This window comes from Meleagris gallopavo, chromosome 8, assembly GCF_905368555.1.
Source record: "Meleagris gallopavo chromosome 8, MGAL_WU_HG_1.1, whole genome shotgun sequence".
Lineage (NCBI taxonomy): Eukaryota > Metazoa > Chordata > Aves > Galliformes > Phasianidae > Meleagris > Meleagris gallopavo.
The window spans coordinates 7,823,999-7,896,087 of record NC_139411.1 but is presented as its reverse complement, the minus strand read 5'-3'; the positions used below and the strand labels follow the sequence as shown (position 1 = coordinate 7,896,087).

At 39.9% G+C, this 72,089-nt stretch overlaps 1 protein-coding gene across 4 annotated transcripts; it reads right to left on the bottom strand.

Moving 5' to 3' along the window:
- Positions 1-14,666: 14,666 nt before the first annotated feature.
- On the bottom strand, positions 14,667-22,863 carry CDK1 (cyclin dependent kinase 1). Of its 4 annotated transcripts, none has more exons than XM_085229431.1 (8): positions 22,621-22,863; positions 21,474-21,524; positions 19,993-20,149; positions 18,826-18,949; positions 18,270-18,440; positions 17,575-17,738; positions 17,329-17,470; positions 14,667-14,957 (listed from the first exon to the last, which is right to left on the bottom strand). In XM_085229431.1, the coding sequence occupies exons 2-8, from the start codon at positions 21,508-21,510 to the stop codon at positions 14,841-14,843; spliced, it is 912 nt and encodes a 303-aa protein (XP_085085557.1). In that variant the 5' UTR covers positions 21,511-21,524; positions 22,621-22,863; the 3' UTR covers positions 14,667-14,840. The 4 variants fall into 4 exon arrangements, with proteins under 4 accessions (XP_085085557.1, XP_085085558.1, XP_085085556.1 ...); XM_085229432.1 differs by lacking the exon at positions 22,621-22,863 and adding an exon at positions 22,168-22,260; XM_085229430.1 differs by lacking the exon at positions 22,621-22,863 and adding an exon at positions 22,091-22,192.
- Positions 22,864-72,089: the final 49,226 nt, after the last annotated feature.

Genomic DNA, 72,089 nt, shown 5'->3' with positions numbered 1-72,089 from the left:
TTTTAATTGAAGACACAAGCCTTAGGGAGAACATTTGCGTAAACATTATCTGTCAGTACTAAGCTGGTTATCAAGAAAACCACTGTTTTTCCTAAAAATAGACTGAGGATATAAAGTTCAGGGACAACAGAGCCTTTCATCCTTGCCCTGTGTTAGTAGCTTGCTGTGAGTGCAAACTGAGCCCTTGAAAACATGATATGTACTTCAATGTCTTTGTGACTAGGGGGAGGAAAAAGGAAAATATAATATTTAAACCAAGGCTGAACAGAAGGTGGTAGGTGAGGCTTGTGCTTAGATGCACAACTGCCGCCTCTAGTCTGTTCACCCACATTTGCTTTAGCTGAGGAGGATGCTTGCAAGCCTCACTCATGCACACAGCTCTTCTTGCACAGCCACCCTCTGACCTCCAGCTGCAGGAAAGCACTGGAGCAGCTCGTTAAGCACTATCACAGGTGAGCTGCTAGGACAACCTTCATACTCATTGCATTTAGATGCAAGCCAATCACACAAATGGCTTATTTTTGGCTTTGCTTTCTCCTGAGCACTACATATTAAAGCCTACCTCACATCAATTCTACCTTTGCATAACTAGCTACTGCATAGCTTTGCAAGGAATTACAGGGGCTTCCACATTTCCTGATAAATTAGATTCATTTCTATATTTTGGGGTTCTTCACCTGCCTGTGGAGAGTTTTAAAGGTTGCCAGAAAGAGGAGACAGGAAAAGTGTCAAATAAGACAAAAATCACAACATCAAAAGAAGTAAAATAAAAGCTGAATATATCATTGAAAGTCTGATTCAAGCAATATGAGTGGCTAATCTGCAGTATTCCTGTAGTATGACATAGTGCTCTTAAAGCATCTTATTGAGATGAATCACTTTAGTACTACGACACCTTTGTGAAATAAGCAGAAGCGTAAAGGGAAAATGCAATAAATAAACGTACTCTGCAGAAGCTAATTGAAAGAATGTAGGTCGCTTCAAGTGTAATGCCTATTTAGCTCCATGAAAACTACAACAGATACAAAGAGCACTTTTCAGTAGAGCAAGTTCTCAGCTACAAAACATGATTTCTCAATATAGTCCCTGCATTAGCTATGCATTTTTACCAGCAATGACCAACAGCCTGCATACCACACTCCTAAGAGTTTGCACCAGCAGAAATAACCTTCTGTCACTGTTGCCACTGCTGAAACACTCCACCCTCTGCCTCACTTTGCTCACACCAACTGCTTCATTTCCAAAAAGTGTTTAGCGAGTATTGAATGTCAGTGGGTTCCATTTTTTTTTTCCTATGTGGGCTAATTCAATCCCACCCCTTTGCTTCATCCTCATTTCTGTATCAGACACATTCTGTCATACTGCCCCTCTACTGCCACTTGTCACAAGGCAACAAAATATAACAGAATATTGGTGAGAAGATTTGTCTTTACTGCCATACCACCAACACCCACCTCCGATGACACGGGCCAACATAACAAAATAGGAGGCATTACTTTCAGATCAACTACCATCTATCAACTGCACAGAGAACCCCACACCTACTTATCTTCAGCTGTTGCACAATGCTGCAGCAACAATACCTTCTATATCTTCAAGCAAGGCATTTTTTCCAGCTATTAATTCCAATGATTTGTCCCCTATAGCAACCTATTCTTGTAGTTACTGGATGTTTTACTACTCATTCCTTATTTAAACACCTCTTTCTCTTGCACAGTGATATAGTATAGCATCAGGGAAAAGAGACTGAAATATAGAAATAACAGAAGCTTACAATTATTTCCTTAAAAGAGGCATCCTGCAGTGTCATAAACTTACATGAGGCCAACCCCAACAAAGCCAGGAGAAGATTTCTAGCAGACCACAACCTTGAATGCCAAAACAGAACAAATGAAACTGTAAGGAATCCCTAGTTCCATCTGTAAGCAAACATACAGGCTAAGCAAACACCTCACCTAAATTGCTACTAGTATGTAAACATTACCTCCTTGTCCAGCAGTGGAAATTCCCCTGCAAAGTAAGAAGGGGATTTTCCATATAGCCCTCATAAGAGCTCTCTCATTTCTTTTTTTTTTAAACTGAATACTTCTTACACAACAGAACAAAAATACCAATTTAAACCAGGCAAGCATAATACCCATTACCTTTTGCTTCTTTTAACCCCCTCCAGCTTTGAAGCAGTCAACACAGCTGCTGCTACTTCAGCTTTTATTTCCTGCTGTCCCCCAGAAACCTTTGCAGCATTCCCTATCTCTCCTCCACCAGCCTTTATTTCAGTGGGTTTTAACCTACTGAGAAAGTGAATTTATTTCAGGTGTAGCATTGCTTTTTAATTACATCTTTATCTACTGAAATTGTGCTGTGCTAAATGTATTAGTGTTTTCTTGCTTTTGTTCTACCACATAAAACAGATATTTCTTTAGAAAACTTAAATTAAAAATATTTTAAGCTTATTTCTTAGTGGAGGCCCATTCACAAACTTTGTCATCCTTCTGTAATCTGTTATCTGCTGTAGCACTGTATAAAATTTGAGGATTGGATCGCTAAGAGGATAATGAACTGGTTCTTAAGGAAAAAAAGGTATAATTGTTTTGCTGACCAGAAAAAATAATTCTGTTTAATCCTTTTCTGTGTGCTTCCGCCTCTCCTTCAATCTCTAACTGAAGTTTTCCTGAATTTAGTCAAGCATAACCTTTTTTTTTTCTTGGTTCTATTAGCTGGCAAGGTATGCGGAAAAGGTATTTCAGTTTTGTTGGGTTTTGTACAACACAAAAATGAAAACATCCCTTAATAATTGTACTGTGACCTATCCTACAGGTGACAGGTTCATGAATTCCTTGGGGAATTAGTCTTTTAATTATCTGTCACACACACTCCGTTTGTGAAAAGTATGAGGAATATACATCTTCGTAAGGGATGTATGCATGTGACTAAATATATGGAGGAGACACTAGGGACATCCACGTGTTGCTCTGGAGCAGTATGTTTCCCTCAGCATTATGAAGGTCTTAGGGATGCACGGACAATGTGGCATCTGGCCTGGGCAAATACCCTTCATGCCATAGCTTTACTTGTCTCCAGCTGTGAGCGTAGTTGGGAATGCGCAGAAGAGATCCGTATGGATTTGTCTGGAGAGCAGCTCCTCGCCCCCCACTAATGCCAAACGCAAGTCTCAGGCAGTGGCATGGAGAGTTCATGGTTCAGGAACCTCAGAACATGAGCTCTGGGAGGGTGCATGGATATGGGCAGCCAAGCCAAACCTCCCCTCTCCTCTCCAGTCCCCTACCAGTTCTGGTGTGGGGCTGCAGGTTCCCAGGTACGTGCTGTGTCTGGCGCACTTTGCACAAGGTAGTGACTGTGTCCTGGCAGCAGGTTCAGGCAGTGAAGCCAGAACCTTGTGCAGTTAGTTACTGTCCTTGGTATGGCCTTCTAGTCCCTCTGTGAGGCCTAGAGACTTTAAAATGAAATAAAAAGAGGCTTTTTAAATGAAAGCTGAGACACTGATAATTCCATGTGGCTGTTGGACACAAAGCTGACAGTATCCGTGTCTTAGTTTGGCTCTCATAACTGGTCAGAAAGTCTTATAGACCCAATAGTGATCACAAAGACTATAATTTTATAGCCAGAAATTATGAAAATAATTGTAATAAAGCAATAATAAGCCCTTACTTATTTTAATGTCAAATAGTTCTGACATGAATGATATTACATGTAGCACCCATAGCTTGAAATTCCTCTAAATGGGAGTCTCGCACTCCTGTTCCACAGTCGTGTGGGTAAAACCCAACGAGCCGAGTTTAACTTCTGAAAAGGTGAAAGGCCTCTGCAGGATACTTTACTGAACAGAAAAGGCTGTGTTTTAGAATCCAGCTTATTAAAATGGCAAAGTCAAGGACTGTCAAAACCATGGCAAATGCTGTGAGCCTGTCATACTGAAATTCTAGGGCCAGATGGTGAGGAATTTTCCCGCTGGTCAGGGAACTTTCTGAAGGCTCAATTACTTATGTCAGATTGATTTTTTTTTATTATTTTTTTTTTATTTTTAATTTTGGAGGATAAGGACTAAATTAGAATTACCTCATTTGTAATAGGTTTAAGGCATGTATCTATCACCTAGTACACGCCAGCTGCTTTCTGGTAATGTGAAGCCCCAGAATAACCATTTCACTATGCCTTTGGTAAAGGAGGGTCTATTGATATGTGATGCATTTGATATGTGTTCCTTCACAATCTTAGCAAAGCAGAACTAAAATGCAATGGCACGGTTTTTGTGAGAGACGTGAAGTAACAGAATGTTTTCAAGACAGTCCCTAATCAAACACAAAGGATGACTGAAAGAATAACCAGTGCTGGATACAGACTAATCAATGACCTGGCAGCTGGTTTGACTACACTGATAGCTCACCACTAGTCTCTTCAACCAACAGTACCAAGCCCCAGAAATCTTTATCTGGCTGTTTTGCTTTCCCTGGTATTTTGAAGCCATGTCTTGGGACCTGTCACTTACTAGATATGTTTGATGTGAAATTTGAGTCTGTCCATAGTAAATCTTACTCCAGGAATGTGCTTATTTTGCTCTCTGTTGGAGGCAATGCTGAATAGTTTAGTTTCCAGTTTTGTTGACATTTCAGGTCCGTTTGTGTTGTAAAGCTGATAATTACATTTTAGGAGGAAAACTAGCATGCGTGGTCTACAAATAGAAGATCCATAGCCAGCTTTGTTTTTAGCTTTCTCCTGCCTGTGGCTGCCTACAGGGAAACAGGCACATTTGTGTGAAGCTCACGGGAGGAGTGGTGCTAAAAATACTGATGGACAAGTTCACAGCTAAGGTAGATCTTCTGGACATTACATTTGCTATGAGTACTGATTTCATCAGCTGGGAAGTACTCCCCAAGATTTCAAGATATTCAATAAATGCTCTTAGAAATTGAAGAGATGAAATGAAAGAAACAGCAGAACCAAAACGAAAGCACTTCTCAATGCTGCTTGGTTGCACAGAGATTACAAAACTGCATCTTTTGCTTTGAAAACACCTTCATGTTTTAAAATAACCAGCAGGCATATAAAGTGTGGGGAATAATCAGAATTACTTTGGGTTCAAATAACAATATAAAGGTGTTGGGAGCAAATTAAAGCAGCTGATGATTGCTCAAAGCTAGAAAAGGAAAAACTTGTACAAGCACTGCTTTGTATTATCGATAAACTTTCTTTTTTCTAAGTCAATTCAGTTCTTAACTAAGAAAGTATTTTCATACCATGTAACAAGCATTACATGAGAATTTCATTTAAAAAACTTACTCTTCTATAGAAAGTGATTTTGTTTTCTTGTAGCAGATCAAAAGATCAGATCTCGTCATTTCCCCATGAGGAAAGGAAAAGCAAACAAACAAGCAGAGCCATCTTCCATAGAGTTCTTGCTCAGCGCCTTTTAATTAGAAGCTGAATAATGTCTTGAGCTCCTCAAACACAGCACTGTTTATTTCTGCATACAGTCCCTCTGTCCTAAATCTGTTCGTGTTCTTCACTGCACAGCGCTGCGCTCTGACCGAGGATAATTGTCACCCACTGAACATGCAAAGCTGTGCAGTGCAGCATTCTTACTGGTGAGGATCCTGACTGATAAGCTGGGCTGTCAGAGGTGAACAGTAAGAGTTAAGTTGCACAGTCTGCTTTTGGCAGAGTTTCTATGACTCAAAGAATGATCTATCATGATTCCAACTTAAGCCAATGGCAGGTATTACTAAAGGCTATGTTTTTCTTTGCGCTCAGTGTCTGGCTTTATAATGTACTCCTTAACATCAGTTATATGTGATTTTTATGTGTCTCTCTCACTAAAAAAAAAAAAGCCTCACTATTAAGAGCATTAGCATTTTTCCACTTAACACATGCTTTGGTAGGGCCACATCTCAGAAGAATGAACACATTTCTGCTCTTCAACCATGTGTAAAAGGCATGCTTACCTAGACCATCTTGTAAGCCCTTGAATGAGAATAGGGAAGCAAACAGAGTATTTCCCCATTCCCAAGGATAACTATCAAAGTACACCCAACAAATTGTCTCAAGCAGCTCAGTGAGTAGGATTGTTAGTGTAACTTGTGCAGGTTGTATACCTATGCATCACTGCATACATCAAGGGAGGGAAAGGATATAATGGCTCATATACCAATACTGGGTCATTTTACCAGGCATGTGATTTGAATAATCCCATGCCTTGGCCATCAAGTCATCTGGAAAGCCTTTTCCATAGTTCTGCTTTTAGACAAAAGCTTTTGCATTCAGGAGAACACTTTGAAAACAAATAAAACAAGACCTTAATGCCAGTGTTATAAGATACATACATTTCTTTTCCAGCAAAGAATTAATCAAGCTGTTGAAAAAGCTTCAAAAATGACAGACTACTGAACAGAAAGTAGGCAGTTTGCACACACAAAGCACAGAGTGGGACATCTAGATATTAAACTTGCCAATTTCAAAAAATCCCCTGCAAAATTGCTCACAATGGACAAGTTTTGGGGACTTATGAGACTGATTATTGGCTTGGTGTAGCCTAGCTATATAGTTTGGCACTTCTGTAATACTCAATTTATTAAGAAAAGTAATTCTGATCATTAGTTTCAGCATGAAATAGTTTTCACAGACTTTTTTGTGTTAGCCTATGAGATTCTTCACTAAAGAAAGAAATCAGTATGTCAGTGCAGTACTGGACATGTTTGAAGTTCGCAAAATTTAACTGCCCAGATGTTTCGTGAAAGGCTTTCAATTCAGATAGTATTTTCAGCCTGGCTGCCTACCAGAAAATAAATACCCTTCCATTTTTCATGCAGCCGCAAGAGCAATCGCTTTTCTTCTCTACCCTCCCCCTCCGCAGCGTGGTTTTTGTATTCAGGTCCCATGGTGCCACCTCGTGGCCAAGGAGACAAACGAATGAATAATAAAAATTCAACAAACGAAACCACGATTTTGTACTAAATACACAAAGGCTTTAGTGTGTATTGTCAGTGTCACACCTGAAGTATTTAAGCAACTTGCAATAAAGGCTTTCCCATAATACTTTTTTCCTTATGAAGAAAGCAAAATAAATCCTCAGCTGTCTGCCAGTTCTACAGTTTTGCTTTCTAGAAACACTGCCGCTTTTTCTGTAAAAACTTCTGAAGGTTGCTGAGGACCTATTAACCAGCCAGTCAGTACTCCTCACACATCTCAAGATGATGTTTTGAGATGGATGAGGTAAATTACAGAAGCAGTAATTCCTGTAAGATCAAGGAAATCTAATTGATGAGAACCCTTTCCCCTTTTTTTCCAACCAGGGAGTTGAAAGGAACTTCCAAAGCCTGCATTAGAGGGAGAAGCAGGCCGGTGTCAGGCACAGTTCTGACACAGAACTTGGTATGTTCGGAGCCCAGGGCACACACTGTTCAAACTACAGTGAAATATTTACACTACTCTCCACAGTTCAGGGCTGGAAATGGAGCATAGAAGCTCAGGGAAAGTGATGAGCTACTGAATACAGATGAGACAAAAACATGCAGGTCACATGGGAAGCAACCAAAGCTGAACCATGAAGAAGGACACTAAAAGATCCCTAAGATTTCCCCCGCCTTCCTTCAACTAGTCCAATCCTTTCTGATCCTCATAGGTGTCTGAAGACCTGCTAGGTCACAGCAATAAGCTGTTTGCAGCATGATCCGTTAAGAGTAAGGTTACAAGGTGAAGAAAAATGACCTTTCCTTTTACCCTTCCACGCCACCAACTGGGAGCATTTTAGAGCCCAAGCTCTCTGATATTACCAAGTCAAAATGCTCATACAAGAAAACCACCTCCAGTAGATAACCCTCATCCTCTTCTTGAGTCTCTGTCAGAAGCAAGGCAGAGAGAGCCATCGGCTTGCTTATGGCGTTCTTCCTCTCGTCACTGTCAAGGAGAAGGGCCTTCTAAAAGCTCCATCTCTGCTACCTCTTAAGTCAACAGACTCAGATAATGGGGAAAAAAATATCACTGAAAGGCAGTTGGAGAGGGCAGGAATAGAAATAATGGTTTTAAATGATACAGGAACAAAATGTCTTATTTTTTAAAGGCAAACAATGTTTCTGAAAGACAGAACTACCTGTTAATGTCTTACACAAAGAAAAGCAATAGGTGCAGTTAACTAAATGGAGGGGAGCTGCATTAGCCCACTTGGATTCCAGGTTCATGGGGAGCAGCATGCTGAGTCTGAACTGCTATGGAAAATGCATGACTCTTCAGGATTAAGGATCCATGCTGGAAAGTACCAAGATCACAAGTTTTGACTAAGTCAGGAACACATTACCCTACACGTACTGGATATTTTGTCAATTGTTGGCAAGACTTTGCCAAAATTAAATTGAGTAGATTGCAACTTAAAAGAATTTGGGAAAATATTTTTTAAACAATTTCTTCCAGCAGCCCAGTCTAAATTCTACAGGTCAGCAGAAATAATAGTACTAATTTAAACAACTGGAGAAATTTAACCCTTTTAAGCCACTAATTACCTCCAAATATATAAGTTTCTCATCATTTTAGCAACTGGAAGAGACCAGGTGCCACTTCCACTTCTTCCATTCCAAGTCAGCCACCAATAATGGATATGTATGTTTAGAATCAGTCAATTAATCAACTAGCAGTAGCATCAATACAGATTGCAGCTATCGATTTGAAAAGGTACTGGAATAGTCAACAGACCCTCCAACAGACCCCCTCTGTTGCCCTGGCAACAGAGATGAACCCTTAGTTTTCCACTGACATTTACACGAGGAAAACAGCACACTATTCAGGAATATACAGTGCAAACAAAACCAAAAGTCATTACCCCAAATAGTTATTGATAAAGCAGATGTAAATCAGAGCAACTGATAGCCAAAGCAATGTGGAATGTTTACACTGCCTTCAAGAATTGATACAGCCCGTCAGAAAATAAGGTGTGGGAGTTTAAATGCAAACAGAATCAGATTTAATGAAGTATGGCCTCTATAACAAGGTTTCTTTATTCTCACTTGGTCTTTATAAAGCTGATCCGAAGTATGATCAGGTAGAGCCAGTAGCAGTGCAATGTCCTTTTCGTGATTGCCTGTAGATACCTAGCAGCAAATACTTTCATTCAAAGCTGAATCTTCAGAAGTAACTGGTACTGGGAAGCCACAACATCCCATCTGCTACAGAAAAAGTTTTATTTGCTGTCTAATTTTAATTACAGCAAAGGCAGCTGCAATCTAGTTAAATAGATATCTTCTTATACATGGTTTATGACTCCAGCACATATATTTCCTGTCCTCTCTGGGCCAATGTAAAGCTTATGCCTACTCTGCTTCAACTTCTAAAGGAGCCTCTTTTTAGTGCACGTCCCAGTACAGACAGGCTTCTGAAGGTAAGGAATAGGAGGGGAGGTACTTTGCATTATTCTTAAGTAGTTTGCCAAATAACTTGACGTCCTCCCTCCTGGAAAAGAAGTGATTATACAGACTTTGACAACAGATCTACACACTCCAATGAAGTGCCAAACTTTTTTTTTTTTTTTTTTAAGCATTGCAGGAATTGCACAGAATGTGGATTTACCAGCAGTACTGCAGGGCTAATCCAAGGCACTGCTTATTCAGCCCCTGTAAGTTTGGTACCTCCCTGAACTGCCCTCACAATGTACTTAACAGCAGCTTTAGTCTTCATTCAGAAACCGACTTATGCATAAGAGACATTCTAACTTTAATTGTTTGGAAGTACACAGTGTTTTCATTTAATAAAAATCTTCTTAATCATTACCTTACCTTTTCCCTTTGGAACCAGCTCTGCACTCAGCATAAAGCAGCAGGTAGCATTCTATTTGCCAGCAAATTGAGCAGGGTCTCAGTGAATTCAGCTTTGCAGTACTTACACTCTTCCTGTTCTGATTACTGCAGTTACATAAAATGTTAAAGCTGTTTCTTTAACAGCTCAAATCAAGAATAGCATTTTCCTAGTACTGACAAAGTACCATGAGTAGCAAATGTGTATGTCAATACAAGTTAACATCTGTAGTATCTAGGGCTGAGATAATCAAACACTCCAGGTACAACTGCAGTCCACACTGAGAGACACAAGTAGGGATGAGACAGCATGCTTAGCCTTTCTGAGTTGGGTACAATAGGATAGCTAGGGGATTCTTTAAATCACACATTACCAGATAGCCTGGTATAGTCAAAGCAGGTTACAAACACATCAACTGCAACTTGCAGACCATGCTTAGAACAGTCGTATCAGATCCAAGCCTTAAACAAACATTGCTTTGCAAACAAGTTAGTTGTTTAAAGCAGAGGTCAATCATCTCTTTTATTGCTGAATAAAGATGGCACATGGGCACATTCAAACAGGCAAATATAAGGTTGGTGAATAAGAGCTGGTGTGGCAGTTCCAGACTCAACCCTGAGGAGCTTCTGCTTTCCAGAGCAGCAGAAAGCTGGTTTCCCCTCTGTGAGAAGTTTCATGCTTCCCACTGAGATTTAAACCCTTTTCTGGGGGGTTGCTCTGCTCCTTGCATTCCTTCTGTTTCATGCTCTAAGCAGCATCCTACTTTCTCACATACCCCTTTTTCACCCAATACAGTTCCTCCTTCAGGTCCCTCCAACTCTTCATTTCTCTCTTCATAAATGAGGAAAAAGCCACTCCCATTGAACCACAGGGCTTAAACTGAAGATTTAGTTCTCCAGACAAATCACTAAACTTCTCTCCACCTCAGCCCCTGACCACTACTTTGAAATGGGGTAAGTTAGTGCAGAGCATTCCATCCTACAAGCAGGCAGCACTAGGTATTTAATCCCCCTGGACTTGCCTTTATCTTTCCTTACAAAATTACTCGTACCTCCTACTACAGCAAACTACTGGGCAGAGAGTAAGATGTATAACATGACACACAGCCAAGAGGTTTTAATAAGAGTCCGAGTGAGGAAAAATAGATTTACATTTTCAAAGAGAAACATGACTCTAGAAATAGCTGATACGTGATAGCAGAAAATATTTAGACAGGAAAATAAGCAGGAAAAGGGATATCACGATAAAATTGGTATGGATTAAAAAGTGATAAAAATTCTGGATAAAAGGAAGACACAGGAAGAGATGAGTTCTGCATGTTTGGTGGCAGTAATTTCAGGAACAGATAGCTGGTGACACTGATCCATTTCCAGGTGCTGTAAAGGTACACAAGCTGTGATAAGAAAACAGCCACAGGAAGATAAATCACAGAAGAAAAAAAAAAACAACGTATAAATGAAGCGTTGTTTGAAACAGGTTAAGCATGCTCTGCTACAGACTTATCAGCTAACTTTCCTCTACCTGTTCATATTAAAAATGATGAATTCACTGAACACCACAGCACAAAGACAGTACTGGAACTGGCCTGAGAAGGGCCTTTCTGACCCTGACACCTGCACGTGGAAAAGTACCGTGGAAAGCAGATTTTACAGTAGTTGTCCTATCCAAGAGATTTAGAAAGTAAAGTGTTACTGTTTTCTTTGCTCCCTGTACGATCTCTATTTTTAAGAATCAATTATTTTCAAAGGAGCAGGTGGCAATTCATTTTAGTGAGGATATATTATCACATCCAAGTAAGATAAAAGCAGCTGAGCTCAGTCTGCAAGCATCCAGCAGCGTGGGTCGGATATTTTGGATTACAACACTTGAGAGCACTTAGAAGCTTTTGTTAGAAATAATAACAACTTGATACTAATGCTAACTTGATCCCAATCTTATATATCTCAACTTTTTTGTCCATGTTACTTTTTAATGGGATAGAAGCAATTGAAACAGAAAGTTAAGTAATGCTCCCTGCCGGGGTTTGCCCGTATTCTAAAACGCTGACCAGCTGCCATAATACCAGAGCTGACATAGATGCAACATTATAAAACTCTATTGCAACCAAGAGTAGACTGCTTTTTGTTGTCTCCCTCTCACCTTGCTTCTTCCAGCATAAAGAAATGCATTGCAAACGTGTAGGTCTTCAACGGTGCTCACTATCACTATAAAAACCCTTAAAGATAACCAAAAATCCAATTTTGTTAATCTATAATCTACATTAGGTAGTAATAATTGCAAGTTGGCACTTAGTAATTTAACCATGTAACTTCATACTGAGTCTACTGCACACTCAGTGGGAACAAAAATACATGGAGTTCTAGTCACTTCAGGAAAAGCAGTGTTTTCTGTTCTCAAGTAATCATTCTATCTGTGGCAATGAAAAATATACTGGTTATTGCATATTGGGCCCACATCCAACAACTGTTAGCTTAGTAACATTCAATTGTCTAAATGCCTTAATTAAAGATTATGAACCAGTGAAACCCTGCCAAGCACTACAACAGTCTCAGCTGAAGGACAAGAGTAGCATATTGCAGCAATTCAGTTCTCCTAGTACAGTCAGAGCACTATCCATAGAGCTGCCAGTTGTTATCCACAGTGAAGTAAAACCCAGAAATTCAAGGTAGCTCTGGCTTTTACCAGTGTAAAGGTTCAGGTAGCTGAAGCTTCAAGCACCACAAGCCCTCTAAATATTAGGCCTAGACAGCATCACTAAGTTTGCACTGTACTTCAGAACAGGTACTACTACAAGGTATGTCACTAGGCATGATACTCACTGCCTTACCTGACCTCAGACATGGATAGATGACATTGTGTTCATTTCTCTATCACGTTTCCTAGGAGGACTAAAGCAGCTACTGTCGCAGCTCCACGTGTGTTGTTACATCACCAGTCAGAACACAGTGCCTGGGTTCACAGCACCAGAAGTTGCACAGCACTGTAAATTACTGTTTGAAAATAAGCTTTCTTCAGCAATGTTAGTACTGTAATCTTTCAGTTAGAATAGGCTAAAGCATTCACTCTCACATGAAACTGCAACAGACACCAGAACTTATATTATAGAAATAGGGATTAATCAGTTGCAAACAACAAAATTTGAGTTTGCCTAACTGAAAGCCTTCCTCTTATCACATAAAGATGCAAATCTGTCCACTACAGTGACAAACGTTAAGATAATCTGTTTAAACCAATATTTATCTGCTGATTTTCAGAGCAGTTGCTGGCTAGTGCTTGTAGGTTCTCCTTTTTCTAATCTAGCATAACCAGTTAGCACCAGCAATACCATGCCCTGACCTGTACGCTCACATCAAATTACTGCACTCAAAAGACAGCAATTGAGACCCTACCCTAATTTGCCTTGAAAATACACCTTACCTCTGATGTTAGTACTAGTCAGCCACAGCAACCTTCCTCCCTTCCAACTTCAAATAAGATAGCTTTCTATGAAAGCAAGTTTAGAAATCTCTTCTTCTTGCTCCACTGTCTGCTACTAAATGATTTAATCACTGTGACAGTATCCAGATACTTCAGGAGATTGAGAATCATCCTGCAGGAAATAATGCTAAACACCCCACCCCTCCAAATGGCATTTACATCTATAAATGCAGCTGGTTAATTAAAACTAGGTCCAGCACTATTTCTTTCAGTGACTCGCAAGTAGACATGAAAGTAAACATCATATGGACATAATGTTATCTCCATTGCTTTTGTTTCAAAGATTCACTCCTCAGCATCTGTAGGACAGGACTTAAAAACTATTTTTGAGTGGTTTGCATTATTCCTTTCACATGCTTGACTTAAAACTTACAGACCTTCATTCCTATTCCACACTTGGCTGCAAGTCAGCAAGTGTAAGAACTCCATGGTGCTGAGATCCAATAAAACTTGACAGATGTACAGTCTTACAACTAGAGATTACAGCAGCTATAACACTAGAAGGAGAACTGCAGTTAAGTTTATCAAACTATGTGATTTTAATGTATCCACAAGAGTCTTCCATTGCTTTTCTTCTCCTAATCTAGCATCGTATCCCATTTGATGTATAGGAAACCAAGAGCAAAGGTAGCAATAAGAAATCTAATGATGGACAATCATTTCTTACTACATAATTTGATGAATTTTGTCACGGTTTTATAATAGTCTCACCTTTAAAAGTTAAATGTTGTGGAGCTTTAGAAAGCTCATGCTTTAGTTGTGGATGTGTCTGTAGACATGCAGCATCTCATGCTATTACATTTCTGAGAGCAGTCTTATTAAATTAACATTTACTTGAATATTCCTATGTGAAAAGGTTAGCTTTCTCAGTGTAATCCAGGGGGCTCTGCCTTTAATGAGAATCAGATGAGAACTGCATTACTGCTAGCAGCTGAAAAGAGCCACGTCAGCCAACTGCACGTCAGTATGTAGACAGTCCTGTAGAACTTAACATCACACACCTCAGCTGTTCCAGGAGCTAGAATTATACTGACTCACAAGTTAGCACACCAATGCAAGATACATTCTTGTGCCTTCAAGATACCAGAAAAGCATAAAGACGTCCCAAATACCTTCAGGAAAAGAAACCCTAGAATGCATTTGGCCCCCTCCTGTGTTTTGAATTGCACAGAACTGAAGCATCTCATTTTAGACGTCATTTGGCACATTCAGTACAATGTAAGTCTTACATTTCACCTGTGCATAGCAATGAAACAGTTGAACTTCAGAAAAGTTGTATCAAAACCAATTTTAGTAGTTTTAGTTACCTGCTTTGGCAGACGAGCAGTAACTTACCAGCCCATTCTAAAAGGCTGTCCTTTTGTAGGAGTGTGGAAAGGAGTTCAGTCCTCTGCTAGGTTTCAGGTTTTATTTATAGAAAATTCACCGCATTAGTCGATTAATATTTACATTTAAGTAAAACAAACCAAAACAAACTAAAAAGCCACAATTTTAAAGTAGGCAGACAAAGTTACAGACAGACAATAATAAAAATAAGTGATTATTTCACTCCACTTTAGTCCGAAGTTTTAGAATTTCTTAATCAGATTAGCAGGAAGAATAGATTTGTCCAAATCATCGAAGTATGGGTGCTTCAAGGCCATTTTGCCAGAAATTCTTTTTGCAGGATCATAAATTAACATTTTCTGGAAGAAAAATGAAAGGAAACATTTACTCCCTCATGAAATGGGTAATCAAAGTTAAGTAGATTGATATTTAACCATAGTAATGATCAGATAACTAGAGTTAAGATTCCCTATGTTTGTATGAGATGATTCCATATCTCATAGAAGTCATTTCTACTTTCTCATACAAGTGAGAATGGAATTAATTTCTAACATCCCAAAGTGAAAAACCATTTATCCACAGCCCACACCTGTATCAGGGTACCGTGTGCAATCAACTGAATCCAGAAGCAATTACCAAATGGGAATAATTATTAGCCTCAACTTCTCAGTTAAGGGAAGCTGGTAAAATTTAGTCTGCTAAAACCTATAATACATGAACAAGTGTTCATGCACTTGTTTTATTACACTGATAGTGAAAAAACTGTTGTGAAGCTGCTTATTTTCAGTTTGGTACAGCTGTTCACAGTTGAAATATAGCAACCGTTCAGCTATAGGACCCTGGTTAGGAAAGAAGTATACTGCATGTCTAAAGCAGATGGATCTGGAAAAAATAGTTCTAAATTGTGGATTTCTTTTCAAGAAGTAATTTTATTTAGATGAAGAACTCAATAATGAAGTCGATGAGAGAAAATACAATGGATGCCATCCCCTCAAAACTTTCTAGAAGAGGAGGAGACTAGCTTTGCTATCCATTTAAAAAAAAAAAAGCCCACAGTTTATATTGTGCAATCTGGCCAAAAAGAAGTATGAAGCCACCCCATGCAATTGTATGCTCGCATGTAGACAATTAATTCAGGTGGAACTCCTGCAGTCCTCCTTCCAAGCCTTACAAGGTTACACAGCTTTGAGACAATTCTAAGTTTTCATATCTAGCACAATCCTAAAATATCTTAAATGCTAAAAGCTAGCAAGATTCCCGTCAACAGGATCTTCCATTTTACTCATCCTTACTAGAGGAAAATACATCTCAAATTCAAAAAAAAAATCAATAAGTATACTACCCCTTTTTAAAACTAGCTGTTTTACATATTGCTTCCATCTTCAACAGTCTACAGAAGTAGAAACAAACACTTTGATTGCCACATCTATACTATTGCTCTAGGAACAAGCTATTCATTTCTGTTGCCTTTAAAATTGTATCATTCAGCCCAAAGCAGGACTATAGGAAACTTAAATGGATTCCAGATGCCTCAAAATGCAACCATGCCACTGTTAGTAGGCAGCTATAGATAGCTAAAATTTTAGTCTTAATTCAAGGCAAAACTTTATGTAAATCAATATGCTGTAAGATTAGTATACTGTTAAGGTCACTTGATTAATGATTTTTTTGTCTGCATTAGTAGCAGCCAAAAACATGTTTTTTTCCCCATGATGAAGCCACCACTAAGCTCAGTCCAGTACTTGCAGGCCAGTTAAATGACTGTATCCAAAACACTCACTTGCCTGTTCAATCGCTTTCAGCTTTTAATCAGTAGCAATTCCATTTCAAACTGATTTAATAGTGATGCTATTAGTGCACAAGTTGAGGATAATTACTCCGCAAGTCAGTTATTTCTGTAAAATACTGCTATGAGCTACAGAGAGCTATCCAAAAAAACTTTAACAAACATTGTTCAGTTTGCCAGCCTGAACTGTGGCTCTGTTCTCAGGAGGAACAAGTGAGACATTGTAGTTATTTAAGCTCCTTGAGTAATACCACTCTATTATGCACAATAAACAACTTCTCTTGTCTATGTCCACTTAAAGCAGGAGCCAGCTACAATGGTAATTGCTGTACAGGGTTCTCCTTGTAACAAGGTGGTTCTGAAGTTCCAGCTTATCTCATGATGCATAGAACATCCCCTGCTATATGCAAATCTGTACTGTGTAAATGGAGCTTTAGCAAAGCCAAGTGATAAGAATGTACCTTGGTGACTTTAAAGTACACATAAGCACATCTAAGAATTAATGCAGATTCATCTGCAGTGGCTGCATGTGAACTAAATGAAGTCTGGTGAGGATCTTGTCTAATAGACTTGGCCATAGCACTGAAGTAAATTCACCCTAGCCACAAAATACAGAAGTTAAAGTCATTTAACCACAGCCTAAATTGACAGAGACCTTACATGCTGACCTAAGCAGCCTCCAGTTTCACAGCTAATCAATAAATCCAGCTGTTTCCATCACTGTATTCATTTAAGACCCCACAAAAGCTTAACCAAAATGAGTCGGTCACTATTAGTCCACGTGCCATCACATAAAAATATTTCCAACTACACGAATAGTCATACAGACACATCACAATTAATGCCAGTGCCAAGAAGGTATCAGCTATAGGCTTGTAGAAATTAGAGAATACTTGAAACTACCTGCTCATTTCTTAACACGCAGTTTAGGAGAGAATACTTACAGACAACAGATCGAGTCCATCCTCATCTAAGTTTTGGACATGTGTTCCCAAGCTGCCAGGTTTCCATTTTGGGAAAGTGTTTTTATAGTCTTGCAAGGATTCCACGTCAGGCCACACATCATTGTTGGGTGTCCCTAATGCTCTGTGCAAGCATAAGCAAAACATTTGATTAGTTCAGTATGAAAACTGCATGTGCTGTTATGATTTCATTCAGTTCACAGCAAGGGAAATTTCAGCATGACGTACCTGAAGATTCTGAAGAGCTGGTCAATCTCTGAGTCCCCATGGAAAAGTGGCTTTTTAGTTGCTAACTCTGCAAATATGGTACCTATGCTCCATATATCTACAGGAGTGGAATAACGAGCAGATCCTAGCAGAACCTCTGGAGACCTGTACCAGAGTGTCACTACCTATTGAACAAAGAATATATTTTTTTTTTAAGACAAGTTTATAGAAGTAGGTCCTCTAATTGATTACAACCACAATGGCTCATTCATTACTAAGGAGCATTCAGCTTTTTTGATAAGAATAATATCCTGTTTAGATTAGGAGCTACAAGATCCAGTGAAGATACTTGCATCAAACTTCACTTAAAAATAAGTTCACTTAAAAATAATCCTATTGCAGTAGTCTCTACTGCAAGCAAAGTAGTTGCCTGCATTCCTTCACAAAGAGCAGGAAGCACATCTTTAGCACCTAACTAGTCTGGCCTACCTAACTCACTGTCAAGGTAACAGTGGCATTTCATAAGATGCATTAGCATTTCAGAGTAAAATAGGGTCTGGGGGTTGGAAAGCCATGAAGTAAAACTAAGCTGAAATACAACCTTAATGCTGTCAGCTTCAAAAGCTCGGTGATTTTATTTTCAGCTTTTTCATAAACAGTTAGTACAAGGAAGCTAATAAGCCGCGTCCAAATTACCAAAAGTATGTTCAACTCACTTCATGAGTGTATACTCGCACTGGAATTCCAAAGGCTCGAGCCAATCCAAAATCTGCCAGTTTAATCACCCCTTTGTCATCTATTAGAAGATTCTGAGGTTTTAAATCTCTGTGCAGAACTCGTCTTGAATGGCAGAAGACGATACCTTGCAGGATCTGATACAGGTAAGTCTGCAGATAGGATGAGGTGAGGGGGGAAAAAAAAAACATGACCTTCACTGAAGTCAGTGGTTCTACAATGTAAAGCTATTTCCTTACATTAACTCTGTAAATAGAATTAGATCCTAAGTGTTGCAAATACTGAGTTCAACCAGAAATCCATACAAAATTGGGTGTTTTGAGTTTAGTTCAAGGCAGTTAATTTCATAGTTGCATTTGAGAGCAGAACTTTCTTTTAAAGAAAATTTCATCTTATTATTCACAGGTGCCTCTTCAATCCTTCCTTTTTCCCCCTCAAGGAAATACAAAAAGTTAAGATAAAAGCAAGAGTTAAGACTTGCTTATAGCTTTGTAGAATCCCTTTGATTAAGTTATATTAAGAAATTACCCTTATTACCTTAACACGTGAACGATCCAAATATTGGCCAGATGGAATAGCATCCAAGTATTTCTTGAGGTCCATGGAAAGGAATTCAAAAATGAGGTATAGCCTTGCATCCTGCATAAGAACATCCTGAAGACTAAAAATTGAGGATACAGTCAACTCCACTGCAAAGTGCACAGACCTACTGTTTTGCTTCCCCTCTGAACAGGGACACAAGCTGATGTTTCTAGGTACCCTAATGAGAAAGGCTTACAAAGCTTTCTCTCAGTCTTCAAAGATTAACAGCCTTAGCAAGTTGCACTGTTGTTTAGAAAACTGAGCATATATGAAACAGTGCCAAACACCCTGTATGCTTTCTCTGAATCTTGTATTTCCTCATGCCTAGCATGAGACAGGGGAAGTTTGAGCAAAAAAAAAAAAAGTTCTGCAGATATTAGTGCCTAGCTTCCAGCTGAATCTGGCTTACTATAGCAGAATTATGGGAAGAGTTTAAGGGTTCTGCATTAGAAGAAAAGGAACCTACTAGATGCAACAGGAGTTGTACAGGTTCTTAAGTATCTCCTCCATCTTTAGTAGATTATAAAGGTTCCTAAATACATGCATTCATTCACTGGGATACCACCTGGCTGAAGCTCGGCCAGTTTCAGGCTGCATTAAACCCAAGGTATTTTGCTACATTAAAGCATGCGTATTTTGTGGGGAAGACAACAGCTACAACCAATTGTTCACATCAGGCAGCCACTGATGGAAGTTTCAGGCACGGATCAGAAATGCGAGCTTTTAGCATTATAGTGCAGCACCTACAGCTCTGCTATGGGACAGTAAGGAAGTGCCTGGTGACAGAACCCCACACCAAGAACACCAAAGTCAGATGAATAAGTCCACGATAACAAAAAGTTCTGAGATTGATTTAAATAGTTTTCAAGAAGCACACTGTCACCATTTCTTCAATAACCGTTCTGAAGATAATTAACAGCAATACTTTTGGTTCAATCCTTAGAATAGGTGCAGCAGAAGACAGTCTTAATTAAAAAGCAGGATTTGGGACTAAAATTTAATGCCTGCTTTGCAGCAACTACATAGAATAACTGCCTCCTTGCTAGAACAGTGGGAAAACAATTTATCTGAAGACACCTAGTGCCCTTCAGAGAGTGTGGCTAAATACCAGCAAATGCATACCAGACTATATTGGGATGACGCAGTTCTTTTAATAAAGAAATTTCTCGGATAGCAGTACTTGGAACACCTTCCTCCTCACTTTCTAGACGTATTTTCTTCATTGCAACCACTTGGCCTGTAGTTTTGTGGCGCCCTTTATACACAACACCATAGGTACCTGAACAAACAAACAGGGAAACGCATATAGGAAATACCGGTTTCAGGTGCAGATAAATCATTGCAAATAAGAACTGCTGTATAAGCAAGAATCCTTGCAACACAGTATTCTTAATAGTGCTATGGGTCTCAGCAGAAAATAAAACTGAAACCAGTGGTAAATCTCTAATTAAAGAAAAAAAATAACTATTTAGACTATCATCATTGACAGAAATAGAACCCTCAAAGCAACCAAGCAGCTTAAGTATTCCTTCTCACTTCCTGAAGAATGAATTCCTCACATGAAGCTGTGACTGGTTTCTTTCAAAAAGAAAGATGCAGGCATGAGGCTTCAGTTACAAAGCACTACTGTAAGCACCAAGCAATGCACTGCAGTTCATCTGGAGGCTTCTAAGAGTAATGCACTGCAAATCTTCAAGCATACGTAGGGCTAAAGCATTATGAAAGACACCAACTTCTACATTTGATACAGGAAGGGCTCCCAGTGAAAGGGTGGTGGTGACAAACATCTGCACTAGTCTTCTACAGTACAGTACCTTATAGTAAGCCAACATAGGCTCCCCAGAGAGATGATTGAGTCACCATTCCTGAATGTGTCTAAAAACTGTTTGGATGTGGTGCTCAGGGACACGATTTTGCGGAGGGTTGTTAAAGTTAGGGTAGTATGGTTGAGTTGTGGTTGGACTCAATCTTTAAGGTCTTTTCCAACCTGAGCAGTTCGATGATTCTATGAAAATGTACTTCTGCACACAGGTTCACAGTGCTGCCCTTCCTGTGACAAGTGCAGCAACAGGACTCAACCCCAGTAAAACACCTGCACACCATTTTTCCCTGCCGGGGTTCCAAAAAAAAAAAAAAGCACACGCAAAGTGCAATTTCAGGAGCAACAGGTGTGTAAACAGGTGCAGTTGCAAAGGAATAGATAACATTCTAGCAAACAGGAAAGCTGATTTCTTGATTCAGAATGCTTTTACCCTTGCAGAGACATGGTACACAGTTGGCCATCAGTATGAAGGGAGATGCCTCCCAGCACTGATCAGCTGCTTCAAACAGACTGTCACAGAATCACAGAATGGCCACAGTTGGAAGGGACCTCAAGGATCATGAATCCCTGACCCCCTGCCACATGCAGGGCCACCAACCTCCACATTTAACACTAGACCGAGCTGCCCAGGGCCACCTTCAGAAGAAAGCCTGAGTGCATTTACACAGAGAAGACTTCACAGAATGCCAGTACTTCTCTGGATAGCAGGGGGGCACAAAGCTTACAACAGCTGGTAGCCCAAGCCGCAGAACCTTGTAAGGCTCCCGGCAACCTTACTCACCTTCCCCAATCTTCTCTATCTTTGTGTAATCCTCCATGGCTGTGAGCACACCTGGAACAAAAAGCCACGAGGGTCAACAGGAGGTCCCTGAACGCAGACAAGTCCCAGAAGTTACACCAGGACCTTGGAAGCTTGCATTAAGATTCAGTGTGGAACATTTACCACTCCCCTCTATATAAGAGGGGAAAAAGCGTTTATTCGAGAAAAAAACCGCCATCCCCAAGTACAAACGCGCACCGAGTTAGAAGGGAAAGCCGGCCTGTCGAGGAAAGCCACGGAGAACACCGCTCTCGAGAGCTTTCCTAGTTACGCGTTAGCAGCAACGCGCCTCGGCCCGCGAGACCGACCGCCCGCTGCCTGCGCGCGGCCCTCCCCGATACAACCCCCCAGCCCGGGCCCTGGCGCTCCGTCCCGCCCCGGGAAGCCGCTGCGCCACGCGGGGCCCCGAGCGGCGCCGCCCGACCCCAACCGCCGCGGCCGCAGCCCGGCTCCTAACGCACCACCGGCGAGTGCCGCGGACCGCTCGCACCACTGGAAGCCCGAAGGGAAGGACCGCGATGCCGGCACCTGCCACACCCATCCCGGCGGGGCGGGCGGCCCCGAGCGCCCGCACTCACAAATGGCCGCTCAAAGCCGGCTCCCCGCCGCCACCGTACCGCCAGGCGCCCCTCTACCACCTTCCCGCGGCGGGTACCTCGGAGAGCCCGAGACGCCGGCGCCACCACCCAGCTCCGCGCTACGGGGAAGTTCTCGGCCGAGTGTGGGGGCGGGCGCCGCGCATTCGAATCGGCCGCGCCGCGCCGCCGCCGCGTCCCACCAATGGCGTCTCGCCGAGATAATTCAAAGCGGCCAATCGGCGCGCCCCGCTCCGGCGGCGCCAAAGCGAGACCGAAAAGCGCCAGGGAAGATCGGCGCGAGCTGCCCGTCCCGCGGCACAGCGACCCCGGCTGGCGTGGAGGCGCTCGGCGCGGCACCAGGAGCGGCGGCCCGATCCGCTGAGCTATGGACGCTGAGGGAAGGGCCGGTCCTCGGGGTGCCGCGCCGTAAATCCATCGCGTCCATCTGATCCGCAACGTGCTGCTGCGGCTTGTTTAAACCATAAGCGTTGCTGAAAGGTCACCGGCCGCTTTAATGCCACAAAACGTACCTCTGTAGAAAGTTAAAGCCCTGTGTGACCGCTCCCAGATTAAAATCAATTAGTCACTGCGTTATAAGAGCTTTCAAAGAAGGTCGGGAACGTTACTGAAGATGTAAAGCCGGACTCGGCTGTCCCCGTGCTCACTGTGTTGGTGTAACAGCGTGCAGAGAACAAGAGCTGTGCAGGACTGCTGCTGTGGGAACAGCCGCGAGCACGGAGCGGCTGTCCGCGTTTGTTTGCTGATGGTGGGGTTTGTGCTCTGTGGGCAGACAGCCACAACCCGCGTTCAGATCCCCCATCACTTCAGTCAGAATTCTGCCCCATCCGCTGCAAACCTCTCACCCGCTGCGGCCAGCACCGAGCTAGCACGCTCCTGTGGAAGCCTGTGGTCCGTGCGGTACTGAGGTGTAAGCACGGCTGCGCACTGGTGAACTCTTTTTCATTGGTTCTCTGCAATGGTTGGCGTTTTTGAAACACAGCGTTGCTGCTTGCTGCTAAGCGTAAGCAGGATGGGCTGGTCTTTAAAAATCCACGCAGCTTTTCCCAAGGCATCTCTGTTAGATGTTGATTTCGGCAGGCAGAACTGCTCACTGTGCACTTCCTTCTTCCTTGCTGCTCGTGGCAAAGGCGAGAGGCCCCTACCCAACTCCTCCCCCTCTAACGTACATCAGCTTCAGCAACATAAATCCTCCGCTTTCCCCTCCCTCAAGGGGAATTTTTGCCTCTGAGAGGGCAAAAACCAGTTTTTATTTACCTTGAAGTGTGTGTTACCAACACTTGCTGAGATCACCTGCACAGAACAAAGCCGTTGCATCACCTTGGGAAGCCCTGGGCATAAGTACAGCCTCATATCCTGTGCAGTTTGTAGGGAGTGAGTCTAGCATGCTTTGTACAGGCACAGAGAAGCTCTCTCCTGTGTAATGAATCCAGCACAGCCCAGGCTCAGCAGCATGCTGACTGGCTGCACAGCTGAAGCAAAGTGTTTGTGACACATCCCTCAGGCCTGACTGCACGGCCAGCACAGTCAGCCCGTGTGTGCTCAATAGCTTTGGGGGGCTGCATTGTGTATCCAGCACAAGTCAGAACCACTGCCCCTGACTCAGCTGAACTGGTCCTTGTCCATACACTATAGGAGGGTGGCTAAAATCTTTCTTTCCCTTCAAATGAGAGTGTGGGAAATCTCAGAATTAATCTGAATTTTTTAAATAGCAGCACCAGATTTCTGAGTTGCTCCTTGTGGCACAGTGAGCTGCCAGCAAGGACCTTAGGCCTTCCCCCCCAAAACCAGGACCTGAAATGACAAGTTTTGACCTCTTCAACATTTTTGTGTGGCATGCTTTAGAAAGAATCTAGGATGTGCGTGGCTTTGAGATCAGTCTGATGGCTCTTTTACTCTAAGCCCAGTCTAACAGCCCCCACCATCTTATCTGTTCTTGTGACACTGCACCAGTACACAAGTTATGTTGGATTAATTGCAGGCTAATCAGTTCAGGTGTTACACACTCTAAACACTGTGCTTTCTCACTGTGTAAAGGTTCTGCTCAGCTTCCTTGGAAGGCCAAACACATTAATGCCATGATAGACCTGCACTTAAACTTGCCAAGTATCGGTTTGACATTTCTGAATATCTACAGTTCTCCTCCCTCCCTCCATTGTCTGGCTATCCTCAGGATATAAAACATCTTCCTTCTGACTGGTTATTGCTTATCTCATTTTGATTATTGTTCTAGACACAGCAATAGCTAACAGTACTGCTTGACATAAGCAGTGTGATACATTTGTATTTGCTTTTGTGTTTGAAGAGATTTAGTTTTCTGTGTGAAGCAATAGTAGCTGGCAGCCTGCTCACAACTGAGTTATAAATGCGCAGAGAAGTACAGATTTTGGAATTTCTAAGCATTCCATAGGATTCCTGCTCCCATTTAAAACAAAACATGAGTTCAGATGCAAAACTGAGGAAAAACTTGAAGGCAAACAGCAAAGAAATCTAGTTCTACCTTGGCAATATAACATTAATTACCATTTTATTTATATAAACAGGCAAAGGGCAAGTATATTTAAACCCGTTCTGCATTCAATTCTTCTCCATCCACTGAAATGCTGTTTGTGCAAGGAATATAGGATCAGACCTACAATGCCAATCTCAGATTATAGTATTACTGTTGTATTCATGGCTAAGAATCCAACGTAATACTCTCGACAACTTCTATTCTGAGTAGAGGACAGCTGCAAGAGTCAATATAGTGTTGTCTTTCCTATAATAATTATATTATCCTCAACAACAGCATCACTGTAAAGAAGAGAAACAGTGCATTCTGTCTTTTACATAATGATGGGATTTAAAAAATTGACTTGTTTGTAAATAGTAGTTAGAGAATCTAAAATGGACTGTATCCACTGCATTCAAAAGCAGTGAAACACAATACTGATAAACAGAAGACTGGCTTCTTCTAATATCTATTAATAATAAGGAATTATTTTGTCACTGTAACAAAGCAAAAGTACAGTAGGAGTTACTTGCGGCGTTTAAGGAAGTAAGGTAATATTGGAGGGCAATACCTCTTCAACACAGCACTTGTGTGATTATTTTAGCTTGTTAAATGTCTTTTGCTTTGCAGGACAACTCCTACTGGTATGGAGAACAACTTTGCTGCTCACATCCCATGTTCATGTTTTGACTACAGGCAAAGACAAACAAGCAAAAAAACTCCAATAAATGTTTGAGAACTGCTAACGGAAAAGAAAAAAAAAAGACCCAATAGTACTGTTTTTCTCAGTTACAGCAGACTTAGGTTCTCTCTGCACTCCTTGTCAGCGTGTACTTCTCTCTACACCACCTGCTGCAGGGCTGTATCACATCCCATAGCACACGTAAATCCCAAACTTCAAGCAGGGGAGAACAACTGGAAACGTGTCCTGCAGCGAGGGAAGTTCACTTCCTTCCTTCCAGGTATCGCTCTAGCTGCCAAGAAGAGATTCTCTTCCAGATGGAAGTGTAGATGAGACAAGGGAGGAAACGAACTCAAGATTTACACGCAAGCATCACGCTTACACGCTTAAGAATTCCTCCTGCCATCAGTTGCGTGAGCCCGTGTGTAGGCTGAGAATACGGGTCCCGTCCGGAATAAGCGAAATACAGACGTTAAAAGCGCCGAAGACGACCACGAGCAGCACTACTGCCAGCCGCTTCGGGCTCCGCGCTGCGCCACCACGGGGCGGAACGGCCGCGGCCCCGGGAGCGGCGGCGGCGGTGCCCCAGGGCCGCCCCGCCCGCCGCCGTGCCCGGCTCCACCTGAGGGGGCGGCGGCGACGAGGGGCAGTCCTTCCCGCCGGTGGGAGCGAGCCCGGGACGGCTCTGCCCCCGCGCTGGGCGAGGTGAGGTGCCGAGCACACTGCAACATGGCCTCCTCCTCCTCTTCCTCCTGCCCCGCGGGACGGGGCGGCCGCGACCAGGTGAGCGCGGGGCAGGAACTTGCTGATCTCTCCTCTCTTCGCCGATGGTGCTCCTGCCAGCCGCCCATAGTGAGCGGCTAGGAAGGGTCTGTTCTGCTATCGTACATCTGTCGCGCTCTAGGTGACTGCCGTGGAACTCTACCGGTGCCGGACACTCGGTTCCTGCTGCGAAAGGCTCGCGTTCTGTATGTGCCGTTGCAGTGTCACGTGCCGCTGGTGCTCACGTGCTGGTACTGATGGGCTCGGGGAGCTGCGATATTAAAAGCGTCACCGCCCTGCCCTTCTTTTCCAGGTGTTACTTTGTTGGTCGTATGCTTTAGTTAACGCGATGCAGTGTACCTGTCGTAATGCTGAGATCTGCTGCGTTATTGCATTTACTGGTGGATAATTATCTGTTTTGTTTTCTTTAAAAAATCTGATCTTTGAGTTTTGCAGTAGGTCTGAAAGTCTGTCACAACACAGGGAAGAAATCAGCTTGCCCTTAAAGCTGCTGTTGTAGCACTGGACTACTTTGCTGTTAAGAATTTGGGATGTAGAGAAGTAGAATACTTCTTTGGTTTTTGTTCTCCTGCTGTGGTTGTCCTGAGGGTCGGTGAGCTGTGCCTGCAGGTCTCAAGCAGAGCTGTGTTTTGCCCAATGGTGCTTCCATCTGATCAGTTTACTCAGCTCAACAAGTCTGGCATTGTCTAGAACTTGTAGGACGTTACCCCAAATTCTAGAAGTTATAAGTTCATGTACTTCGTTCACTGCTTAGTTTTATGTAAACTTAAAGCCTTCATGGGAGAAGGGAGGAGACAATGGTCTTACTGTTGTGCAGGAGAAGAAAAACCCAAACTGTTCAAATGTGAAAGCAGTGTTATTCTCATAAGAAAAAATATTTACTGTTTTTTGTGGAAAATTGATTTCCCAAAATAAGCGTTAATGTATGATCTGTGGTACTGTAACTCCAGCTATTGCTGCTTTGAAAAACAGTGCTCTTTTTTTCCCCAGTTATTGTAAGCTTTGGGCATAGGATGATTTAGAAGTTGAAAATGTAGCATACAGGTCAGACTGCCTGTGTCTCAGTTTCTGATAGCTATTTGGTGTAGGCAGTTTGCTGTTCATCTTGCTTTTACCCACACATTTCCAACAGTTTCACTTTTTTCTACTCCAAAGTTCTTGAAGCTTTCTCCTGACATACTCTATTTCTCACTATTTTCCTCAGAAACTGCATGTTCAGCACTCTTGACAGCATTTAAAAACTGACGTGCTGGTGGTGTAGCAGTCAAATACCCACCGGAGGTTATTTTTGCCACTCTGTGTTGCCCGAAGTTCGAACATTTCCCATATACGTTAGGGTTTGCATGAAGCTGCTGACAGTGGTACTTCTAACCCTTTTGGCACAGCTTTCTGGGTGACAAAATATGACCTGGCACGTTGCTTTAATTCTGAGGATAAGCATGCTTTTGCAATCTTTAATCAGGCAAAATTTTATTAGCTCTTTGAATGAGTTTGACAATGACTTGGCCCAAGGAGGACTTTTTTTTTTTTTTAACAGTTCTTGGCACTTAATTATTTCTATGGAAAAAGCTGAGTGGTATAGAACCTGGGGCATGAGGGTATTATAAAACACTTGTGTGGGTTCTGCGCAGGAATTCTAAACCATGTAATGTTTGTTAAGTGGTGTTTACAGTGCTGGCATTTCTAGGAAGGAAAGTAATAATTTGAAGGTTTGACTATTTCAAAACAAATCCCTCAAAGTAGTTTTTTAACATACTTTTTCTTTACCATGATAAAGCTAGTTTGGATTCCCATTCCTTTCTTCCCTGAAAATGTGGATAATTCCAGCAAAAGTCAGAAACAAAACTTGTTGCCCTTCTGATAACTTGCATGCACTGCCTGATGTTTGGTGCTCTCGCTTTCAGATTTTAAACTATGCAAGTGTTTGTATGAATGCATAGAAAATAACAGTTGCTTGCACTGTTTTTTCTCTTGTTGTTGTTGGGGTTTGTGTGGCTGCAGAGAGGATGTGTTACAGGCTGAGAATAGCGGGTGAGGAAGATGATGAGGACAACCAAGAAAATCACTGTTAAAATATTTTCTGGTGTGTGATAGTGAAGTTCTGAGGACCTTGCTCTGCTTGTGTCGGTCATTGCCCCATTCACATGAGGATGTTGTGCTGTTGCAGCCTGTCCCAGTTTTATTAGCATCTTGAACAAAACCATGCAGTGCATTCTTGGAGCAGTGGCTGCTGTTCCTTCTGTACTCCCCCATGACATCCTATAGAAATGAGCTAGTATTAGCTTCTCATGTTGTTATTTCTTTGATTGAATCAATTTAAAACCTCAATTTCCGCTCACTCGTTGAGGAGAAAGGAGCGTACCATCTTTCCTTTGGTCTCCTTTTGTAACTGAGGAAGTTGCTCTCCAAGGGCATATCTGGGTTGGTGCCCTTCACGGGAGGAATTGTTCCAAGTTTCCATATAGTATCTGATGCACACATCATGAGTTTATCAGTATGTGATGCCCTTTCTATCTGATTATGACTTCAAACTCCTTCCATTAGCTTGTAATATTTCTACATAGATGTAGTGGGGAGTGTTCATGCGCTGAGGCTTTCTCAACCACATTATTATGCTAAAGCAAGAGCTGGCTGAGTTTCTGCACTCATCTTGGGTTATTATGTTAAACAGGTCATGATGACAGCTTCTTTTTTAGTAGGAGAAAGGAAAATAACATTCTGCAATGACAGAGTAGTTGATAGTCTATGTTTGCCATAGAGGAGCTTGTTTCTTACGCAGTCTTCGTGGGGGCTTCATTTTTGGTTTTAAAATCTCTGATATAACATCTACATTTGGAAAGCCATCCTAAAAATGATCATATCCAGTTACCTCATACCTACTCTATGCACTGCCTGTGATCTTTGCAGAGTACTGTTACTGGTACTGTATGTATACTCTTTATTTTAAAAAGGAATTATGGATTCTCTACTTCCATTAGACAATTCATTTGTTCTATGCAAAAGTAAAGGTTATAAGTAATTACGTCCTGAGCAAATCAGGATCAACAGAAGTTGTGCTCTTAGTTTCTGCCTCTTCCTGCATGGAGTTGGCTGGTTATGGAGTTGGAGATTACTTTGCATTAGGAAGACTTTCAGGCTGACATCTCGTTTTTTCTTCTGAATTTGAAAGTCTGTTGAGGAGACATCCCTGTGATGTGAACTGCTCATTTTCATTCAAACATATGAAGCTGATTCTTGCTTGTTTTTACCTAAATTTACTATCCTGTATATTTACATTTTATCTCTCACTTTTAAGAGTGCTTATCTTTTGTTGTTTGTTGTTGTTGTTGATTTTTGGGTGGAGGTTTGTTGGTGTTGGTTTTTGTTGTTGTTTTTCCTGTCTTGTAATATCATCCTCACTTCTGACCCTGCAAAAGCTTAGTACAGCCTCAGACTAAAGAGCAGTTTCTGTGATGGCCCTATTTCTTCAAAACACCTGTTCAGCTTTAGGATGGGTTCCAAGACAGTCTATCCTGAAGTTTCTGGGCATACTGTGCAAAGAACTCCTAAACACAGCAGAGAGTAGATCTGACAAAGCTGAAAAGTTACTAATTAGTTCTAGTCTATATTTTTTGTCTTGCTGAGATGAGTCTGGCCTATATCTGAACCTAGAGTAGCTCCAAAGTCAGGCTCTTGCAATGGGAAAGCAAGGCTCACGGTTTAAGAAGGAAATCTGCAGGTGTTGCTGATGGGCAGTTCATTTGGGTGAGATTCTTGCTCGTTATCTTTACTTCCCCTTTACTTTGGAGCTTTCTGGTTGTGCTGTGGAGGAATCCTGAGATGCTGACACCTTTGCTTCTGTGCTGCATCGCTCACCATTGGAGGGAGGTGTTCTGGGAACTGATGTGTAAAATCTGTTTTGCCATCTTGTGAGTGGGGAGGGGAAACCTTACAAGGCCAAGTGACCCAAGCATGCTTTTCAACTTATAGCTCTGGGGCATAATAAAATGGTAAATACTTAACACAAAAGGTGTGTCAGTTGGCCTTCAGTTCTGACTGCATTCAGGAGAGGGGAAAAAGAAAAAAAGCAAAAAACTCTTAAAAGTAAAAGCCATCAAAGCATAGGTAGGAGTAGTTTATAATATTGAAAAGTAACAGCAATAATCATGTGATGGATGTATGGGCATGGAGGGTGCTTAACCTGGTGAAACCAGAACTAGAAGTGACTGCAGTAATCATGGTTAAAGGAAATACTCAAAGGATCAATAAATTTTATAACATCTTCAGAACTTAAAATTATTTGTTGCTTATTTTCCAGTGGCCTCGTGCTCATCCGTAGAAGAGGGAGGAATTACACTCCAGTTGGTTTTTTTTTTTTGGTGGGCTGTTTCTTTTAGAGGCTATCTGTCATAAAAGAGTGGATTTAGGGCACTGTGAAACAGTGTTGTTGTTCTATCTCTGTATCTGTATGAATCCCTTGTGTAATATGTGAGGTACATAAACTGGTACGTATGTCATCCAGAGCTGTGGAACAAGCTGCCTTCAAGGTGAGAAAAATGGAGAGGGAGAAGTCGTCAAAGATGGAAGGTACTCCTAACTGTTTGTTAGAATGCTTCACCTGTGAATGTTATGTGCATCTATAGTTGCTTTTCACATTGGTGATCTAACATAATGTCTACTAAGTTGTTGTGTTGGTCGGTTTTGCTGATCTTTACATTAGGAAAAGATAAATATCCACAGGGCTTCCGAGTCCCTGGCCTTCTACTGCCTGTTTTTTTTTATTAATCTGGATTAACATTTCCAAAGTTATTGCTTTGAGTGTCTGCAATGTGGAGCAGCTGCATGGTGCTTCCACTAAGATAGTAGTGATGGTTTCTTTCTATTCAACCTCAGCCTCTCTAGTATCATGCATGTTTCATCACTCATCTCATTCACACCATTAAATAACTTTATTTTATTTTGCTGTGGAGACCCGTGAGCCTTCATTACCTTACTGGTAGAATTCAGCCCAAATTCTAAGGGCGCTGTGCTTGCAGCCTGAGAAGTGGAAGGGAACGACTGTGTCAGGATGTGGACTTGCTCCTTCCGTGACATTTGTTTTTAACAGCAGTGACTTGTGCCATGGACGTGACCCCATTTTGTAGGTGAATGATCTGTGGGTGTGATTGAATGTTTTGAGTCAATGATGACAAAGCCGATTTCCTCTCTTCTTCCTTTGACACCTTGGTTCTGCTTATTCCTGTTCAAAGAACACTGCAGAGAGTGCATGTGTCTGTCTGGAAAGCCAAATCATTTCACAGCTCGTGGCTCTGCTAATGCATGAGTTAGCCTTGCTGTGGGAGAGTAGGCCTGCAGGGAAGGTAGGAACAAGTCACAGTGTGTAATGAAAAGCAAGAACCTCCTAAACAGCATCTCTCACTTAGAGATTTGTTGTGTGGAACAGTAACAACTGATGCAGGTTTAGTTCAGTGGCTGGGGAAGTCTGGACCTTAGGAGTGGGGTTGTCACTAGGTGCTATATGAAGTGGTTTTTATCCAGTCATACAATTAAAAAGCAGTGGTCTCATTATAAAGATCAGATATATGGTACACTCTACTAACTGACATGTTGATTGGTTTGTTTGTTGTTTTTGTATTTTAAAGCAGAGGAGGATGAGGGGGAGCATGCACATGAACCAGCCTGTTAGTTCAGCATGGCTCCTGTGTGTGGCCTGGATTTCTTTCCAGGCTCTGCCCTTGCAAAGCCTCTTTGTGATCTCAGCCTTGATGTGGGTCAAAAGGGGAGGATTGTTAACATTCCTCCTGCCCCTCTCCATCACCATCAGCAGCTCTCAGTGGATATCAGTCCTGTGTGCTCGTGTGGGAGAGGACAGTGGAATTTTGGGCTGCTTGTAATCGCCCTTCCAAATATTTCTGTCTCCCATCTGACTAGTAATCCAGCTCCCAGATTTCTTATTATGAACGCTAATATTTCTGCCGAGTTAGTATTCTCATATTTTATTACCGTTTGTATGCCCATCAGGAAATCTATGATAGCAAAGAAAACAACTTCTAAGAGAATTATGATTCTAGGCAGTGTGCCCTGTAATTGCCCTTTAGAAGTTGTCCGCCTTGTCTGCTTATTTAATGCCGTTGCTTATTTATGCAGCTCTTTCTCCCCACTTCGATTGTGCCATGTTTTTTTTCAGATGCTAGTATAAGATTACTGTGAAAGCGTTGGTCTAACAGGATATAAGCAACAAGGTGGTGTTTTTTGTTTAGTTGTTTTTTTTTTTTTTTTAACTAAATTAAAACTGCTTTCAAAGTGAGGTGCTCTCTGTTCTGTTAACTGCATTACTCCAGGTAGTTATAGGTGGTTTGAGTTGCTTGCTGCAGTGATTTGGGTACGTAACAACATGCTTCTGGATCGATTAAGCACTTTTCATTCGTGTATTGCAATCATCATAATTCTAATGAAATGGGTGTTTTCTGTAGTGTCTTTCCCTTGCCTTTAATGTGCCTGTCTCCCTAGAGAGCGTGTTAACAAACAAGCTGTTTTAGAAGAGGATTCCCTTGATTAAAGTGGAACAAAAGGAAATGTAATATTCATCAATGATCCAAAGCTTATAAAGTGAATGTGCAAAGAATAACCTCGTACTGAGCTCAGATGTGTTGGGGAGGATGGAAAAAAATCATATCAGGAAAAGTTATTGCAAAGTTTAGACCCTTAGGAAAAACTTAAAAACAGGAAACAGGATTCATGTTTTGTCTACTATAGATCTGATGTTTGGTGATATATGTGTAAGAAGGCACCCATAAATAATATAACAAAGCTATGTAATTTTTTTAATTAAAAAACAGGAGGAGCAAAGCTTTGCTATAGTTCATATTTCTTCTGTGCCCTGCCTTAACTGCAGTTAACAAAACTGGTCTATTGTAAATAAAAAAAAAAAGAAAGAAAAGAAAGGGAATACCATCAAGCTTGCTTCAATGGAAGGAGCAGTAGTTCTCTCAGACACCCTGTAATTTTGTCATCAGTTTATTTATGTGCCAGTTCCAAGTGATGCAGATCATTTTGGCAGTTGAGCATAATGAACCCATTAGGTTTCTGTGTGAAGGACACTAGTGCTGGGGGAGAACTGTCAAGTCAACACCCATGTAAATATACCGCTTGATTATTTTTTTTAATGTAAAACTCCTTTTTTTCTTGTTTCCATGACAGCTGTTATTGATGTAAGTGCAGCAAATCCAGCTGTATTTGTCACTTGAATTCCTCACAGGGTTTGTTGGTCAGTGAAAGTTACACACGGTGCTCTTCCGTAATCAGAAAGTAGAACAGCCAGGCTTTGAGAACTTTGGGAAGTGCATTAAGAGAACCTTTTAGGTGTAGTATCCCAACAGATCGACCTGTGTGATAATGTGTAAATCTGTATTTAATGGTGTATAGTAACTGTTGAGTTATGGCCCCAAGCACTGATTGAGCACCTCTGGAAAGGACCTGCTCAGCCCTGGTAGCACAGGTGAAGGCAATTCAAGCAACCTCTGACTGGAAGGTGTGGAGCCTGGCTGCAACTCTCTTAGACCTCATTTAAGGGCTGACGGCCACTGGGGAAGGATCTCTGGTTGGAAATCTCTCCCTTGTGGAGTCTTTCCTGTGAGCCTGCATCTTTGGAGATGAGCGAGCACCTTTGCTTTCCTTAAAATGCTGCCTTATCCATCCTGGTCCCTTTGTGGTTACACTTTGTATCGTGCTTCCACACTGATCTTTTCAGTTGTAACAAATGGGATTACAGCCTTCAGCTGGGGGAGGGGAGCTGGCTTTGTTCCTTGTGTATAGAACCAGGGAATGGTTCAACTTCTGATAGTCTCTGAATGGCAGAGGATATCATCCAAGTTGGAAGGAATGCAGCTCCTTATAATAAAAAGCAACAAAACTATATGTTCCTATTGTAGATTTTTAAATTAGGTCACATAAGGATTGTGCAAAACAGTAATGACGCTATCCAGGACTGACAGTTTATCTTATTAAAGTCACAATTCTAAAATTCACAGGTATATTTTATAGGAACAATGGATTGATCTATTTATTTTATGAGGGCTGCTCTGAAGTATTGCCTTCTACTTTATTCTGTTGGTCCACGATGTCAGTGGTTGGTATGGCAGTGGAGGTTGAACCTTCCCACCAATATTCTGTTATGTGTTACTGCGTGGCAGATGGCAGCAGAGGGGCAGTCTGACACAGTGGCATTTGATGTGGAAGCGAGGAAGATGCAAAGATGTGTCATTGAATTCTTCCATGTGGAAATATTGACACCTATTGACATTCATTGACGTTTGCTGTACTTTTATGGAGATCAACCAGTGGATGTGAACACAGAGAGACAGTGAATGCTGCATTTCAGTAGCATCAACAGCAACTGTAGGTCACCTCTACCGGTGCAGATTTTTACTGGTGTGACATGCAGGCTCTTGTTCATCACTAGCAAAGATGCAGAGCTACTGGCACTGACTGTTGAAATAAGATGTTTTGTAGCTCAGAATTTGCTCTATCCAATAGCATTATTGTGCTCCTTGTATTTACTGCAGTTTTCATGGAAATAAATGGGAAGCATTACTTTCAGAGCAGCTTATTGATTTATTTGATTTAGAAGTTTATAAGATTTGTTTAATAAGCTTGGGAAACAAAAATCATCATGGAGACATGAAACAAAGGAAGCAGATAACCAGTTCGTATATGTGACTGGATTCCCAGATTGGTAATATGGGCAGGGAGCCTCAGCGCACAAATTACATCTACTGTAATACTCCTGGTGCCTGAAATGCCAACTGTGGCTGCTCACCTCTGTCTTTTATTAGCATGCATTTTTGTGAGCCACTTTGCAGAAATCTCAGCCTGGAATTTTGGGGTCAGTTAGTGAATGAAGGCTGGGAATGTGTGGAGCATGGCCTGTGGGAGAGGTTCAGCAGAGAGCAGGATGGAAGACAGCTGAGGTCTTTCTTGTCTGTCAGCTGTAGCTGCTGCAGTTGTGGTTATGTCCTCTATGGGAGCTCTGTTAGGTCCTGTTTTTAGCTACCAGCTTGGGCATGATCCATCTCCTCCTGCCCAGCTACTGTCTGACCATGCTGGCATGGAAGAGGAATGTAGGTTTTTCACTGTTTATTTACAGGTGTTACTGTTTCTGCTGTATTCCTAAATGTGCCTGACCGTGATTACAGTTAATCTGGAACCAAAGCTGGTCATACAGATTCAAAAAATAGCTTTGTATTTAATGAACCATGCGAAGTAAAGCTCAGACTCAAAGCCTGCTGAAGTGGATAGAATTCTTGAAGCTGATTATGGGTGCTGGTGTGGATCTCTTTGTGACTGATGCTATGTTAAACTTCTCCACTTCAGGATCTTTGTTTTTCTTTCATAGTGATTAGGTAGATATTAAGTAGATACTGATTAAAATTTGCATTACTTGATGTTGTTCCTTGAGTCATTAAAATGTAATTGTTGAGTTCAAATGCCTGTGTTAAACGAAAGCTATCTGTGAAGCTATCTTACTAGGAATGCCCCCAACGTTAGTGCAGTAGAAGACTTGTCCCTGTGGAATAACCTGCACGTATGTTCCCATGCCCACTGAATCCCTTTCAAAAAAATACAGGTAGTGAAAGCTAATGCTTTTGTGCTTTTCTCTCTGATTCTCAGTATTTTGCATTTTATTCATTTGCTTTTATTCCCCCACCCCCTCAGTGTTCTGTGGAACCTCTGGATACTCACATGAATGAGCTCTGCTTTCTGGGACTGCCGTGCACTGAAGTTTTGTTGCTGTTGCCAAACCAGAGAGGACACTTCTCAGCACTGCTGTAGAATAGGAAGAAATACTTTATTTTCCTCAATATTAGTGGTGAAAAAGCATTTCTGGCTCTGAGATTTGCAATGATGCTCTCAGGTGCTGAGGCTTATTTCTTCCCTTTTTTTTTTTTTTTTTTGATTATTTAACTTTTGGCACTCATCAACAAAATATTTATAATGGTACTTTCATATTTAGCATTATGCCTAACATAACCAGACAATCCAGCATGAAATGAGGATACAAGTCTTAAGAGTGTTTTCTTTTCTATTTTAATTAACTTTTCCAGTTAATGATTGTTTGCTTGATAATAAGCATCAATGCCCTTATTGTTTCAGTCATCTGGTAAATGGGTAATTGTATGTTGATACATGGTAGTTTGGAAGGACAGTAAACTCACTGGAATACCCACTAATGAGCACACACTTTTATTAAAGATGGAAAGACCATGAAACTGTGCAACTGTTAATTAGAAAAACAATTTTGCTTAAAAATAGATACAGAGATTTGAAGAGAAGGCATCAGGCAGCACTGTATTACTTAACCTTTCTAAAATTTACGTCTTATTGAGTCATAAGGACTTTCAAAACTGTTCAAACTCATTGGTTGTTCCTCATGAATGACTGCAGTTGGTAATTTAACTAAATGTTACAAAAGAAAAGAATGTGTTGGGCTGATTTTTCCCCTTTCCTGATACTCTGCCTTAACTTGGGGGCAAAAATCTATTTTAAAAAAACCAACCACGTATTGTTTGGATATTTGTAAGCAGTAAAACTCCACTTATCTGCTTTTATTTCCTTGACATGGCTAACTTCTAGTAAATGAGCTTTGTGTTCCTCAATTGAGATTCAGTGATGCGTAGTCTTGTTTCATAGTCACATTTAAATGTTTGGCCAAGTAGAAAATTGTATGTTCAGTAGGAAAAACAAATGAAAGAGGGTAACACTGTAGTATTAATCTTCATCGGACTGCAGATGCTTTGAAATGGAAGAAATATATATTACATGACTTGTTTTATTACCAGCAGAAAGTTCTCTAATTTGTGTTTGTATGTAAATAGCATTTCCTTGTGCTTCTCTAGATGAACAAATGAAATCAGGTTTTGAAATTCAGGTCATATAATAATAATATAAGAAGACTTGCACTCAGTTTCTGGTTTGTGGAATCTTAAATGTATAAGCTTCAGACATACTGGCTGTTCTCTGCCCTCCTATCCCAATGCTTATGAAAAAGTATCAGGTTTAAACAATTGCTTTTGGCATGTTATGTGTCTTTCCAGTCTCTTTGGGATTCTTGGGAATCTCTGTAGTGTTGGTAGGAATATCCTTCAAAATTCTTCTGAGGAGTAAAACCAAAAATGTGACTTTAATACCCACTGAGAGATGAGAACTACAGAGTGCCTTGTGACAGAGTGAAGGTTAGAGGATTCTCTGGAGCTGTTTATGACCATAAGCATCATGCCTTTAGGCTGGTATGATTTGTGCCCCATTGCATCCTGAAGATATCCATTTAGGACGTTACTGATATTCAGCTAAGAGCAGCACTGGAAAATTTGCAAGATAAGTACAGTCCTGTGGCAGTTGGTCTTGGGTCTAGAAAGTAGGCACTTTTATCCCTACTCACAGCTTGGCCTTCTCCTGCACAGCTGAATAATGTGAGGTCACTTCTGAGTGTTCTTCCTTTGCTCTCTCCTTATAGCATTTCTGAGTGCTTTCATTTATTCTTTCTTGGCGGAGGATGAAATGGCTCTTCTGTAGCATGGATCTTTGTGCAATAATGGGAATGTAAATAGTCTGTGTGTTTCGGTATCTAGTAATCGTGTATTATTTCTTTCAAGGTTGTTCCCAAAACAATTTTCTTTGCTCAAATTTAGTAGCCTTGTCCTGTGCCATCAAAATAGTAAAAACAAAGTGAAAAGTACTTTGCTTTCCTTGTATCTTAATATTCTATTTTAATATTTTGGGAAATGCTCATACTTATCAGTGAGGGAAGGTTGCTTAAATCACAATGTGAAGTTTTTTGTGTGCAGAAGCTGCGAAGGTGACAACTACTTTATCTTAAATTTAAAATATTGGCCTTAAAATGCTTGACTGTGTTTGGATCTTGAATTAATCTGGTTTGTTTTTCAGTTGAATCTCTGTTTTCAAATAGAGCTGAAAATTCCTTCCAACAGCTGCATGAAAAGCCATTTCTGGAGCCAGTGGAGCCAGGAGTAACACAGAAGAATACTATACTTGTCAAGTTGGTCTTCCAAGAGCTGGCTGTTGTGGAAGAAAAGCAAACTGGTGTGCCTTTCTGTACCCCGTGCCAAGTATTCTCATGTCCCTGTTAATTTCTTTAAGCTAATTGAGTCCTTTTAGTCATAGGGTTTGGGGACTTCTTTTTGCTCAGAAGTGACCAAGCAGGAACAGTGTGGGAAGGGATTAGAAAAGCAAAGACTTTAGGAGTCTGTTGATAATGTTAGCTGTATCTTTCTGTAAATTTAATGGACATAACCACTTGTCTATGGGAATTTGAGTGTGGATTATCAACTGCAGAGCCGTAAGCGTTCTTATAGGGCTGTCTTTAGGAAATATGTAAGAAAACAAACTTATGGGGTAAATACTCCCTCAGAAAACTTTTTTTTTAAAGCAACAAAAAATCTGAATGCTGTGATCCAAGTTTTACTCTATTGCTTCCTTAATAGCTACTCAGAGCCTGGAGTGTTTGCTTGGTTTTCCACTTGTGTAATAAATGGGCTCTGGGTCACTTCAGCACTGCAGCTGCAGCATCCTTAATACAAACATCTATGCTTTCTCTGCCCCCTGGCAGAAATGATGGAATAAAATAATGGCTAAACAATTAATAGTAATATCTGCAGATATTTTTGCTTTTAGCTCTTTTTCAGGAAGGCAACTGACAATATCTAGACTTCTTGTTGGTTTGTAGCATCTGATGAGTTGTTCCCCAGAACAGCATTGTTATATATTCCTGAATCAGAGCCAGCAACATCATGGCTTTGAATTGACGTTTTCCTGGAAGATTCAATGTAAGATTCAGGAAACTGAAGTTTCAAGCTGAAACTAAAACCCAAATCTACTGCCAAGTTCGCATAGTAGTAAGGCCCCTGCTCTGCTATTGAAAAATTTGTTTCAGCAAGTAATGTAGACGTGAAATTTCTCCCTTTGCTATTGCTATAAAATCTCCCCAGCAGAGAATGGAAGGAAAGAACGTTCATTTTTTTAATTTCCCAAAGCATAAATGAGGTAGCAGGTTGAACAACTCCAGGACTAGGAAATTACAAGTTCCGTTTATTGTTGTTTATTGTTATCAGTTTTGTTGGTGATTAAGAATGCATAAGGACTGTTTCACGTGTGTACTTAATTGGTTGTTGAATTGCAACCATCCAGCTAAATCACTGTTTTGCTTCCCAATTGTTCCTTTTGGGGAGGAATTGCAGGTGGGAGGTAGGAAGTTCACAGTAATTATTTTTCTAATGTAGTTAAAACAAGATCTCTATACCTATTGTATGCACTTGCCTCTGAAGTATAAACAGTTTATGCTGTTGAAACGTTTTGGGAAAGCAATGAAACTGTTGGGGGAAGAGTAGGATTTGTAGCTTTTGGACTTCAGTGTTTAGCTGAAGAACGAACAATTATTTCATTTTCATTTAACTGGATCGGCTCTGAAACCAATGCTTGACCAATGTGTGAATTCATACAGCAGATGAAATTTGATGTGCAGTGTCTGTATCTTCATCTTCTGGCAGCGCTACTCTTGCATGAGGATATTGGCGAGGGAAAGCTGTGAACGTGGCTGCTAACTGCTTCTGTACCAGTCGTCTGTGTGTCCAGCTGTCTGGCTGTTCTGCACAGCCTGTCCCGGCTGCTGGCAGCAGCGTGGTGGGAAGGCAGCAGCCTCAGGCAGCGCAGGCTGTGACAGCTGGGGCAGAGAGGGCAGCGCACAACTGCTACTGCTTCTCTGCAGTTTCACATTTGCGCTGCCCCTGCTGGCTTGTAGGGCTTGGAAAGGAGCTGCCAGCATCAGGAGAGATGAGATGGAAGTTGTGGGCAGAGCCACGCATGGGAAGAAGCCTGGATCCTAAAACTGCACCCAGTGGCTCTGCTAACAGAATTATATGGGGATAGCTTGCTGAGACAAAGATCAGAGTCCAATCGCTTATTTTAATCTGCTGAGAGTGTTACTATTTGACCTATTGAATACATAACTCTTCTGTGAGTTGACAGTGTTTTTGGAGAGAGAACATACATTCCTGCTGGGTTTTCCCACAGTAATCCTTTCTGTCAACCTCTCCTTACCAAAAATCAGACATCTTGAATTTCTTGGCTGCTTTCAGTTAAGTTTCACAGAGCAGAAACAGCTCAAGTTAATTTTCCATAAGCTTCATGAAAACACATGAGCAGAAAAAGGAGCTTCAACAAATTTACATTTCCAGCTCACACTACTGTGGGTGAGCCTAGCTGTGTTACTGTGCATCAGAGAATGCGTGGGATTGGGACACAGATGAGGTAAGTTCCAGAGTTCACAAAATGACTTGATTGTGTCACATGCTCATAAAATGTTTCAGCACCAACCTTTGTTAAAGTTTACCAAAAAAAAAAAAAAAAAAGTTGAGAGCTGGCTCAGAAGCTCTTTGCTTAAAAATGCAAAGCACGTTAAAGAAGCAAAGAGGTTTTATCCCTTTTGAATGTTACACAGAATCATAGAATTGCTCAGGTTGAAGAAGACCTCAAAGATCATTGAGTCCAACCACAACCCAACCATACTACCTTAACTCTAACAACCCTCTGCTAAATCATGTCCCTGAGCACCACATCCAAATGGTTTTTAAACACAGAGATGGTGACTCAACCACCTCTCTGGGGGATCTATTTCACTGCTTAACAGCCCTTTCTGTAAAGAAGTTTTTCCTGATATTGAACCTAAACTTCCCCTGGCGCAACTTGAGGCCATTTCCCCTTGTCTTGTCACCAGTGAAAAGCCCCGCTCTTGCTCTAAGCACCTTTCAGATATTGGAAGAGATCAATAAGGTCTCCTCTCAGCCTTCTTTTCCCCAGATCAGTTACTAGCACCTTGTGCTTGGTGGAAACATATCATCTTCCCAAAAATAATGTTATGGTATAAGCAGGATACAAGATAAACAGGATTAAAAAACGAAACAAAACAAAAAAACAACCGAGAATCTTCATGGTCCTATCTCTGTAGATTTTTCTTCCTTTAGCTCTGCTGGTGGAGAAGTCTCCAGACCTCCTAGTCTGGATGGCTGACTGTGCTTTGTCACAAATACCTGGAGACCAGCCCTTTGTTTTGGTTGTTTGGTGTCAAGTTTTCCTCGTTACCGTTTCAGTTCCTTACTTGTTACTTCCTGCTCCCTCTTGTCTATGCTTCTGTTCCACTCAAGTCAGTGCAAAGCTTGATTTATTTTCGTTTGATGTTTCCAGAGAATTTTTTGCTGGCTTTGTTATTCATACCATTCAATTAGGCAGGTGGTTTTACCATCTGAGAAAAGTAAGAAGTGATTAATGACCGCTGATCCAGGCCTAGATGTTTAAAGAGTGACCTCAGGTTTCTTCAAAAACTGGTCAAAATCCTTCGGATGTACAGCAGGAGTATGCAGATAGTAACTAGCATGTTTCAGAGCTTGAGAATACCATAATATGGAGTGTTGGAGCTCATGGTCCTTAGAATGAGATGTTGAGCATGCCAGGAGGCAGGGACAGGTGTACCTCTGTGTGGGATGCTCACTATTAGTCTTCCTCCCAGCAAAGAGAGCTGTATTTTAGGCTGACATGAGGCTTAGTTTATCTATTACAGCGTGATATTTTTTTCAACAGTGACCAATTATTAGTGAGCTGGTAAGTCTGTCCAATATCACTTCTCCTTAAAACCTGCTTCTCATTTAGAAGACCTATGCTCTTTTCTTGCTTTTAATCCACTAGCAATTTGTATGCCTTAAGAATCATGTACTAAACTTGGAGTATTACAATTCTTTCCCATGGCATAGGATTCAAGCACTTGAATTTCTGCTGTTCAACTTGTGTTGTTTTTTTTTTCTTTTTTGAACATACAGAAATTTGGTGGGAATATTAAAGTTTTACCATTCCTGTTAGACTAACAATTGGAATGTGTTATTCTAAAATATGAATTAAATATATGCAGTATAGAAAGAGAATGTTTATATGGAACTTATGAGAACAATAGTAAATACTAAAGCATTTTGGGCCGAATTGGAGGCTTGGAAACATCGGTTGTGCTCGCACAATTTCTTTGTGACATTAAATAGTCTTGCTGTGTGCCTGGGGAAGCCTGTTCAGCTCGGGAAACTAAAGAGGGCCTCTTTATCAGGAATGAAGGGATAAAACAGATGGTAACAGTCTAAAGCAAAAGGGTAAATTTATTTTGGATATTTGGAAGAAATTCGTTCCTACAGGAGTGATGGAACAGTGGAGCAGCCTTCCCAGGGGAGCCGTGGATGCCTATCCCTGTAAGGGTTGAGGCCAGGTTGGGTGGGGCACTGAGCCTTGTGGAAGGTGTCCCTGCCCATGACAGGGAGGTTGGAACTGGATGATCTCTAAGGTCCTTTTCAACCCAAAACACTATGAATCTCTATGAATCTGCTGCTTACAAGACAGAGACCAAGTTAAAATATGCATCAGCCCTTGGGAGGAGCTGATGGGAAAATGAGCTTTTTCTTTCTTTCTTTCTTTTTTTAATTTAATTTTTAGGACAAATGGCCATGAACTGAGTAGTGGAGTTGCAATCAATTCTGTGGCCGTTTGCCATAGTATTAAATGTGACGCTTTAAATTCTGAAGGTGCGGGTCTTTGGTTTATTATTGACAGTTAATACACTGAGGTGGTGATTTGGTCAGTGTGTTTTAGAGGTGCCTGTTTGCATTGGAGGTTATAAGTTAACTATAAAAATGCTTGGTAAACAAGGATATTTTCCTAAAATAGAGGTATTCACTGTTGTTGTGTACACAGCCCTTAAAAACACAAGAGCTTCACCTTGTCTTGTAGGCCTACGGTTTTGTTATCATTGAAGAGGAATTTGTGGTAAGAGTTTCTGCCTCAGGCAATTTCTGTTCTGTTCAGTCGGTTTCCCAGCTGTGAGCCTTTTAGAACTGAAATGACAAATTTGCATAAGGCAAGTCTGTACTAGATCTATCGAATAGATCAAAGAGATGCCAAAGCTTTCTTGGTTAAATGATTGTTTAAACTCTATTTGTAGCCTTTGTATCGAATGGATACTTAGATTCCTCAGTCTGTTTTCCTTATGTTTGTATCCAGAAGTCTAATGTAAATACTGTATTGCAAATGGTCAGTAAGATACTTTGTATTTATTGAATGTTTCAACTTCAGCACTGCTAAACATGGTTTCAGTGTCTTTGTCTCTTTTTTTTTTTTTTTGTTTTTTAATGGCAGCTACAGTCCTGGAAGCCCTCTAGAAGCCCAATGTTTAATATTTTTCTAGTTCATTAGTTTTATCTGTGACTTGAGTTTCATTACTATATCGCTTTATGTACTCGATAGTCACCATTGTTATTACCCTTTTCATCTGTGCAATCACTGGAAGGTGGGAAAGAAAAAGCTATGCATCATAACAAAAATATCCTATTTATTTTTACTTTTAGCTTCTCTCTACTATTTCAGTCTTAAAATAAAATTGAAGCAGCATGCTGGTGTTGCAGTAGCATGTGTTGCAGAATACTTGCTTTCCCTTGGGTGAAAACATGAGTTCCTGAAATAAGAACATGGGGAGTAGGGTGGCTTTGCATTGTTCTTCAGGTGAGTTCTTAAGACAAACATTCTTTTGAAGTTGACGCACAAAGGTCATGTAACCCTTTCAGGAAAGGATAAACACTTCCCTCCTGAACTATTAAAATTAGTGAGGTCTTGAATTATGTCTCTGTGTAGGTAAGGGCACGGATGATGGTTGCAAACAATGAAGTTAATTCCATTACCTATTCTATAATGTGTTTACATAAAAGTAACATTTTAATAGTATTTAGACATTGACTTTTTAATACACGTAGTATAAAAGTAAATTAAGGCACAATGATCCTTCAGTGCCATTTTTTTCTGCAGTAGGTTCTGAACTGATAGACTTTATAAGCTGTGATTTTCTCCATATAGAAATAGAAAATGAATAAATGAATTATTCCAGATACTTATTTGTATCAAATGTGAAATGTAATCTATGTGCTTAGGGAAGCATTTAGAGCTAAATTGCAGTGTAGTTCTCAAACACAAGTGTTTAATAGAAATGCCTTTTGTTACTCAAGCATGCTGTGGAAGTTGATTACCAAATTGACATCATACGGGTATTCTGTGTGACTTTTTCCTCTAGTTCTATGATAAAATTATGAGAGAGATCTACCAGAGCGAAATTGTTGCAATGTTTGTAGCAGACTTTTTCCTTAGACATCAGATTCATGCATCTCCAGGTACCTTTTGCATAAACTATTCAAGACTGGATTCTGCTAAGCACATACACAAATCTGTATCCCACTGGCTTAAACTTATGTCCTGTGATGCTTTACTGAGTCAAAACTTTGGCCTGTTGTTACAGCTTTTAAGTGGTCTTTTTAAAGTAATGACTGACTTCATCTGATGTTAGCTGTCTTGGTAAAGCTGAACTCTGAGCGCTCGCAGAGCAGTGCACCCATGTGTTTATAATGGGCTTCTATCTGAATTGTATGTAAATGACTTCCAGTGCAAAACAGTCAGTTTGTGTGAGGTCTTCACTGGTGACTGAGTAGTGATCTAGGAGCTACTTGCTCTGGCTTAACCTAATAGTAAGTCAGTGAACTTTACAAAAAAAAAAAAAAAAAAAGTAGCATGCAGAGAAAAGATCCTCAAAAGGCAGCTGAACAAGCGGAGGTTAATGCTAAAGGGAGAAATTTGTGTTTCTGGCTTTATTTCCTTGTGCCATCCTCAGCATTTGGTAGCTGGTGTAGCCTTCAGAAAATCACAGCAAACTAATTGAGTAGAAAGGTGGTTTTCTTTTGCTTTAGTGAGTTAAGGCTTGCAGAGTATCTGCTGAGTGTTGGGGAAGGGAAGAGGTAAAGCAAGCAGAGTAGACTAGAGGAAGGCTGAGGTGGACCTCTCCTTTATAATGGCAGTTCTGGGCAGAACTGCATCTCGCTTTCATTTGCTCAGGAATCCAAAAGCCAGTGAATCCTTCATTTGATGTATGTGAAGAGTATTCTTTTAAAAATGTCTTGTCGTGGTTGTTGACATAGGGGCTAAGAGCTGTTGTTTTGCAGTAAGATTGCAGTTTGCTATTTTAGTATAAGGTAGCTCTTAGTATTGTGAAATAAATAACTAAAGATCCATTTTCTTAATGGTTGAATTTAACCCTGTTATGTAAAGCATATGTCAATGAATATACCCAAAGTCTTGTTTGAATCTTGTAAGGGCTGTGAATACATCAGTGATACCACTATTCAGAAGACTTATTTTGCTAGAAGTAGTATTTAATTTTCTAACACTTGTAAGCAAGAAAAGTCTTGGAGAATAGCAATCATCATAGACAGTTTTACTGTAATAGGAATTTGGAATCGATCTGAAGGCATTAATGTTAAGCGTGTGCTTTTGGACATCCGGCTCTTTTCCACTGCCTGGTATGTGCTTACACAATCACAGCAACAAAACTTGCTGCGCAATGACCTGAGTGTTATATTTTTTTAACCTTCACTGAAATTACTCACTTTGTCCTTCTTGGCTGACCTGAACTTTACTAATTACTAATTTATTCCACTTGCTAATGGTGAATTACCTTTGCCTTCCACTGGAGGAAAGAAAAGAAAGCAAGGAGAGGCAGACTGTGTACTTTGTAGCCTTAAATGATATGATTAAAATGTGTTGACTTCAAAGTCTTTCGTTCTATTTTTCAGTTGAGACATGTTCCTTCAAAGCCCCTGGGAAGGTCTCCAATAATCTTATAAAACTAAATATATAACCCAGTAATGACCAATAGCTTAAATAGTTTGGCAAGCTGAATGGTCAGACTCCATACTAAAAACAGTGAACGCTGTCACCTTTGTTTGCGATGGCTTTTGTTCCTTATGCATGGCTTTCCTCTTCAGCAGAACTGTGTGTGAAGCTCTCATGAAGAAAAGGACCTGGGGGTATTGGCTGACAATCAGTTGAATGTGAGCTGAGTGGCTGAGGGAGCTGGGATTGTTCGGTCTGGAGAAGAGGAGGCTCAGGGGAGACTTTATTGCTCCTACAACTACCTGAAGGGAGGCTGAGGTGAGGCGGGGGTCAGCTTCTTCCCCCTCATAACTAGTGATAGGACTAGAGGGCTTTTCCATGGTGATTCTATGATTTTTATATAAAGTTTGAATGTATTTACTGTTGTTCTGTAGGTTAGTTTCGTGATGCTGTCTGAAAAGTGTGAGACGTCATGTCATGTGTGGACAGGACAGTAAGGGGCAGTGAGTGCAGAAGGACTTTTCTTAAAATTTTGTGTTCGTGTGCAGCTACATAGTGCCTCACGTTGTCAGTTTCAACGCATGAGAGAGAACACACTATATAGTGCAATTATGCTTAGGATTTCTTTACTGTCAGTGAAGTATCTCACATTAGTGCTTGGATGCTTCCATGGGTAACTTCACCTCATTCAGCAGAAACTGAGCTCATTCTTTGTTTTTCTCTTTAACATTTTCACTTTCGTGAATCTTTCACTTCCATCAGTATTGATTCTCTCCTCTTAGCGTCTGCTGCTTAACTGCTTCCTCTTAGTTATGCACTGTGAGCATACCTGAGCCATTTTGGGGAATGGAGGAAGGAAACAACTTTAATTTCCTGCATGTTTGCTAGAAGCAGTCACCCATTCCATCACTTTCTTCCAGCCATTACTGTATGGTATTATTTTGCCACGTTTCACTTGCTCAGGTCAAACAGTGACTACAAAAGCATATATTCATTTCCAGGAAAGTACTGGAATATGCCCTGAGCACCATGTCACAGTTATTTGTACTTAAAGCATTATTTTAAACATTCTGTTTTATCCTTGTCTTTTACAACTTGTTCATCATGCAGATAGAATGTTGAAAACGGAGTGAATTTGTAGCTAAATTTAAAAAAAATAATAAAAAAATCTACCTGTATATCTTTCTGCTGGGCATTGAATCGTATTTGCCAGTGCCTGCACCGGGAGTCTTACATGTCACGTGGCATGCTTTTATATTGCCACAGGATGGTGTAAGTTTGCTAAATATTACTTTTATTATGTGATGGTGCACAGCAAACATTTCTATGTATGATGGGAATACCAAACACTCATGTCAAAACAAATGTCCAGGAGTTGAGGACAAGCAGCCTTACTCTTGGAGCTGCTGAGGGGTGGGTGCTGGTAGTAATTACAGTGATTTTGTTGTAGCAGCAACAGTAGTTTCAAAATATAAATATTTTTTTAAAGAAAACAGCCTTATATAAACTTTTGACTTTTGTAATATGTGAGAAGTGGGAAGCTGCAAGGTTTTAGTTGTGTGAAACATGTCTGTCTACTTTTCTCTTTTCCCACCAGTTAGTTTAATAAAAGGATAATACCTCTTTGGCTTATTGGTGGAGCTCATAACTACATAATGGCCCTGCAGTTGGTGTCTTTAGGAAATGAATCGAAAGTGTAGGGGAAGGAATAACTCATTCATTGAATAATAAGGGAAAACAATTGGAGTAGAACAGAACAATAACCCATTGTCATTTCCACAGTTACCTAGAATTCTTGTACTGCCAAAATGTTAAGCAAGCATATAGACTTGGTTTAATATATACCTACCTGTGACAAGGCGTTCAGTGAGTGCTACCCAGTGTTTTTAGTCACAGCGTGAGTAACTGAAAGGCGTTTGCCCACGTGCAGACATCTTCCCACACCAGCCTAACACTGAGTAATAAAATAGCAAGAGAAAGTCCCAAATCGGCCAGTAGATGGCCTCCGGGCCCTGCCGTTGTGACACACAGCATGTGAAAGTCCCTTCCCTGGCTGTACGTTCCAGTGATCTGACTGTACCTTTGCACTTTGGACATTTGCAGATGTTTAGATATGTATCTTGGTAATACACATGTTTAAAGAAGTGGTTAGAGAGGAAAAAAATTTGTTAAATGCTATTGGGTAACGCAAGGTCATTACATGGCTTCAGGAGCATCCCTTTGATCAAATACCTTGATAATCACACGTTTTTGTTTTTTTTTATGTTTAAAAATGGCATGCTTTTTGTACTACGTTGTACAGAACACCTTGTGTGAAAGTAACGAGATTGCTGCTCTTCTCTGAAGCATGTGCCTCTGAGCACTATTCCCATGCATGTGCTGAACTGGCCAGCTTTGTGCTCAAAAGGGTTATAGCTTTGTGTTGTTTCATATGCTTTTAGTTGCATTAATTTCAATAACAGCATATGGAAGTGAATGCCTTTTATCAGAAAGCATCACTGATAGGTTTTTAACATCCTAATAGATAGTTATTGAAACACTGGAAAAAAGAAAGCTCATCTACTACATTTACCCAAACCTGATGTCTTTTCACTCCCTCTTCTTTCTGAGAAATTTAGTTTGTAAATGTATTGCTCTTGTGTTAATGTCTTCATCTAAAATGGTTACACCTTATCTGCGATGAAGAAAGCATTTCTAAATACTACCTCTAGGATTCTATGAAATACCACCTTTTCTTGTCTTCTGGTAGAATAAATTGCCTCTACATAGAGACAGTATTAGTTTTTCATTCTTCCTGCAGTGTGTGTTACGTATGTCTCTCTTAGCCTGCCTTTCTCTGATAGTGATCTTTCCTTTCAGCATTTAACCAGTTTAGAAGGTCTCAAGTGCTGTCTTACATGTTTATGACTGGTTGCTGAAATAGGACATCTATTCATTAGCTACGGTATAAGAGGAGAAATGTAGGACTGTGTCACAAACAAAGTATATAAACTAAGCAGAGGAAATAAAAATAAAATGCAGTGGTAAATTCTTCCCAAACAAGAAAATGAAAAACAAGCAATTAAGTGGGAAGGATTAAGATTTAAGGTTCTAATAGCTTAAACTGACTGGGACAAATATTTATGTCAGATATCTATGTGGGACATCCCACAGCTTCCTGGACATGAGACCTTTTAAATTATGTTATGTAGAATCACCTCAGTTATGTAGAGGGGAATTACTCAGATGCTTATCTGCTGTCTTCAGGAGATGGCATCTGGTTAATTTGTCCTACTTTCCTAACTGTAATCTTCAACAGTGACTGCTGAAGTGTAGCGACTGTTCTTTTCGTATTATATAGGTCCCTCCTTGCATTTGCCAGAGCAAAGCAGAAAAGCCTACAGAGACTGTCCCACTCCACGTGTTGTGGGTGCATTTGTAAGACCAGTTTGCTGTGTGTTTGCCCTGCCATGCAAGGGAAGTGATAAGCAGATGCAGTAGTATTTTGAATGTGTGGGCTTGGCAATAGGCATTTCTCAGAAGCAGCCTTGCATGTACATGGTGCAAATGGATTCATGTGCAAGAACCAAAATGAACAGTAGCAAGTGTGCTACATAGCTGGTCACTTCATGGCCCCATGATATGACTTAATATTTAAAAAAACAGACAAGAACAGAACTATTTTTGTTTTACTAGCAAATGACATGAAACATTCTAGTAAACGAGTGCCTTTTGTCTTTTTTAAAAATTAGTCATTACTATTGCCAACCACAGACCCAACTCAGTATTGTAATTTTCTTTGCAGGAGATAATGCTGATGTCCCTTCATAATATAAAGCAGACCCAAAGAAAGAGGAATACAAGAAAACAAGGATAACAGTTATTGGTTTTTTTTTTGGGGGGGGGGGGGTGGGAAACGAACAATAAAACCACACACATGAAAGAGCACCAAAATATTCATGGAAAAGTAGAGACTTGAAGTAAAAAAACTGGACTTTGCCATACACACAGTGTGCTGCTGTGTATTCTTGTAATTTAATGCAAATATTTTTTCTATCTGATTGTTCCAATGTAAACTTAATCACTTGGCACTGACGGAAGAAAGGTGGATTTGTATATTGGGTTTTGTAGTATTTAGTGCTTAAAATACTTAAGATTTGAAATGTACTTAAAATAGTTTAAAAAAAAAAAAAACAAACAACTGAATTTAGTGCTGTGCAACCAGGTTAGATGCAAGAATACAAATTTTGCATTGAGTAATGCTGTGTGTTGTCACAGCAGTAATGTAAACTCTGCTCCTCTACAGAAGACTTTTTTGATTGTAGGTCTGCCATGGGATATATTTACTGCTTGGTGAAGCAATTTGTTAATCTGCAGTCTGTTAAGCTGCTTAAAAACCAGTTTGCCTTTTCTCTCTCTCACCCTCTCCCTCTTTTTTTTTTTTTTTTTTTTGTTTTTACCCACCCTATACTGATTGAAGCTTCTGAAACAAAATGTTCATTTACTTCAGTGAGCTCTTTTGTCTTATGATACTATCTCAAGAAAACTGATCCTAAATTCAATACCAGATCTATGGTCTACATTTTGTATTGTCATTTCATCCCCAACCTTATTTTCAGATCTCTCTGAGCATGCCAATTAACATGGTTCTGCAACTCACAGAAAACTTGTAATGTAATCATAGCCAGAGCTTACACTAATCTGATAATGCTGAATGTGATTATGTTGATTTAATATTGCTTGTATGCATGTATTCAATGCATTGTGGCTGCAGGAGAAGTATTTGGAAGCAGAAGAGCTACTTCCCACATACTGGTCCAGGTTAGCTCCATGTTGTAGAATATGCTGTTATTAAGAGTTCTTAGCATTTGATCCAAAACGAAGAATCTTTCCAGTTTAACTGATGCTATGGCATTCCTGCAGCAAATCATAGAATGACTTGCTTGTGAGAATTCTGCAGACCTTCTTGGTATCCTACTGTGGGGAATTCATGAGCACATGTGCTTGTAGTTCCTTCAAGCCTCTTCAGGAAAACAAATGCAACTGATGCATCTGATCTAGTCAGAAACGTAACTTCTGTCACGTGGCGCTGCCTCGTTTATGCTTGGAGTAGTTTTCTGGAGGGACAGTGGTGTGGGTTTTACCACTAGGGTAGCACCAGCTGTTGCAGTCATTCCATAACAGTAAGAATCTGAACCTGAGAAGCTCTGCAACCATGAGGCTGTTGTGGAATACCTTGCACAAGGCAGATTTCTCTATCCCACATTGGTGGCATCATTGCTCTGTCATTTAGGAAATGCAGCAAATGGTCTGCTTGCACCTGGAACATGGCTAATGAATACATGCCACAGATCATATTTTGAATGCTCTTGCATGGCTGTTGAAGGAGAGAAGAAAATAAATCTTGCATCTAGTATCTGATTTGATAATTGAGAGCAGAGGCTCATGCAAAGAGTCCAAAGTTATCAAAACAAAAATACAAGGAAAAAACCTTAAAACAACTGCCTTTTGTTATTCAGCTGCTGATGCAATCTGGAATCCCTGGCGCATGTGTTCCCTGGGATGTCCTTTGTGACCAAGAATTTTGCTGTCTCTTGATGGAATTCACCACATCCCATGGTAGTCCTGGGACATAAAGCACAGCCTTTCTGTGGTGTCGCTTCTCTTTTGAAGGAAAAGAGGTTGCTGATAGGATAATGAAAATGTATTTGATTTTCAATGATGTGTGCAAAATGATCTAGAAATTGTCTTGAAGTTCAGCTTTATAGACTATTTAAAAATACAATTGCACTGAATGTCATTTAGGTGATGATTTTTATCACTTGAATACAAATATTTTGTGATATGTAACTTTCAACTGTGGATCCATATCTATGAATAAACAACCCAAAGGCACTGCTGACGCACTGAGGTGCTGGAGCATTCTTAAGTGACAGGAATCCTTGCCGTGAGTCTTCTCTGAATGCCAAAGCAATGCTTCCTGACCTTGGAACACGAATTGCAGCAGTTGCCATATGGAAAACAGAGTTGTGCTCACTGTAGTGCTCTGTGCTGGGGAGGAACAGTGCCTTTCTGATGTCCGTAGAACACACAGAGCATTGTGTGCAGATAACTTTGATGTGTTACGGGTTGACAGCAGTGCTTGTGTGCGAAGTGGTGCTCTCTTCAGATGTGTTGGCTCCATATTCTTTGTCTGTGGGGTTGAGCACCATCTTTAGCATTGCCTTGAAATAGGATTTTCCATTTAAGCTGTGGCTGTATGATTTTGACTCTTTGCATGATTGTCGCAGATGTAACATTTTTGCAGGGCTCCAAACCCATCGAATCTCACACAGGAAACGTACAAATATATTTATAGCCTTTGTTATAAATGATACATGAAATATTTGGTCTTCAGACATCTTGTCGTTAGCTTTGTGTTGCCATGGGCACTTTTTAGTATTCCAAAGAGGCCTGGTTGCCATGGAGAGGTGTGTAGTTGTACTGTGTTCCCATGGCAACCTCCGCCATTCTGTTCCTTCTGCGGATCAGCTCGCGGATCTGCCTGGCTGAACCTGAACCGATCTGCTGGTGGCATGAATGTGTTAAAGAACACTGACACCGTACCTCTGGGTCATTTGCACTGCAACATCTTCTTTATGTTAACATAGACCGCTGGGTTAGTGTAACACAGTGCGGTTCTAGGTGCAAGGAAAGTGGTTTTCAGAAAGCAGCAGCAAGGGAATAGCTTGACCTCTGAGGATGTTAAAATAGAACTGTGTTGTGTTGAAGCAGTTTACGTTTTTCACGTGTTCTTTTGTGCCGTCGTTTGAAACCAAAACATCTAAGCTTGCAGCTTCTGTCTTGAATGACCTTCCTCAGTAACGACCTTCCTCAGTAACAACCTTTCCATGTTTACCTAAGTGCATGTGAGTGAGTTCTGGACTTAGCCTCTTTTTAGGAAGATGGGGCCAGTTACCTGCTGGTGTAATGCTAGCTTTGGTTTGCTTAGCTGGGGATCAGTGTAGATGGGTAGCTTTGGGTCAGTAATGCTTTCTGTCCATTGCAGGAGGATTTATTTTGATGTTGGAGACATTTAGAAATGTGAAAAGCAAACTAAAATCTATCAGCTATTTGCTAATGCAATGTTGTTCGTTTGTCTTAACTTTTTGTTTTCTTTTGTACGGTTTTCAGTTGTAAAGTACCTCATCAAGGAGCTGCAGAAAAAAGCTCTGTGCTTCTAGGAATACTTGAGCAGATGTGGAGTGCTCCCATGTAGCCTGTTGAGATGGGACAGTTAGGCACATAGATGCTTCCCACCCAGTGTGTGTTTTTTTGTCGTAGAGATGGATTAGTTAGATGTACAACTGCATGGAGTGGAGATACTTGTCCAATACTTTCATATTTTTATTTAAATGGGGAGGAAAAAAACAAAAACTCAAATGCTGATAATGTAATATTCCAGAACAGTGGAATTTGATACATCTGGAAGAACTGCATTCTTAGCCTTAAAGGATAAGGTTTCTGCAGAGGACACATTAGTTTTTTTATAGTTCTTATTATTTCCTTGTTGCGGTTAGCCTATAAAACTGCCTTAAAACAAACAAAACTTGCTTTCATCGTGTTATTTAAAAGATTGAACTTCAGAGATCGCTTTATCAGCTCATAGCCTTATTCTTTTCTCTTCAGATTGATAGAACAGGTTTGCTTGGATCCTTGGCTTCTTTCCCAGCTGCGTGTAGAATTTCAGCTATTTCTTGGAGTCCTGTTCTTGTAAGCTGTTTCCCAGTTCAAAAGTCTGCTGAAAGATGTCTTTTTTCCTAACCTTACCCAGAGAACATGACAAATTTATATATGATAATCAAACAACTGAATTACATTTTCAAGCAGTGCTGTCTTTGAGCATCCTGAAAGCTGATAGCCAGGAAAGCTAATGCTTTTTCTTTTCTCTACACTTCTTCAAATTGGGTTTGCTTTTCAACTGAGTCAGACTGTATGGTCTGAATCACATTGCTGCTTCTAAAAATGCTATCTCTGTGCTCTAAAACTTCATTAAGACAAATATGCTTTTAAGTACTCGGTTAAAAAAAAAAACATACAAGGGGAAACAACGGTTTGTTGTTTTTTTTTTTGTAAGTTTGTTAATGCAAATAATTTACAAAATATCTTTATTTCAACATCGTTGCAGTTTCGTTTTGCAGTGGATAAAGAAGGTTTTGCAATAAGCAGTTAATAGCTTAGTTTTAATGATAGTAATTTATGTGCAGGTGTAGCAGTGGCTACACGTGGCTCCTTTGAATTGATGCCTGCAAAGATGGGTATCTGCAGCGGCCAGAGAAGGCTTTCTTTTCATCCTGATTGCTGTTATTTCTTCAAGCAGTCCTTTCTTATTCAAGATAGAATTTTTGAAGGAAATGGGTATTTTTTTTACAGTCCTTTTCTAAAGGCAGAAAGTGTAGTGTGGTGAGTTGGCACAGTGAAGAACTATGCTAATATGGGCAGACACTTCAGCAGCTTCTGATGTAAATCTAGAGCTTTTTTTTTTTTTTTGAAGAGATCTTCAGTGAATGTTCTTGTTTCCTATCAGATATACTGCGTGTATGCTCTGATTTTTGCCCATGTGGGACCTATCTCCAGAGCACTGGAATTAATGTATGAATGAAAAGCAGATTCCAAAGTATTCAGCACAATGCAAGAAGGTGCTACTCTTCAATGCTCATTCTTGTGCTCTTACCTTAACCTTGTCAGGTTACTTTATGATGGGCTACTGGAAAAATTTCTTGTCTGTGATCTTTTACATAAAAACAGTTGCATAACAGAACAACTCAGACTCCTGCCTAATAACTCTGTATTGTGAGTTTTGTTTTTCTTCTTGTCAGCTGGGAGAGTATATTGAAAGCAGGAATTAGTCTTGAAATAATTTTAGTCTGTGGGTGTTTGTAAGCAATTGATTTGAAATGCTTTCTCAGCTTATGAGCAGGGCTTGTAGAAGGATCCCGTTCCCACTTAAAAGAATGTAACCGTTTGGCATTCACATTGAAAGTGAAGTTACATAATTCAAACTCACTGAATAGTCTGTCATTATCACCTTAATTTTCTTTGCAGATGACTATTGTTTGTTGCAATCAGCTGTGGCGGTTACCAGTGTATGCCAAGTAAACCCATTAAAAATATTATGTGAACATCTTTGTGCGCTCTTTATCTATTTCCAGTACTGACAAATGTACCACCGCTAAATGCAGTAGTGATGACATTTCTTCATCTATGAAATATTAACATAGCCATAAGAATGGTAACTGTTGGTCACTTTCACGTGGGTTCAGCAGCTCTATGTAGAGAGCCCGTGTGACAGTAGAATGCAGAACATGTCTGTACAAGCTACTGCTATTAAAGAGAGGGAGGTGATATAGTTGCCACTTGCATAATTTGAGCTTGGAGAGGTTTCTCCAGGTAATACATGGATACAGCTGAAAGTTGTCTGTGAGCTGTCTGATGGAAGTGCCCAGCATTTATTTGTGGTTAGTTTGTCGGATCCCCCACCAAGATCTCCAGCAGTGACTGAGTCTTGAGCTTAGTTTGTTGCATCTAAAAGCAGATTTCTGCAAACAAGATTACAGGGCTTATTCCATGAAATTAGACAGTTTGCTGTCATGCTATGTGAACTCTTCTCATGAAAATGCTAGGGTTTTCAGAGAGGGGATGGTAATTGAGTGAAAGAAATTAATTATATGAAATGATACCCATGGAATCTGTTTGCTGCTGTTTTCACTGCCATAATATTGATGGCGTCATACAAGTGCATGCTGAGTAGAAGTTGTTAATTGCTTTCTGAAAAATATTTGAAACTGTGGCATGAGATTACTTTGTATTTTCATTATTGTACATGTACTCCAAGTGGTCAGCTCTCAAAGACAGCCAGTTGTTTACTTATTAGGGGCTTTCTGATTAGCTATTAATTCACACGTCACTAGGTTGCAAGATGTTGAACTGGATGCTGAGGTTACTTGCAGGTCTTCAATTAAGCAAACGTAGGTTTGCTGATGCATAGAATGCTTCTGTACAAATTCTTACTGCATAGGAAGGCAGCAGCTTGAATCTTGAAAGAGGCTCTTCTGCTTTAGTTGAGTAATTAAATCCAAGCAAATAGAGTGTTCTGCTGTTGTTGATATGCTGGAGATGTACTGAATTAAAATGAGAATACAGGGGAAAGGCCCAAATCTTCAATTAAATCAGCATAGACAACTTAAATCATATGAGCTAGAAATGGAATCTTGTAATACATTAAATAAGAATCGCAGAATGGCCCAGGCTGGAAGGGACCTCAAGGATCGTGAATCACCAATCCCCCCTGCCACAGGCAGGGCCACCAACCTCCACATTTAATACTAGACCAGACTGACCAGGGCCCCATCCAACCTGGCCTTGAACATCTCCAGGGACGGGGCATCCACAACCTCTCTGGGCCATATAGGGAGTAAGATATGCACGTATTATTCTTTGCTACTGAGGGAGAAGTTACTGCTTTGTCTTCAAAGTTATTTTGTGTCAGTTATTTTATTTCATTGGTATATTAGAATAATGCTGGTTAGGATGATAACACTATTTCAGCAATATTGATCATGTTAGAAAAGTCTTACTTTAATGCAAGTTAAAAGCAGTAACTGTAAGTGCTGGTTTATATGTGGGTGTCTCCTGGGGCACTTTTGGTGCCTTAGATGATCTCCCAGAGGACTATTCCTGAGACAGAACTGTTTTTCATATATATGTGACCTGAACTAACCAAGTTTTTGTTAAGTTCTCTCTGGGACGAAATGAGAAAGTGTGACTTGCTTTTGACATAAAAAGCAAAAGTAATTGCAAAGACTTGGAGTTCAGGCTCAGATTTTTTGCGGAAATGCCCTATTGTGTATGGAGGAAAAAAAAAAAAGGTCTAGTCCTGGGCATAAAGGAAAGGGTGGAGGGTATCTGCCATTGATTAGCATGCAGTTATTTAGAAAGTTCAGAAAATGAGTGAGATCTTCATAATTTTGCCATATAGCCTCAGCAAGAGTGATGTGCTGAACAGTGGTGAGTGAAAATGCTCTCCATTTTGCAGTTGTGGCTGTAGTTGCAGTCATGTAGATGTGGTAGGGGAGTAATGCTTTGAAGCTTGTCTACAGAATGCTGCATGTGCCAGAGGCAGAATTAATAAGATTGGCATCTCTGGTGCCAGCTAGCAGTGACTGCAGAGTGTGCTCTTCCAGCTCTGGGTTTTTAACCATTTAAGATGAAGCTTTGGCAAGAATAGGAAACGTATTGGGAGTGATAATAAACTTGCAGGGATTGTACTTAAAGCAGTGCTAAGCTGCATTCTGGAGGCATCCTTACACCTCTGAGAAAGCATGATCATGAGAAATACTTTTTGCTGCTGCTGAGATGACCCTGAAAACAAAAAGAATGTGAATTCCGGTAGCTGACTACAGTATATACTGTCTTGGTTCTGAAATTAATGTTGCTCCTTTGGACTGTGTAGGCAAACTGGGATCTTTACTACTTCCAGCAGATAGATAACACCAATTTTGACTCATCTGCTTCCGTGTGCTGCAGCTCTCTCAAAAGTGGTGTAAGGGCAAAGGGATATGGGTTAGGTAACAGAGGTTGACATTAACTGCACAGCTGGCAGATAGTTGCATGTATTGAGTGAAGGAAATCAAAACATTGATAACGTTTTCTGTTTCTATATAGTCTTTAAATGTTGTTTGTTTGTTTGTTTTTCCCAAAAGAATACTTTGTATAAAAGACCATTTTAAAATGGTAATAGGAAAGGGCTGTGTGAGGAAGTATGTCCAGCCACAGGACTTCATGTATTGGATGTGACCTGCATAAATTGTTATGCAATGCCTTTATCTTATAATAAGTGGGAACCTAGACATAGAAATATGAATGTCCCTACCAACCTCTTGCAAGAATTCTCCTTTAGTCTAAGTGTTGGATGGTGATGAAAAAAGGAGGTTGTTCCCTTTGGGAATTGAGCCCTTTCTTCAAAATGTAGTTCAGCAACTGAGCCCAAGGAGAAGGAAGTCCATTAGCTAGCAGTGGTAGCACTTGTATGCTCTTTGCTGGATTCTAGCTACTAAATGGCAAGACATTAAAATGTTATGAAAGCACGTGTTGCAATGGGACGAGGTAGTTCACTTCAACATTTAAAATGTGCCAGTTCTGCATGATAAAGAAAGCCTTTGAATTCATGCATCAGCTTGAAAGTGACACTAACGGTTTATAGGATAAATAGCAATCTCATAGAGTATGAAAATTTACCAGAAAGAAAAATAATAATGCATCAATACCTCTTTTCTGTATTTGGGCTAATGAAATTAAGGTATGTGATGAAACTTGCTGGAACATCTCATGTGATTTCAGCAGAATGTGATGGGTGTGTAGTATATGTGATTGGAAGATGTGTCCCTAAACACAGGTGTTCAGTGGAACAGTGAGACATCTGCCAGTGATGTGACATTATTGGCTGTTACCTCTGAAATGCAGAGGGAGTAAGCCAAGCCTTTGCCTAAAATTTTCAGTCTCATGAAGATACAATTCTACCTGCAATACTGATTAAATATTTTGTTTATTTTGAGTCACTGTTGGAAATGGATATTTTTCTGAGAAAAGGTTAATCTTCATAAGCCTGTTATCAAATACATCATGTTGTTAGATTCATGAAACTTTTATATGTATATACTGTTTTTAAAGCTACAAAACCCCTAGTAATATGTCAGACTTCTCTTGTCTCTTTAGAACCAGTGGGTGAAGTCTGTATAGTTCTCCTTGGTGTCTTGGACAATGCAGAAACAAAATGCTTCAGTATGAGAGACTGAAATGACACTGCTGCTGAAAGCGTTTATATTTGTTTGCATATAGTCGTCATATTGCTGACCATACTTAATAACATACCTGCTGCTATTGGCATCCTTTGAATCTCTTTGGCAACTCGTTAAGCTAAGTAATTCTGTCTTGTAAGAGTTCTTTTATATTGATTGCCTGATGTATTGCCTAGGCATGTTTTGTTGGAAAACGCATGGAAGTTTGGTAGGTTGCCAAATCTTTGTCCCTAAGAAGTTCATTGTTAATTTTTTCATTGATATTCCGGCTTGACTGGTACTCACTGGCTTGCATAGGAGTGGTAGCAGCTGCTAAAGGTATTGGGAAACATGGTATTTCTAATCCCTCCTCATCACAGAGCAAATAACCTTATAGAGTAGACCTTGTTTGTGGTGCCTAATCAGAAGCCAAATTTTGTAAAACTGATAAGTGATTAAATTTTTGTATTACCTCAAAAATGCTATTTACACTGCTTAAAAATGTACCCTAACATCTCCATTTCTGTTTTTCCAGACTTGCTGGTGCCTTTTCATAAATGCAACACAAAATCAGCATTACAGTGGCATACATCACCATTTATATATGCATTTACATATAGGAACTTAGTTCAACTAGACTCATGCATGCAAATGCAAGTATTAGAGTAACATTCCATAAACAAGTTGTACAGAGATAATTTTCCTTAGCCATCTGCAGCTCACTATTTCAGTGGAGGTCAGGATGTTGTATGTCTGTATTCTGTCAAACTCTGTATATTAGATACGACATGCAAGCAGCTGCAGAAAGATCTGTGTGTTACAGTACTGTCGGTTACAGAAGCTTCAGTGTAGCCTAAGAGTAAATGGATGAGAAAAATGAATTGCAAAGAAGAATCCAATCTATTAAAAATGAGATATTCAGAGGACTCCTTGTACCTTGCACTGCTTATGGAAAGTGCAGATATATTCCACTCCTTCCCCACCACCCCTCACTGCAAATGTGCAACCCATATCCTTCAGCTTCCAATTTGTCGGAAAACGTTTTGTGAAACTCCAAATATAGCAATTCTTGGGACTTTTCATTATGAGGTCCCACTGTCAAAGTGACGCTTCTTTCCTAGTGCAAATTTTGGGGAATGTGGAGACTTATTGTTCTTGTGGAGTGTAAGAAATGCTGCTAAGAGCTAAATAACAATTCCAAAATGTTGGAAGGCATGTAGATTGGACAGGAAGTTGGCTTGGCTCAGTAGGGATGTTCTTCTAAGGCAGAAAAAAGGTGTATGGCCCCTGGAACTGAGGTTGAATGAAACAGGAATGCTGCAGAGATGCTGTTTGCCACTACAGGGAGAAAGCTGCAAAAGCTCAATTAAACTTGAACCTTGCAGGTACTGTGTGAGGGAACAAAAAAGTCTTTTAAAAATATGTCAGCAGCAAAAGGAGGTAACATTGATCCGATATTTGGTGAGGTTGGTCAACTCACAAGCAAGGATGCAAACAAAGCAGGCGTTTAATGTCGTCTTAGCTTCTATGTTCTATGTTTGTGGAGGGTCATGGGACACCTAGAGAACCTAGTTGGAGGACTGTGACTGTAATAATTAAAAAAAAAAAAAAAAAAACAAAAAACCCTCATCCAACCCTAAACTTGTACAGGATTTGCTGCTTCAGCTACATGGGACTCAATGGTGTTCTTCCCGAGTTACTCAAAGAGCTGGTAGATGTCATCATTTTTCAATGGTCTTGGGAATCTGGAGAGGCCCCAGCCAGCTGGAAGCTATCAAATATTGTTCCAGTATTCAAGAAGGTCAAGAGAGAATGGCAATTACAGACTTTTCTCCTGGTTTTGACTGGGATAGTTGGAATCACAGAATCCTTAGTCCTAATGGCTGTGCTGTTTCTGGTACAAGTCAGGATGCTGTTGTTCTTCTTTGCCACCTGCGCAAACTGCTGGCTCATGTAGCTGATGTAGTTTTGTGTTTTGGATTTAGAATGAGAAAAATGTTGCTAACGTACTAGTGTTTAAACAGTTGCTAAGCAGTACTTAACACTGAGTCAAGGACTTCTCAGCTTCTTGTGCTGTTCTACAAGCAGGAAGTTGGGAGTGTGCGAGAAGCTGGGAGGGGTCAGAACCAGGACAGCTGGCTGAAATTGGCTGAAGGGATACCCTATGTCAGATGGCATTGTACTGAACAATAAAGCATGGAGGAGTTGGCTGGGGAGGTGACTGTTGCTGCTTGAGGACTGCCTGGGCGCTGGTCAGCAGATGGCAAGCAATTGCATTGTGCATCACTTGTTTTATGTATTCTTTACTACTGTTATTATTAATTTTTCCTTCCTATTTCTGTTCTGCCTTTATTTCAACCTACAAATTTTACATTTTATTTTTTCCCCGATTGTCTCCCTCCACTCACTGGTGGGGTGTAGGGTGGGAGTGAGTGAATGGCTGTATGGTGCTTAGCTGCCCAAGTTAAACCAGAACAGCCTGTCAGTCTCACTTCAGTGCCTGATAAAATTGTGGGGAAAATTGTTCTGGGATTTATTGAAAAACACCTGAAAGACAATGTAGTCATTTGTCACAGCCAACACTTATACACAAAGGGAAAGTCCTGTGTAGTGAACTTAATCTCTTTTTATGACAAGGTTACCCTTGTAGGTGACCATGGGAAGCCAGCTGATGCAATCTTTTAGTATTTCAGCAAAGCTTTCCATAGTGCTGCTTACAGCATCCTTCTGGACAAAATGTCCAGCATGTAGCTAGTGTTATGGTAAATGGGGCTACATGATGCTGGTGTCTGTCACTGGTGCAGTTCTGCAGGGCTCTATTTTGGGGCCAGTACTCTGCCTCCCTCTGTAAATCCTCTTTATAATGCCACAGACCTTACATTACCATGTTTTCATTCAGGCTTTTGAAAATACTAATAATCGAGCTGTTGTTTAGCTGTGTCTTGGTTTTCTAATTTTTTTCATCATGCCAATTACAAAGGTACGATAATTACCTTTCATATATTTTCCAGTCCTTTTGTAGTATTTCTTCCAGTTTATGGAAATAAGTCAAAAAATTGTTCTCAAATCTAACATGTTGCTTAGATTACAAAAAATGAGTACTTGCCAAAGCAACATATGTGAGTGTCATGAGCAGGATTATAGTAAGCAGCCAGTTACACTAGTATCTTAATTCATCACCCAGTATGGGAGAGTGAGAGTTTAGCATATGGTCAGTCTCTTCAGATTCTTGTTTGATGTTTCAGTTAAATTTAGAATTACTTAGTTCTTCCATTTGGGAAGTGAATTGGATTTGCATAGCAGGTCTTCTTCCTTGTGAGCTTTTTGACTATTTCTTGGTGGTATTAAGAGTTCGTGTTCTGATTTCATGATGTTAGGGCTGTGACTGAATTAAAAGTGCTCCTTCTATGCCAGGAGAGAATGGCAAAAGGGAAACATGAATTATTCACTAGGATTCTGAAGACCTTTTCAGGATGATTTGTTGAGTGATCTGTGTAATGTTTAGCATAACTTAACAAAATGGGAACATAATATTTACAGAGGCAGAACCTATCGTTTAGAATTGTAGCCAAATAATTACTGAACTGGAAGGCTGTTTGATTTTTATTATGGGAAATTTTAATGATTTGGTGAGCAATGCTATTTGCTGTTTGTTTTTTTTTTCTTCTGATTATTAATGAAATGTTTTGTATGAAAGTTGGATCTTGGAACAAGATTTTGAGGGACTTGTGAAAATACTTAATTTTTCATTACTGAAGTTATTTGGTCAGAATGTGCTTACATGGGAAAGGAATCTCTCTGAGCTGTTTGGTTTTTCATATGATACATGGAATTATTGGACCTTTCTATAGAAATTATTTAATGATGGTTGTATTCCCACTCTGACAAAAGAACCAAACCAAGTATGTATATATATATCCCTTGAGCTTAGTTTTTCTCATAGGATGTAAGTGTACTGAGAAAGAATAGTAGAAAATGAGCAGTTCACTGTGGTTCTTTTTCAGTAGGACTGCTTCTGTAGTAAGGTGATAGTTTTGCCAGTTGATTTGCAGTCTGTGGCAGTAAATGAGACAGTCATTCTGCATACGTTTTCCAGCGCTACATGCTGTATTCACTAACAGAAAGCAGAGATGGTGCAACAGTTTGAAGCTTAGTTAATTTTTCTGCAATCAGTATTGAAATCAAGCAACTCAAAGGGAGTGACTGTTCTGTGGAAAGGCATAATTATTTTTTTAAAAGAGAGAAAACACAGTTTTATTTAGAACTACTGAAATCAAGAAAATGTTTTTCATGTAAAGAATTTGACTGATAAACAGCCACACCTCACAGTCTGCACATATTGTTGTAACTGAGTGTCATTTCACCAGTATTGGAAGTCAAAGACCTCTCTTTACGCTTCTAATATATTTAAATATATTTGAAAGCAAGCAGATCAGTGTTGGTTACTGGAGTTGCACTGGTACTGTGTTCATTCGTTCTATTTTTTTTTTTTGTCTTTTGAACCAGTGAGTTCAGACAAATGGACTTAAAAAAAAAAAAAAAAAAAAAAGCCAGTGTTTCAGTAAGATTGATGGGTTCAGCTTCCTACTTTTGCACCTGAAGTTGGATAGTCCTAGCTCTGTGCATTGCTCTGGGGAGCGGTGACATAACTGAGTGAGATCTGTTTGGCCTTTATCCCACCCCCTGCCAAGAAGTCATCTGTTACCTGCTTGTGTCCCTGACCACTTTCCTCGCTAAAGCATTTGGTCAAGCACTGTAGTGGAGCACCTAGAATGCAAAGCTACTGACGCTTAAACTGAAGTGTGCTGAAGAATGTGGACTGTCTCTGTTCTTGTTATTTTCAAAGTAGATGGAGCAGATGTCTCTGCTTATTTTTTCATTGGCTTCATCTTGCAGGTTTTTTCCCTGTCTGTAGGTTTTGGCAGAACGAGAGGGAAAGTTATCAGAAGTTAAAGGATGATCTCATGCTTTTTCAGTGCTTTGCAGGCATTTGGTTTGCTATTCCATCCTGTCTAATCTCTCAGGATTATTATTATTATTTTTTCCTGTTTGCAAGAGGCAGTTTGTGGATCTGAAAAACTGCGTGGACAAATTTCAGGGATATACAGTTTTTTTTTCTTATTACATAGTTTAAAAACTATTTGTGTAGTATCTGTGGGATAGGAGATATCATTCTGTGGGATGTGAAATATTGTGACATCAGACAATTGTATTGCAACTTGTGTTGACACACTCCACATTGTATTTGCTTGCATGGTGTAGAGTGGGTATTTCTGAAACCCACAATAGGGCCAGCTAATATCAATTTATGTTTTCATGTAAGCATTGTGTTTATTTGTTCTGCTTTGCAGATTGCTTTGCTTATCAGTTTTAAATCTTTTTCTATTTCACTTACTTTAGGTGTACCCTAGATTCTACCCTCCAGGAAGCCCCAGAAAGGTAAAATCTTAAAGTTCTACTTATGTTCATTATCTGAGTTTACATGCCAGTTTGTTATTTCTCCAGCTCCTATCCCAAAGTTAGAAAATAAAGCACTGGAAGAGAGAAAAATAAATAAATAAAATTGGATACTTTTGATCCAGTAATTGGATAAAAGATTCCAGGAAGTTTGGGAGAAGTAAACATAGTTGTGTCCATTTCTTTCTCCTTCTGTTTTTTTTCTCTTGTCTGGGTAGCATATTTCTTACAAATGATAAGGCCAAATGTTGCGCAGTGAATACTTTATTTCAAGTTGATTTTCTGTTTTTGTACTGTAATCACACAAGCTTTTCCCTGTTGTTACTGTCACTGGTTCAAACAAGTATGTGCACTGGAGAGATGCTGTGTCAGACCTGTTGTACGATCTAATCGGATGGTTGCATTGACCGTGTGTCTCAACTTAGTCTTTATTCACCTAATCTGCTGAAATTCTACTCTTTAGATTTATGGAGTTTCTTCATGAAACAGAAACATCTTACTGCTCACTTATGCTTTTATTTTCCAAAAATAAAAACAATACCACCAACCAAACACTTCACAGAGCAGTTTTGTATTTCTTGGACCCCGTGATATGCTTAAGGTTAAATGGACAACTCTAACCTAATTTTCTGTAGTATGTTTTAGTTTTGTCTTAAACACCAGGGTTTAGGAGTGCTTCTATAACTTTGCTTTTACAAACAACATTGCTTGGTGTCTGCTGAACTCAGTAATATTTGGTTCAATGCTCTTGGGACTAGAAGACCCTCTGTGTGCACTGATTAACTTACTGCTGATGAGAAAGGAGCTTTTCTTTTCTTTTCTTTTTTTTTTTTGCAAAGCTCAGCTGTCTAATTATTTGATTCTATGAAACAAGGCTTCTGAATTAATGGAACTAAATATGTGATCTTAAAGCATGTTCCCAGTTAACATCTAACTTCAAGTGGCACCCTCCCTGGTAGCTGTTGCTTGCCTGGTCTGCTATGCTCATCAGATACCCAACCTAGCAAGTATCAAGTGGTTGTGCAGTTGAGCTCTGCACTGCTTATTGTTGGGAAGGAAAGGGGAGAAATGAGAATTTTCAAGGAAACACCAGGAATTGTTTCCACATAGCAGGCAGTTCTCTTCCTATCTTTCCTGCTTCTTTTTTTTTCCTCTTCAGCACTGAACAGTGTTAACAGCTGACTAATAACCAACTACCTGCCATGAGAGTGGCTGAGCTATACTGATCTGTGGGTGACCACTTTTGCTTTTTAAGTCTTATATCCCATATGCTGTTGTTGTACACAGGCCTGTGTGCTTGGTGCCTGCTGAGCTCAGTGATATTCAATTCCTATTTTTGTACCCTTAGAGTCTTCAAGTGCAGTGCATACTTAAAAGTATGGACACAGAGGAAATTATACCCACATATTAATTACTCTGTCTTAATGCCAGAAACAAATAATTTTCCTTTAAATTTCAACAGAAATAACTGCCTTTTTTTTTTTTTTTTTTTTTTTTTGCAGTGTAAGGTGAGTGGAATATAAAACATTATAAGAGCTTGGAATTTATGATGTAGAATCATTAATTGAAAAGAGATCTTAAACTGTTTTTTCTTTGCATTGTATATTTTTAAACTGACAGTCCTAGTCTGAAAGTGCAATTGCTTTCTCTTCTGCCTGACATTAAGTATGTTCTTTTTATTGTTGTTCAGAAGGTTATTTCTTACCATTACAGTTTTACCTTGTCATGATTCAATCCAAACTTCAACATTTACTGATTTCAAGAGCTTTGAACAAGCTGATGTTTGAGACGAAAGCTTTTTTCATTACTTAGACTACATATTTGTGTGGGATGAGAATCAGATGGCAGCATTTTAGAAATCTAGTTCACTGCTTCAATCTTTTGTGCCAGTTATCTGTCTGGTCAGGACTTTGATATAAAAGCTTGGAAATTAGAGCTGGCATCTTGTAAGCCTTTTTGTTTAAAGCTGTATTAAGTTAATGGAAACAGCCAGAAGTGGGGACTGGGTGGGCAGAGGAACAAACTGGGGTTGGTGTTCTCTCTGCTGGAAGATGATGGCATGATACTCAGGAAGCAGTGCACAATGTGGTGGGTACAAATTTACTGGAGGAAAAATGAATTTTACAGAAATTATTTGGAATGATTAAGTACTGTTAAGTGCATCTGTTATGTGGTTTTTGCTGATCCAACTTTGTGCAGTGCCAAATCCTGGAATTTGGGAAATGTAAAACTTTCAAATCTTGCATTTAGCAAATGATATTGGAATAACTTGAGGGATCTGTTGACTTGTCTCTGTGGTTATTTGTGACACACACACATTGAAAACAAAATAAAGTAAAACAAAAATCCTACAGAACTACTCAAACAGTTTTCAGGAAAATATATTGGCTTTGAAAATATAGTATTTTGTCTCGTATTTTTGCTAAATAGTGTCTTACAGATAGAATATGTCCATGATTAACTGCAGGTGTGAATTTGTGCCTGGGAAATAGGTGCCTCTTCCAGAATTTGACCTCATATGAGAATTTTTAATATCTACTGGTGGGGAAAAAAAGAGCATTGGATCTGATTCTTCAACTGCTAGAGGAAACTGCTAGTAATGACGCATGCTTCTTACTGACTTTTTAGCTGTGTTCATACAGAGCCTTGATATGCATCAAGATGTGCATTAGAGATCTTTTGAGTGCATATATGAAGATAGTATGATGTGACTGCATTGTGAAAGCATGAGTGTCAAATGCACTGTCTTGTCTGTGCTTATGTCTCTTAGAAATCTCAGCAGGTCAATTCATAACACAGAATATATTCATTCATATATCTGCACTTCGAACAACAAGATTGTGATTTGCAAAAATAGACCTACATTTCTTATAACAAAACAAATTTCTTCAAAGAGCACTGCAGTTTGAAGACAGAGTGTTAGATGGTAAAGACAGTGTTAATAAATTTTTTTAAAGCTATAGGAACATACTGTAAACCTCAGCATTATTTATCTGTGGCAAGTATCCTCCAGTGTTTTGTTTAGATGGTGTATTAGCTGGTGAAGAGATTACTGTCTTTGTGGATGCTTCTGATCTGCTGTCTCAAGTTTTGGAAAAAATGCTGTTACCTCCTTACTGAGGAATTATTTTTGTGACCTACTTATGGTGGCACTGTGTGGTCCAGTGGGACCTTTTATCCATCACCCTACTTCAGTTCTAAATACGTTGACAAAAAGACTTTTTGAACACGATTTAAAATTTTTAAGGTATCAAAGACAATTTATTATGGCTCTTGTATCAGCGTTGTACCTGGGGTACTTTACCTGAGATATACAGCATGGCATGCCTGTTCTAAGTGTTTTTCTACTTTTAATAAGTATCAAAAGGAGTTATCTATCAGCCACCAGCCATAATTCTTTTCAGGAAAAAAAAAAGCAACAAGGGATTTTGGTTTATTTCTTCATGAGTCATCTGAACCTCCATTCCTATGTATTTATTCCATATATTTGTTCAAATACATAATGTATAATCTGTAGTTCTGTAATAAGTTCATCTAATACGTGTGTATGTATTAGTGTATATTGTGTGTATATATATAATTTTTATATATGTAACTGATATGTATATACAAATAGTACTTCTTACAAAAGCTTTTGTAAGTTAGATTCGTGTGAGTTGGGACAGGTGAAGTACAGTGGGTGTGATGTATCAGGTAGTAGAGCCACATGAATGTTCCAGAATTGTGATTTAAAAAAAAAAAAAAAAAGCAACTGAAAAAAACCCATCATAATTGGGATTTCTAGTTTAGCTGTTGTCTGCAGTGTAAATCTGAAAGTTGCTTTTTCTTCATCCTCCAGAGTACAAGTCAGCCACTACAGCTATTTTTGGCAGGCAAATATTGCTTTAGCTAGGAACCTATTGTATGCTGTTCCTTTTAGAACATTTTCATAAATACATAAATCATAATAATTGGTCTGAGCAGGACAGATTGTTCTTTCAAGTTTTAGTTAATCTGTGTTGCCCTACTCTCTGCAAATAGGCACAATGGTAGGTAGAAATAAAAATGACAAAAACCTTTGGCAATACCTCAGAAATAGTAGTAGCAGCCATCGGTAATATCAGCAATCTGTAAAACCCTGCTTATTTCAATTCTCTTAGTACCAGTGAGCTCTGGTTGAGTTTTGTTTTTTTTTTTTGTTAATTTTTTTCTATATCCCATTTGATTTTTCATAAAAAAATTATCTCATTTCTATTAGAAATTGCTTTATTCAGAGTGTAAGATTAAAAAATTATCTTCTGTTATGTAGACTTCAACTTGAGTGTATTCCCAAGGAACATTTTTCTCAGTGGAAAGAATATTAACAATGGAGACCTGAACTTTATTACTTTATCTCAGCCTTTCTCAAACAAATCACAGTTTTGAATTTTTCCTGTGCAATTACAAGAACTACTGTTGTTTTCTGAGTGCTGTGAGTTTATATGCAAAATGCCCGGAAGGTTTGGGTTCTAAACATTACATTTTCCTGGCTTCAGAAGTAATGGGCCAAAATGATGCCTCAGCAGAAGATGGCAAGGCTTCTGGGCTTATCTCCAAACTTCCATTATGCAATGGCTTTGTTGCATCTGTGCAGCACCTGTTGGAGGAGGGGTATTGTATGAATCCTCAGTTGGAGCAATGGTTGCTGACAGAAGCAGTCAGCTAAGGACAAGGAAAACTATCTGATTCAAGCTACCCTCGTATCTTTAGTGATATATAGAGATCACTCAAAGAATGGGGTGAAGAAAATGAGTCAAGCATATGTCTGAAGTTTCTGAAGTGCCAATCACTCTGAAGCAGTCTTTCCTGATGAAATGATGATGGCTTTATAGAAACTGCACCATTTTCTATCATCATGCCAGTAGCAAAACTGCCTAGTTTCCTCCGGGCACGAGCCAGGGAACTCTTCTTGCCAAGCAGAGAGAAGCTGTTGTGACAGGATATGTAAATGTTAACAGTGAATCTTTTTCAGTTTGGTCACTGTGAAAGGATTTCATTCTTTCCTATCTCTTGAGATAAAGGTGAGGAAAAGGACTGCTAGCTATCCCAGCAGTGTGGCAAACAAGAGGTATGCCCCAGAAGGGTTGGGTACAGTGAATAAACCTAAAGTACCAGATTCTGAGGAGCCTGAAAGATGCTAAGTGTGGGGTAAAAAGGAACTGATTAGGCTGTTTAGAATCTAATCCTGGCAAGGGTATCTAAGCATGCTGGGTTAAGTGGGCATGGATTGTGAGAAAAACGTTGAAGGCTGAAAACACCTGGGAAGAAATAAAATGGGAAACCTTCTAGTTTTGTAAGCGAAAAAGCAAGGAAGAAAATAAGATAAAAGATGGTTTAAAAAAAAACAAAAAAAAAAAAAACAACAACAACAACTAGGCAGATGCCAGCTGTGTGAAACTGCATTTTCTGTGATGTTATATAGAATGCAACTGATGCTGAGATATAAATTGAAAGTGAGCAGGTATTCACCTGTGCCTGTAAAGGTCCAGAGGGCAAGCCTTCAGCCTTTCAGAACTGTAAAGGAATGGGGGAGGGTGACTGGAGAAAAAGCCAGGAGGCAGATGGATGGAGAAATTATTGGCGTTCACAATTCTCTCCTGGTAGAGTGGATGGACACTGGAGAGCTGTTATAAGCACTGATTCCAGAGGCAGGTATGTGTGTAAAAGACAGTGAAATGTGTGAGCAAGATGGCATTTAGAGGGAGCTGATTTGTCTAGAGAAGGCCTGTAGAAGGGCAGGAGGAATTGGAGGGTCAAAATTTGCTGACTGGAATGAAGTTTCAGTGTCTATTCTGAGACAGAACAGTGCATACAAGTCCTGATGCAGATGACATGGGAGAAAGAGGGTGGAGAATAATTCATTTACAGGAAAAACAAAAGGCAAGAAGAGTGATGGAAGAACCTCAAATGAAAAAAACTGAGAAATAACAGTTACTTTTAAACTGCTTTTGAAAAGAATAGCACATTTGCTATTCTGCAGGGGAAAAACAAGATGGCAATTTAACTCCTGCATAGACTGTGAATGAATAAGTGTAATAATAAGTGAAAGACTATGACTTTATATTGAGAGTTATTCCTTTATCCATGTTAGGCATGATTTTAGCAATTAGTTTATAAGCTGTTATAAAGTAAGTAGTGTACTCCTTCATCTTTTTAAGTTAAGAAAAAAATTCACAACTTAGAACGGTGTTGGATGATTTTTGCAACTTGAAACTCAATTGTTATATAGATTGGAGCTTCAAATAGCTCCAATTCTATGTTCTGAAATGGGTATAAATGAGTGCTATGTATTGTGCATGCATTTTGCTGCTTTGTTTTTGTTAAATACATGTTAATACTGATATCTCTGTGAAGCATTTATGATGTCCTGGAGTTTCTTAATCAAATGGCAGTAATCAGTTCTCTTTGTCAGCCAGTAAGACTTTGAAAATGGACTTCTTAATTACAACATTTCTAGCTAATGGTCATTCTGACTGACTTACGTGTAATGGTAATGAAACTTAAACTGCTTTTCTGGTTATCAGAATTGTATAAATAGAAGCTGAAATTCAGTCTGAAGAAGGCCACATGCAGATAGCAAAATGTGAACTTCATAAATGCAGTATCTGGAAATCTGTTTCTGCTAATGCATCCTGTTATGAGAACAAGTATTGCCATTACTGTTGAATGCTCTCGTGGTCCTTCTTCAGCAAGAAAATACCGCAAGCACTGCCGTAAAATAAGGTGGAAATGGCACGTGTGTGATGTGCAAGGATTTGTCTTTTGTTCTAGGCACTGTTCTGATTTTTATATACCATGAAGAATGAATGATATGGAAATATGATGCAAGACTGCTGTTTGGAGACCAAAGGAATAGATTCTTTCAGAATATTCCATGTATTCCATGTTTGAATTCTGTTTGATAGGACTACAACAGTGCGGGCAGTGAAGTTTATGTTAGCAGCTCTCCATATAGGAATGAGATGGTGGGAAGCCCTTGGAGGATGAAGTGGGCTTGACTAGTGCTTGTAAGCTTTAAGGGTCGCCACATAGGAAGGTAGAAATGCTGTAGTGATGTGCAATTAAACAAATGTGTGATGAAGAAATATACTGAAGAATGCATGCAACTTTTTGAAATGTAGTGAGGCTCTCTCTGGAAGAGGGCTTTTGTTTGATTTAGGTTTGACACTATGGAAAATTCTCAAGAGAACTTGATGTGCATATTCCTTGAGATAATTGGTTAGCATTGAAGAGTGAGTAAACAGTTTTCACACTGGAGTAAAATATACTTTGCAGAGCACTAGAGAAATCAATATTTTCGGTTGAATAAGGTTGTAACTGTGGATTCATGTTTGAAAAAGCAAACAGCACTTTTAAGCAGGAAGTTATGTTTGAAAGGGACTGTTTCTAATATCTCTTTGCCACTTGTTGGCAAAGTGAGCATTTCTGGAAGAGGTCAGGTTTGTGCATTAAAAACTGCAGCGCAGGTAACTTCTTTCCAACGTTTGGCGAAACTGTCACATCAAGTGCCCCTTCGAGCTGCGTGATTTGTGTCATGTCATAGCTGCAACATCTGAAAGATGTGAGTCCATACAAATTCATCTGGATTGTCTTATGCAGCCTGGTTACTGGTATCAGAGATAAAACTTCCTTTTCTGCAGCTCCTCTTTGCTTAGGATAGACAAGTACTTATCCTGAAAAAAATATTGCACAGTTGTGGAACTCCAGGCCTTAAGTGCACATTAAGTATCACTTTACATTTGTAAGCTTTATATTCCATAAGGACAAAGTGCATCTTACGTTTAAGCTATTTAAATGGTTTCTTTCTCCCACTCACCATCCAACTGATGAAAGGAGTAGGAAAATACACTTGGGTTAAAGAGGACATTATGATGGTAGTCATCTTTTACTGACTTTAAAGACTTCTTTGCTTTCCAGTGTTGGTTCCCTCTGTAAACTCAACTGTTCTGTCACTACTCATTCTCAGTAGGATAAGAGATACTAAGAATGAAAAGCTCGTGGATTAGGATGAAGACAGTAAGATTT

Coding starts and splice junctions, on each gene's coding strand:
- CDK1 (XM_085229431.1), bottom strand. CDS start 21,510: ATGGAGGATTACACAAAGATAGAGAAGATTGGGGAAG. Junction 17,471..17,574: donor CAGCTCTTCAGAATCTTCAG/GTACGTCATGCT, acceptor ATGCTTGCACAG/AGCATTAGGGACACCCAACA. Junction 14,958..17,328: donor ATGGACTCGATCTGTTGTCT/GTAAGTATTCTC, acceptor TTTTTCTTCCAG/AAAATGTTAATTTATGATCC.